This window comes from Hesperophylax consimilis, chromosome 17, assembly GCF_061612785.1.
Source record: "Hesperophylax consimilis isolate HC1 chromosome 17, BYU_Hcon_1.0, whole genome shotgun sequence".
NCBI lineage: Eukaryota > Metazoa > Arthropoda > Insecta > Trichoptera > Limnephilidae > Hesperophylax > Hesperophylax consimilis.
Genome location: NC_142852.1, coordinates 20,908,260 through 20,969,207, shown reverse-complemented (window position 1 = coordinate 20,969,207; position 60,948 = coordinate 20,908,260). Strand labels below are relative to the sequence as shown.

General features: G+C 35.9%; 4 protein-coding genes across 5 annotated transcripts; 1 reads left to right on the top strand and 3 right to left on the bottom strand.

The window, feature by feature from the left end:
• Positions 1 to 6,737: 6,737 nt before the first annotated feature.
• Positions 6,738 to 10,220, bottom strand: LOC149416196 (uncharacterized). The gene is made up of 4 exons (XM_089641910.1): positions 9,546 to 10,220; positions 8,353 to 8,588; positions 7,873 to 8,020; positions 6,738 to 6,763 (listed from the first exon to the last, which is right to left on the bottom strand). The coding sequence occupies exons 1-4, from the start codon at positions 10,174 to 10,176 to the stop codon at positions 6,738 to 6,740; spliced, it is 1,041 nt and encodes a 346-aa protein (XP_089498036.1). The 5' UTR covers positions 10,177 to 10,220.
• A 23-nt stretch (positions 10,221 to 10,243) lies between these two features.
• LOC149416195 (uncharacterized) lies at positions 10,244 to 11,580 on the bottom strand. Its single transcript, XM_089641909.1, has 2 exons — positions 10,584 to 11,580; positions 10,244 to 10,278 (listed from the first exon to the last, which is right to left on the bottom strand). The coding sequence occupies exons 1-2, from the start codon at positions 11,518 to 11,520 to the stop codon at positions 10,244 to 10,246; spliced, it is 972 nt and encodes a 323-aa protein (XP_089498035.1). The 5' UTR covers positions 11,521 to 11,580.
• A 10,264-nt stretch (positions 11,581 to 21,844) lies between these two features.
• Positions 21,845 to 36,301, bottom strand: LOC149416194 (uncharacterized). Its single transcript, XM_089642075.1, has 7 exons — positions 35,281 to 36,301; positions 33,794 to 33,993; positions 32,367 to 32,575; positions 28,654 to 28,767; positions 27,081 to 27,287; positions 25,111 to 25,327; positions 21,845 to 24,399 (listed from the first exon to the last, which is right to left on the bottom strand). Exons 1-7 carry the CDS (start codon positions 35,903 to 35,905, stop codon positions 24,244 to 24,246), a joined length of 1,728 nt encoding a protein of 575 aa, XP_089498201.1. The 5' UTR covers positions 35,906 to 36,301; the 3' UTR covers positions 21,845 to 24,243.
• Positions 36,302 to 40,758: 4,457 nt separating this feature from the next.
• LOC149416193 (uncharacterized) lies at positions 40,759 to 44,946 on the top strand. Of its 2 annotated transcripts, none has more exons than XM_089642073.1 (5): positions 40,759 to 40,817; positions 42,891 to 43,025; positions 43,111 to 43,271; positions 43,512 to 43,903; positions 44,202 to 44,946. In XM_089642073.1, exons 4-5 carry the CDS (start codon positions 43,813 to 43,815, stop codon positions 44,501 to 44,503), a joined length of 393 nt encoding a protein of 130 aa, XP_089498199.1. In that variant the 5' UTR covers positions 40,759 to 40,817; positions 42,891 to 43,025; positions 43,111 to 43,271; positions 43,512 to 43,812; the 3' UTR covers positions 44,504 to 44,946. Both variants share the same exon structure in this region, with proteins under 2 accessions (XP_089498199.1, XP_089498200.1).
• The last annotated feature ends 16,002 nt before the right edge of the window (positions 44,947 to 60,948 follow it).

Below are 60,948 nucleotides of genomic sequence, written 5' to 3'. Positions count from 1 at the left end.
CAAGGCGGATCTTGTACCCCGAGAAGATGAAGGATAATAAAGTTCCGTGGCCTTCGCGATGTAAAAAAAAACTACTAAGAACGCATTGATAGCATTTCCCAGACTGCAGATCAAACCACGTTTCTTTGTAAGTTTTAATAATTCCAGCTGCTTGTTTTGAAAAACATGTTATTTATTTGATTTTCTTAAAATTACCGGTTTCGCTTAGTACAAGCATTTTCGGTTCCATGATAAATCAACACACTGACGATGTATCACACATTTTAAAAGTGATATAAAGTCATTAGAAACGATGAAAAAAAAACCCAACCTAACCTAACCTACTTAACCTTTCCGTTACTGTGCTAAAAAAATCCACGCGTTCCGGTGCTGTGTAGTGAATACACATCTCAAAATAAGCGATTTAGTATCGGAAAAATATTAATATTCATAGCTAATCGATTATGTTTATTATGTTTTATATCAAAAGTGATAATAATTGTAATTTAATTGCTGAAAACATGAAAAAACCATCGGCAGATGCTAAAGAAACGTGCGAGGGGTCCACATCTAACAACGGTTCGCGGCCGACTGGCTAGCGGCTGGCACAAACACAGCTGTGCGGTCGTAGGTATCGATGGAATAAATCAAAATACAACTGCAGACGTGTGGATGTCTCATGTTCCCGCATAGCGAATTAAAGCGGGACATCAACAGCGTGTCATTTGTTCGCACACTCTTCGGGTATTGCTATCACACGGTTGTTTGTTTTGGTGTATTTGTTCCCGATTTAAAAAAAAATCTCTGATTTTTAATTGAATTTGTAAAGTATATAAAATATTATTTTTTAATTCAGAGCATAATTGTATAACGGAGGAATACCTAAAATCTATACCCAGAATTTATTAGGTTTATAGAGTTATTAAAGTTATTAGAAGCAATGTGTAGTAAATACACACCACAGATAAGGAAAGGTTAGCTTATATCACTTTTAAAATGTGTGTTAAATCGTCAGTGTGTTGATTTATCCCGTCACCATTTTTATTTACGTATGTTTAACGAATTTACTTAGCCTATTTACGCTATACGTAGGTTATAAGACTTGTTTAGCTTTCTATATACGTATTTTTTTTCCTAATTTGTCGACAGATCTAAAGACGCATCCTGTGGAAAAACCATTATTTTTCTGTTCTCAAAAGAGCCATCTGACGAGCCACACGCCGACTCACAGTGGAGAAAAACCTTTTATATGTACCGAGTGCAACTATTCATGTTCTCGTAAGAGCCATTTGAAGGACCATATATTGACTCCCAGTAAGGATAAACCATTTTTATGCTCCGAGTGCAACTATTCATGTTCTCTAAAGGGATATCTGACGCACCACATGCTAACTCACAGTGGAGAAAAACCTTTTTCATGTTCCGAGTGCAACTATTCATGTTCTCGAAAAAGCACTCTAAGGAGCCATATGCTGACCCACAGTGGAGAAAAACCTTTTTCATGTTCAATATGCAACTTTTCATGTTCTGATTAGAGCAATCTAAGGCGCCATATGCTGACCCACGGTGGAGAAAAACCTTTTTCATGTTCCGAGTGCAACTATACATGTTCTCAAAAGAGCAATCTAAGGAGCCATATGATGACCCACAGTGGAGAAAAACCTTTTTCATGTACCGAGTGCAACTATTCATGTTCTCTAAAGAGCAATCTAAGGAACCATATGCTGACCCACAGTGGTGAAAAACCTTTCTCATGTCCCGAGTGCAACTATTCATGTTTACGAAAGAGCGATCTAAAGAGCCATATGCTGACCCACAGTGGTGAAAAACCTTTCTCATGTCCCGAGTGCAACTATTCATGTTTACGAAAGAGCGATCTAAAGAGCCATACGCTGACCCACAGTGGAAAAAAACCTTTTTCATGTTCCATATGCAACTTTACATGTTCTCAAAAGAGCAATCTAAGGAACCATATGCTGACCCACAGTGGTGAAAAACCTTTCTCATGTCCCGAGTGCAACTATTCATGTTTACGAAAGAGCGATCTAAGGAGCCATATGCTGACCCACAGTGGAGAAAAACCTTTTTCATGTTCCATATGCAACTTTTCATGTTCTCAAAAGAGTAATCTATGGAAACATATGCTGATCCACAGTGGAGAAAAACCTTTCTCATGTCCCGAGTGCAACTATTCATGTTTACGAAAGAGCGATCTAAGGAGCCATATGCTGACCCACAGTGGAGAAAAACCTTTCTCGTGTCCCGAATGCAACTATTCATGTTTACGAAAGAGCCATCTAAGGAGCCATATGCTGACCCACAGTGGAGAAAAACCTTTTTCATGTTCCATATGCAACTATTCATGTACTCAAAAGAGCAATCTGACGCGCCACATGCTAAATCACAGTGGAGAAAAACCTTTTTCATGTTCCGAGTGCAACTATACATGTTCTTCAAACAAAAAATTGAAGACACATATGCTGACGCATTAGTTAAGAAAAACCTTTTTCATGTTCCATATGCAACTTTCCATGTTTAATTTTATTTATTTGAGAAAATCAACAGATTATTTACATATATAAGAATTAACTAAATAATAAAGATAAAATCCAATAACAGTTTTTCACTTAAAATTATAATAATAATAAAGAATATTAAAACAAAAGTTTAAGGAGTCTGTACCCGTGGCCTGAGAAATTTACAAAAAATACAAAATTGTAAATAATAATTAAAAAATAATAACAGATCTAGGAACACAAATAAATTAAAATTTAAAACTGATATACTAATAATCAGCTAAATTTCAAAAAATTACATTTTACTGATATACTAATAACCAGCTAAAATTCAAAACATAATGTATTGTAAAATTTCAACACAGCAGCAATAAATAAAAGCACTACACAATAGCAATAATAACAATATAATAAATGTATACCTACAACTAAATTGAACACATGAGTATAAATTGGAAGGTAAGTAACTGGAAAGGATTCAAAGCAATAACATGATAACTTCCAGCAGAATATTTATAATTATTTAATTTTTTTTCTATAAATAATTTGAATACTATTTGAATTTTTCACAAATAACTGAAAATTGAGAGAATCGCCATAAATCGTGGGATAACGCAATAAATAACACATAATAATATCTTTCTCTAAATATAAACCGGTATTACCTTATCCGCTTTCAAAAGAATATCGGAAATACATACATTTTGTAAATGATTATTTAAATCAAATGCAAATTTATGTAATTATTCTGAATCTCTGGCCGCAGATAATACGAAATATTTTTAAATAAAACCTTTTGATTTAACCTTAATTACTTTAAAGGGAAAATGACTGCATTTGGGAAAATATATTATATATTTTTTAAATTTAATAGCTTTTCACCCCAAAGGAGTGTTTAAGCCAAAATTAAATTTTTTAGTTACGTGAAATGATTATTCGCTTTCGGTGTATGGGAAAACAGCAGGAATAATTTCTGTTGATGATATTTTCTTTTGTTGGTATTCCTGAAACCAGTGGCTAAAATTTTTACCAGTAACTGTATGCAAATACTAAGAAAGGATAAAATAGGTTATGTTGGGTTATTAAAGGCCCGTTTATAATGGGAATAAGCGGTAAGAATAGGCCGGTGCCGTAATCCGTTATCCGTAATATTTTAGATCGTCGTTTATAATTTAAATAGGAATAGAATAGAATACGTCCATAGAAGTGACTATGCCGCTGTCACTTGTCTATGTCAACTGTCAACCGAGAGTATATTCTTCCTCAATCTTATAAAAGTAATATTGTTTTATATAAATAAATATTGAAACGATGGATACATCAGGTATTGTTGCATGTGGAATGTTTTGGTCAATTCTGGGGCTACGTACGCTGCAATCGGAGACACACAGTTGACGAAATAAATAAGGAAAAAACGACGTTGGAGTGTGCGTCCCATTAATCATAAAATGAAGAATCTATTAACTCCGCGTAAATACTTGATCACAAAATTATTGTTCGATTGTCAAATACATAAATAAACCACTCTTGTCAAATAGTAGATACCATAGAGTATCAATTGAAAATACATAAATCTCGGTATATATCTCAGCTTTCTGTAATCCGTAACCGTAAAATATAAAGTTGGACCATATTTTCGGTTATGGAAAAAAATAAGAGATTATTGCCATCTATTATAAACGGATACACAGGTTTCCTATATTCCAACTTCTACGGCCTAGGACTTTACGGCTTATTCTTACCGCTTATTCCTATTATAAACGGGCTTTTAAGGTTAGATTTGATAGGTAAGGTTAGATTAGGTTAGGTTTAGTTGGGTTCGGTTAGTTTAGATTAGTATAAGTTAGGTAAGGTCAGGTTGAGTTATTATTTATTTTGTAAGAAACAAACAGCTTTTACATAATATACAATGATAGATATAAATATAAAATTTAACTAAAGTCAAGCCACAAAAGTTTATTATGCTAAAGTTCATTGGAAATGAAGTTTTAATATCTTAAAATTAATTTGGTGTTAAAGGAAGGGGAGAGAAAGATGAAAAAAGGAAGAGGATAGGAGATGCTCCCGATACATTCCATACTCCCATATTAATAATCGGTCGTACGCATTACTTTATATCGATATTTCTTTACGTTATTTAAAAAAATGTCAATGCTGTAAAATTTTGGATTATATTGTGCACATATACGAGGAATTGGGAAATTTTTTCGAATGTTTGTTCTACGCGAGGGTAGATAAAATAAATCAGATTGTCGGGTTGATCTAGACGGAATATGAAGATTTATTAAAATGGTTAGTTCTGGTGAGTCCAGACCATTATTTAGGATTTCAAACAATAAGATTTGATCAAAAATTAGATGTCGTGAGTTAAAATTATGAAATATAATGGATTCGGTATAATTTGAGAAGTGTATGTTTAGTTTATAATTTATTTTATTTGTTTAAATTATTTTTTTTGTTAATTCTTTCACTTCTTTCGATATGGGCTTGATATAAATGAGTCCAGATCGGTGTACAATGTTCCAGGGCGGGCGAATTTATGAGGTGTAAAGGGAATATACAGTGTTTATGTTGTGGAAGGGTTTTGCTATGCGAATTATAAATCTCAGCATTTTATTGGCTTTGTTAATGATGTCATCAGTGTGTTGAATATAATTTAATTTAACATCCAGTGTTACCCCAAGGTGCCTGAAATATTTTACTTCATTGATGTGTGTCCGTTTAGTGTGTATACAAAGGATATTTTATTTTTATTACGTGTAAATGTTAATTTATTGGATTTCGCGATGTTAATAACAAGTTTGTTTAATTCGCAATAGACAAAAAGACGATTGAGGTCCTCTTGAAGTTTAATGCAGTCGTTGATTGATTTAATAACAAGTATATTTTTATCATCTGCATATGCTAGGTAATTAGCATGTAAAAACATTTGTGAATATCGTATATATACACATTAAATAATAATGGGCCTAAATGAGAACCTATAGGTTAGGTTAAGTACGTTTAGGTAAGGTTAGGTTAGGAAAGGTCATTTTAGGTTAGGTTAGGTAATGTTGGGTTATTGAAGGTTAGGTTAGGAGATTATAGGTTTGGTAAGGTTAGGTTAGGAAAGGTCATTTTTATTTATTTTTATTTAAGTACATAAAACAGGCATGGTGCTCAAAAATTTACATTCATGGATGTTAAAATACATAATAATAACAAAAATAGTAACAAAATGAATAAGCCAAATATGCAGAAGTAAATAACAAATGAGAATGGGTAAATGGTAAAAACAAACATATTCACAAACGATTTGTTATTGTCACACCTGTAATGGTGAGATATTGATTAGGTAGGTACAATGTTGCTTCTCTTAAAATAAAGGGCTTCTTCACAATATCAGTTTAATATGATTAAGGTAATACTTTTTTTAAGTAATAATTATTAGCCTGAAACACTCATCCACATTAAAAATCTCATGATAAAAGATACATGACGCCAACGGGACCCGAACCCGTGTCCCTTCGATTTCCGGTCGACAGCTCTGACCACTGAGCTTTGGCGGCTTATCTCTTATCCGCGAAATAATTCAATATATCCTAGTGTTAGGATATATTGAATTAAAGGTAAGTAAATCACTATTATGATGAGTATGTAATGTTTCATGATATATATTGGATTTTCAAGCAATACTTTTATTAAAGTAACACGTTTTATATCAGTATTTACTTTTTCTAGTAAAATTTGACAGTTGTAAAACCTAACCTCCTCATGTTTGAAACTGACTTTCAGTTAAGTATAATATTTAGGTCTGTGAAATAGTACAAATATATATTGTGACTTATAATAATGAATGTAATTATAATTTGTAGATCCTGCAGAGAGAGTTACGGAGACAGTGCCATCGGTTACGTCCAAGTGAAACGTATTGGTGCCACTTGCACTGTGAAGGCCCGGGTAACTCCAGAGCACAGAGTCCGCACGAAGGCATATTCTGTAATTTTGGTATGCAACGAAGCAGAAGAAGTAATCGAGTCCTGCAAATGTGAAGATTGTCCGGCATCACAAGGTTGGTGAAAGAGAAGAGTCTTCTACTCGTATTTTTGTTTGTTGATTCATTTGTGTCCCTCTTTTCAACATTACATTACTGGTTATAATACTAATTATTGTTATTGTTTTAGGCGGTTGCAAACATGTGGTAACTTTATTATCGTGGTTGCACCGAAGAAGCGAAGACCCTCCAAAAACATCCACTTAGTGTTACTGGAAGCGGTCTAAGATGGCTGCTATAGGAACCACAATGAAATTTATAAAGGCGAGCGATTTAGGGAAAGCTGCTCCTGCTGCTCTGCCGCAGGGCGATAGATCTTTTTTAAATTCAATGATGTGGGATCAACATCAGAAGATTTTTTTAAATATTGCCAACAAAATATGGACACCGTTGCCTATCAAAGGGCAGCTCAGATGACTGTTGGGCAGTCAAACTGTCCATTGTGGCACAACTTGAGATACGCTAGAATTACCGCATCTAAAGCCCATGAAGCTGCTCATTGCCATGGAAGGATCACTCTTTGAGAGCATTCTAGGTGCTAAACTAATAGAAACTAAGTTTCTTAGGCGTGGCAGACTTCTAGAGGCTGAAGTGTTGAAAGAAGTGGAGGAAATACATCAAATAAAGTTTGAGAAGTGCGGCCTGATTCTTTCTAATCAGCATCCATTTTTTGGAGCTTCTCCAGATGCAGTAGTCGAAAATAACATTGAAGAAGTGAAATGTCCAAGTAGCGATACAGCTTTAAGAAGATACTTCACGGTTACCATGGACAAACTTAGTGATAAGTACATGGCTCAAATTTTGCATTTTGCAAAAAAATGTAAAGGTATGTATTGTGTAGCAAAGCCAGACTTCGAAAGTTCGAAAGAGGTTATTGTCTGTTATGTAGAATACGATAAAAATTACTGTTTAGATTTAATGGACAAATGCCTAACATTTTGGTTCCAAGCTATTTATAAGAAACTTAAATTTACATAGCTACTACTAGCGTTCAAATTAATCTATTTTGTATCTCCTGTAAGTGTTTTTTTTAGTTAAATAAATTTTTTTTTAAACATTTTCCACCAGTTTTTCCTTCACATCCTACATACAGTTGTTAACTCATATTGTAAGATATATCCTTTCATTAGCCACGGTAAGGAATACAGATCAGTGCAGATGTACCTACCTACCTGAAAAGAGTTTGAAAAATGAACCGTCATTGAAATAGTGATATTTCTTTGGAAAAACTGTACACGTAATTATTTCTTATTTTAAATAAAAATTGTTGCATAATATATATTGTTCATAATGAAGTAAAAATCTTAGGATTTAAGTAAAAATTAGTCAAACTTGGATTCTTACGTGAACAGCTTTTGGCAGATATGGCACAGTAAGGTGGTGCCCTTGTGCAATCGAGATGCTCGCGCAGGTCGAGCGTGTTGCGGAAGCGCGCGCCGCACTCGCCGCACGACAGCCGCGTGGCGTGGTTGCGGCTGTGGTAGTACAGTGGCTTCGCTTCAGAGAAGCGTTGCGTGCAGACAGCGCAGACAAGTTCGCCGCGTGATTTCATAAACAAAATAAAAAATATTCTCATATCAATGTGTTACGAGATAATTTGTGAAAGTTATAAATGTGGTATGTGGCAATGCAACGTGTTGTGATGTCAAAAACCTGACAACGATGTCAAACGTGAAAATGTCAAATGCGAAAATGTCAAATGTGACGATGTCAAGTGTGACAATGTCAAATGTGACAATGTCAAATGTGACAATGTCAAATATGACAATGTCAAATGAAACAATGTCAAATGTGAAAGATAACACCAACAAGGTTATTTTTTACCTCGCAATGCTTCTTCATATGGTCATGTAGAAGATATTTGTGGTTGAAAAACACAACGCAGTGCTCGCATTTAAAGGGGGAGGCGATATAATCCTTGTCCAGTCTTCTATCTTCTTTTTCTTTGATCTGCTCTTCTAAAGTAAGGGTGATGGCCATGTTTTTTGCTATCTGACTGCTTGAACTGGATTTATTCTTCTTAGGACTGGATGAGGATGACTTTTCAGTTTGTACGACTGCTGAAAATTTGAACTGGTTACACATAAAAAACCGGAACGAACCACGGGAACTTTTTCCGACTTGTGGAAAAACGCCCATATGGTAACAGTACTCTAATCATGTGACCAATCTTAAAAAAATATACACCAATCTGTATAATTTATTTATTTGAAAACGAATTTATTATACAAACAATTACATTTATCGAATAGTCCAATTTAAAACATGCTCCTCTTCCCTACATCCAATTGTAACCCCAATTTCGAAACTACTTCCCCCTCCCCACCATAGTTGATGTTCTTTCTCCCTCTTCTATGTATATAATTATTTTAACAAACCCTGAGGAAGGTTCTGACGGAACTGGCAGAAGCAGTGGCTATGACTGTAACATATATATAAATATCTAAACATACAATATCTAAATATCTAACATGTATATATATCTATAAACACACGAACCAGGTTCCACCGTGAGAACAGCAGTGAATTTTAAGTCGTCCATTTGTAGAAAATGAATTGTTGCAGTTGGAACATGAGGAAGGATTTCCCGAGTAAATCAATGTGTGGCACTCATCACATGAAAAAGGTTATTTTCTCCTGTTCATTTTATTCACAAAATACATGATAAAACATTGTAAAATTGATTTATATATGATGCATTAAATTACCATACTAAGCGACTGCCTGTTTCATGGTGAGTCAGCATATGACCCTTCAAACGTTTTTTTTTTAGAATATGAATAGTTGAACATGGATTTCTACACTGTGAGTCAGCATATGTCTCATCAAATTTCCGTTTCGAGAAAAGTCGGTCTCGGAACATGAAAAAAGTTAATCCTTTTTGTGAGTTAGCATATGCTGTGTCAAACTACTATTTCGAGAACATGAATAGCTAGACTCGGAATATGAAAGTTTTTCTCCAGTATGAGTCAGCATATGGTGCGTCAGATATCTCTTTCGAGAAAATGAAAAGTTGCATATGAAACATGAAAAAGGTTTTTCTCCACTGTGGGTCAGCATATGGGTCCTTAGATTGCTCTTTTGAGAAAATGAATAGTTGCATATGGAACATGAAAAGGGTTTTTCTCCACTGTGGGTTAGCATATGTCTCCTTAGTTTGCTCTTTTCAGAAAACGAATGGTTGCACTCGATACATGAAAAAGGTTTTTCTCCACTGTGGGTCAGCATATGTCTCAGTAGTTTGCTCTTTTCAGAACATGAAAAGTTGCATATGGAACATGAAAAAGGTTTTTCTCCACTGTGGGTCAGCATATGTCTCCGTAGTTTGCTCTTTTCAGAACATGAAAAGTTGCATATGGAACATGAAAAAGGTTTTTCTCCACTGTGGGTCAGCATATGGCTCCTTAGATTGCTCTTTCGAGAAAATGAATAGTTGCACTCGGGACACGAGAAAGGTTTTTCTCCACTGTGGATCAGCATATGGCTCCTTAAATTGCTCTTTCGAGAAAATGAATAGTTGCACTCGGGACACGAGAAAGGTTTTTCACCTCTGTGGGTCACCATATGCCTCTTCAAATTTTTGTTTGAATAACTTGTATAGTTGCACTCGGGACATGAAAAAGGTTTTTTTCCACTGTGAGTTAGCATGTGGAGCGTCAGATATCCCTTTAGAGAACATGAATATTTGCACTCAGAGCATAAAAACGGTTTATCCTTACTGTGAGTCAATATATGGTCCTTCAAATGGCTCTTTCGAGAACATGAATAAGTGCACTCAGAACATAAAAAAGGTTTTTCTCCACTGTGGGTCAGCATATGTCTCCTTAGATTGCACTTTTCAGAAAATGAATAGTTGCACTCGGTACATGAAAAAGGTTTTTCTCCACTGTGGGTCAGCATATGTCTCCTCAGTTTGCTCTTTTCAGAACATGAAAAGTTGCATATGGAACATGAAAAAGATTTTTCTCCACTGTGGGTCAGCATATGGCTTCTTAGATTGCTCTTTCGAGAAAATGAATAGTTGCACTCGGGACACGAGAAAGGTTTTTCTCCACTGTGGATCAGCATATGGCTCCTTAGATTGCTCTTTCGAGAAAATGAATAGTTGCACTCGTGACACGAGAAAGGTTTTTCTCCTCTGTGGGTCACCATATGCCTCTTCAAATTTTTGTTTGAATAACTTGTATAGTTGCACTCGGGACATGAAAAAGGTTTTTCTCCACTGTGAGTTAGCATGTGGAGCGTCAGATATCCCTTTAGAGAACATGAATATTTGCACTCAGAGCATAAAAACGGTTTATCCTTACTGTGAGTCAATATATGGTCCTTCAAATGGCTCTTTCGAGAACATGAATAAGTGCACTCAGAACATAAAAAAGGTTTTTCTCCACTGTGAGTCAGCATATGTCTCTTTAAATGATATTTTGAAGAACATGTATAGTTGCACTCGGGACACGAGAAAGGTTTTTCTCCTCTGTGCGTCAGCATATGGCTCTTCAAATTTTTGTTTGAAGAACATGTATAGTTGCGCTCGGAACATGAAAAAGATTTTTCTCCACTGTGGGTCAGCATATGGTTCCTTAGATATCTTTTCTGAGAACATGAATAGTTGCATATGGAACATGAAAAAGGTTTTTCTCCACTGTGGGTCACCATATGGCTCCTTAGATTGTTCTTTTCAGAACATGAAAAGTTGCATATAGAACATGCAAAAGGTTTTTCTCCACTGTGAGTCAGCATATGTCTCTTTAAATGATATTTTGAAGAACATGTATAGTTGCACTCGGTACATGAAAAAGGTTTTTCTCCACTGCGGGTCAGCATATGGCTCTTTAGATGGCTCTTTCGTAAACATGAATAGTTGAACTCGGAACATGAAAAAGATTTTTCACCACTGTGGGTCAGCATATGTCTCTTCAAATGATATTTTGAAGAACATGTATAGTTGCACTCGGGACATGAAAAAGGTTTTTCTCCACTGTGAGTCAACATATGGTCCTTCAAATGGCTCTTTCGAGAACATGAATAGTTGCACTCGGAACATAAAAAAGGTTTTTCTCCACTGTGAGTCGGCGTGTGGCTCGTCAGATGGCTCTTTTGAGAACAGAAAAATAATGGTTTTTCCACAGGATGCGTCTTTAGATCTGTCGACAAATTAGGAAAAAAATACGTATATAGGAAGCTTAACAAGTCTTATAAACTACGTACAGCGTAAATAGGCTTAGTAATTTCGTTAAACATATGTAAATAAAAATGGTGACGGGATAAATCAACACACTGACGATTTAACACACATTTTAAAAGTGATATAAGCTAACCTTTCCTTATCTGTGGTGTGTATTTACTACACATTGCTTCTAATAACTTAAACTCTATAAACATAATAAATTCTGGGTTCAGATTTTAGGTATTCCTCCGTTATACATTTATGAACTGAATTATAAAATAATATTTTACATAGTTTTCAAATTCAATTAAAAATCAGAGATTTTTGTTAAAAATCGGGAACAAATACACAAATACAATCAACCGTGTGATACCAATAAGCGAAGAGTGTGCGAATAAATGACACGCTATTGATGTCCCGCTTTAATTCGCTAAGCTGGAACATGAGACATAAACACGTCTGAAGTTGTATTTTGATTTATTCCATCGATACCTACGACCGCACAGCTGTGTTTGTGCCAGCCGCTAGCCAGTCGGCCGCGAACCGTTGTTAGATGTGGACCCCTCGCACGTTTCTTTATCATCTGCCGGTGGTTTTTTCATGTTTTCAGCAATTAAATTACAATTATTATCACTTTTGATATAAAACATAATAAACATAATCGATTAGCTATGAATATTTTTCCGATACTTAATCGCTTATTTTGAGATGTGTATTGACTACACAGCACCGGAACGCGAGGTTTTTTTAGCACAGTAAGGGAAAGGTTAAGTAGGTTAGGTTAGGTTGGGTCTTTTTTTTCATCGTTTCTAATGACTTTATATCACTTTTAAAATGTGTGATAAATCGTCAGTATGTTGATTTATCATGGAACCGAAAATGCTTGTACTAAGCGAAACCGGTAATTTTAAGAAAATCAAATAAATAACTTGTTTTTCAAAACAAGTAGCTGGAATTATTAAAGCTTACAAAGAAACGTGGTTTGATCTGCAGTCTGGGAAATGCTTTCAATGCGTTCTAAGTAGTTTTTTTTTTAACATCGCGAAGGCCACGCAAATATATCATCCTTCATCTTCTCGGGGTACAAGATCCGCCTTGATGATTAACGCCTTTTTTACAGGTTGCACATTTATGCAACCTATAAAATATACGTAAATTGCTAAACCATACCGGAGAGAACAGAGTGATACGAGATAACATAAGCACTTTGAATTCATAAAAACGTAAAAAATTGGAGAGCACGAATTGTTTGACGTGTTCTCAATAATCGGTTTTACCTGCTGTGTGGGTTATTCTTTCGAAACGTTCTAAGCATTCCTTTTTTATATCCAGCAGGTCAATGTCGATCTCCACGTAAGGATATCCCGCTTCATCTTCTCGGGGTCCAAGATCCGCCTTGATGGTAACTGTCTCCAAATTAATGCTACCTGGATAAACAAAACAACAATACGTATATCGATAATTGATGTACATCAAAACGTATTTGAGTTAGTAGAAAGATTTAAATAAAATAAAAACATGAAACAGAACAAGATCAAGACAAATAAAAAGATAAGTGTCACTGAATTCAGGATTAAGAACACGATTTGAAGACTTGATTATACTAAAGACGTATCCCCTAGGATGACAATAGATTATGGGTGCCTAGTTGTGACCGTTATCCTTTTAATTATACATCTTATTCTGCCTACTGATATATAGGGTTTTCCAATAAGAGGTGTTATTTTGAATATTAATTAAGAAATTAATGATTCTTTATGGCCGGAATTGGATGGTAATGATCTGGACAACGTTTACTTTCAATAAGACAGCGCTAATTGTCACACAAGCCACGAAACCATTGATCTTTTACGTGAAAAGTTTCCGGACCGTGTAATCTCTCGAAGAGGTGATCACAATTGGCCACCGAGATCTTGTGATTTCACACCTTGCGACTTCTTCCTTTGAGGCCACGTGAAAGAGAAGGTCTACGCCAACAGCCCAGCGTCGATTCAAGACCTCCAAGATGGAATTTGTGAGGCTATCGAGGACATAAGGCAGCCACTTTGCGATTTGGTTATGGAAAATTTCATGAAAAGGATATGGTCCTGTAGGCGTGGTCGTGGTGGTCATTTAAGTAATGTTATTTTTCACTATTAACGGCATATCTTCCTCTTTATAATGAATTAAACATTCGATCATTTATATTAAAAAATGGTATTTTCCTTTGAATATCAAAATAACACCTCTTATTGGTATTATATTGATAAGTATAACCTCCAAAATAGGTGAATATAAAAATAGGTTCCTGAAAATATTTACCATTAAATATATCTACTTAGAAGCGGGCATTTGCATAACACACTTAAGAATTTCATTAAAAAATAAGAAATACGAAGATGTCCGCTTCAGGGACTGATTCTTCAAGAAAGAAAAATCATTTGTTCTTAAACATCTTCAGTACGGAGTGTGTTTGTTTTTAGTCAATGGGATGATGTATTCTTCCATGAATATATGTGTATTTTTTAATATATGTATAATAAAGCATGTTACTTAAACAATGTCACAAATAAAGGTGAAACTTGAGGAACAAGCTTAGTCCAGTCGGAACATTTCATAACGGTCGTGAATTTAGAACATCCGAATTTTATGTCCTACATTCTTAGCATTTGAAATGAGACTTACTGGCAGACGGAATACTCTCCGCATATTGCAAACATTCCTTCTTTACATTTGGGAGGTCGACATCTATATCCGTATACAGTATTTCACCGTCTTCTTCCTGGGGCCCTGGTTCTGTCTTGATGGAAACATTTAGTAGATCCATGGCACTGCTGTGGTAGCGATAGCTTCAAGCTCAAACAAATATATCTGAAAAGAAACAGTGATAATGGAAATCTTTAAATAAATAGGGGAAACAGTTTTTTTGTTTCTGATATCTCAAACATATTTCTTAACAGTGTTCAATATTAGAATTTGTTACCGTTGGATTAAGTGGCAACAAATAATCTAGAAATAAATATAAAAATTTAAGAACACTAAAATGTATTACCTCAAAAAAGACATAGTAAAATATAAATTAACTCGCATCCTACTATTAAATCTGTCTGGCAAAGGGCTTGCATAGGTAAAATGAAGGTGTGATACCAGTTCGTTCTTGAAGCGAAGTAGTAGATTCTGGCTCTTCACAGCAACTGTCCCAGTTAATAATTTATCAAAAAAAATAATGTCGTAGTCCAATGCAAAACAGCCTCACGCTGCTGGTCTCCAAAAGGGTCACTCTTAACCAATCAGTATCGGCAGATGCCATCCGATTCCACCAATCAAATGGTTAATGCTCCATATGCAAAGCTGATGCTTACAAAAATGGGCGAATGTGTTCGTAGAACCTCAGCCAAGAGGAATGCCCACTGATCTGGGCTGGTGATCAAAGAATGGACACTGCTTCCAATGCAAATCACAGATTCTATCTCTCTCAGGTTTGGCAACTCTCCAAGTCAAAATTGCAGGGCTGTCAATTTGACCAATAGCAAAATGACAATGTGTAGGTACTTAAAGGTCCCACAATCCAAGACCATAGATGCGATGTAAGTAAAGTGATGCACACACCTTGTTACAAATCTTACGTATAACAAATTTTATCATTAATCCTTTAGCTGGTGATTTACCATGAAACATTTTCCTTTGTGGTTATATTGGTGTTCGGCAACTGAAGTGTTTAATTAAGGACATGCAAATATATATTTAAGTATAGTACGATTTTCAGTTTTGAATAAGTAATTAATTTTTTTTTTTTTTAATAATTTGAATACTTATTTGAATTTTTCACAAATAACTGAAAATTGAGAGAATCGCCATAAATCGTGGGATAACTCAATAAATAACACATAATAATATCTTTCTCTAAATATAAACCGGTATTACCTTATCCGCTTTCAAAAGAATATCGGAAATACATACATTTTGTAAATGATTATTTAAATCAAATGCAAATTTATGTTATTATTCTGAATCTCTGGCCGTGGATAATACGAAAATTTTTAAATAAAACCTTTTGATTTACCTTAATTACTTCAAAGGGAAAGTGACTGCATTTGGGAAAATAATATATATATATTTTTTAAATTTAATGGTTTTTCACCCCAAAGGAGTGTTCTAGCCAAATTAAATTTTCTAATTTCGTGAAATGATTATTCGCTTTCGGTGTATGGGAAAACAGCAGGAATAATTTCTGTTGATGACATTTTCTTTTGTTGGTATTCGTGAAACCAGTGGCTAGAATTTTTACCATTAACTCTATGCAAATACTAAGAAAGGATAAGATAGGTTATGTTGGGTTATTAAAGGCCCGTTTATAATAGGAATAAGCGGTAAGAATAGGCCGGTGGCGTAATCCTTTATCCGTAATATTTTAGATAGTCGTTTATAATTGAAATAGGAATAGAATAGAATACGTTCATATAAGTGACTATGCCGCTGTCACTTGTCTATGTCAACTGTCAACCGAGAGTATATTCTTCCTCCATCTTATAAAAGTTATATTGTTTTACATAAATAAATATTGAAACGATGGATACATCAGATATTGTTGCATGTGGAATGTTTTTGTCAATTCTGGGGCTAGCATACGCTGCAATAGGAGACACACAGTTGACGAAAAAAATAAGGAAAAGACGACGTTGGAGTGTGCGTCCCATTAATCATAAAAGGAAGAATCTATTAACTCCGCGTAAATACTTGATCACAAAATTATTGTTCGATTGTCAAATACATAAATAAACCACTCTTGTCAAATAGTAGATACCATAGAGTATCAATTGAAAATACATAAATCTCGGTATATATCTCAGCTTTCTGTAATCCGTAACCGCAAAAGATAAAGTTGGACCATCTTTTCGGTTATGGAAAAAAAATAAGAGATTATTGCCATCTATTATAAACGGATACACAGGTTTCCTATATTCCAACTTCTACGGCCTAGGACTTTACGGCTTATTCTTACCGCTTATTCCTATTATAAACGGGCTTTTAAGTTTAGATTTGATAGGTTAGGTTAGATTAGGTTAGGTTTAGTTGGGTTGGGTTAGTTTAGATTAGTATAAGTTAGGTAAGGTAAGGTTGAGTTATTATTTATTTTGTAAGAAGCAAACAGCTTTTACATAATATACAATGATAGATATAAATATACAATTTAACTAAAGTCAAGCCACAAAAGTTACTTATGCTAAAGTTCATTGGAAATGAAGTTTTAATATCTTAAAATTAATTTGGTGTTAAAGGAAGGGGAGAGGAAGAGGATAGGAGATGCTCCCGATACATTCCATACTCCCATATTAATAATCGGTCGTACGCATTACTTTATATCGATATTTCTTTACGTTATTTAAAAAAATGTCAATGCTGTAAAATTTTGTATTATATTGTGCACATATACGAGGAATTGGGAAATTTTTTCGAATGTTTGTTCTACACGAGTCCAGACCATTATTTAGAATTTCAAACAATAAGATTTGATCTAAAATTAGATGTCGTGTTTGGATGGAGTTAAAATTATGAAATATAATGGATTCAGTATAATTTGAGAAGTGTAAGTTTAGTTTATAATTTATGTGTTTAAAACATTTTTTTTTAATTCTTTCTCTTCTTTCGATATGGGCTTGATATAAAGGAGTCCAGATCGGTGTACAGTGTTCCAGTCCGAGCGAATATATGAGGTGTAAAGGGAATATACAGTGTTTATGTTGTGGAAGGGTTTTTCTATGCGAATTATAAATCCCAGCATTTTATTGGCTTTGTTAATGATGTGATCAGTGTGTTGGATAAAGTTTAATTAAACATCTAGTGTTACCCCAAGGTCCCTGATATATTTTACTTCATTGATGTGTGTGCCGTTTAGTGTGTGTGGAAAGGCAGTCGATTTAAAATTTAATTTATAATTAATGGGAATTAATTTTTGTAATATAAAAACAAATGAATTAATTATTTTTTTAATATATATTATGGAAAAAAGAGACATCTCTGTTCAATTTTGGATGGATTTTGCTCTGCAGGTGTGATAACTGATTACTGACACCTTTTTTGCATTGATCAGTTGGATCTTCCAGTTTGTATTTTTTGTCTAAAGAGGTCTATTGAAGGCTAAATTGATTGAAATATTCTTTGACAATAATGTGACTGTGGGTATTATCACAATGTGCTGATTCATCTGAGCTTTAATAATTCTACTCTCTTGAGAGCTTGATCTTATAATCTCATAGTGCAAATGCAAAGTTATTGTGCTAATTGCTGCCTGCTGCCGAATTTTGGAAATCAAGGAGCCGAACTCAATTGCAAGTGTATTCTCTTGTAAGTCCTCTGTTCAAATGTATTTTTTGGTGGCTGGTTTAAGTTATTTTCTCTCTCTGCAGAGTGAATTTATTAATCAATCAATTTTTTTTCATAGGGAAATAAAATATTCCCTGATGTTCTGTGTTATTTACAAAAAATATTTTATTTTTATTACGTGTAAATGTTAATTTATTGCATTTCGCGATGTTAATAACAAGTTTGTTTAATTCGCAATAGACAAAAAGACGATTTAGTAAGGTTAGGTTAGGAAAGGTCATTTTAGGTTAGGTTAGGTAATGTTGGGTTTTTAAAGGTTAGGTTAGGAGATTATAGGTTTGGTAAGGTTAGGTTAGGAAAGGTCATTTTTATTTAAGTACATAAAACAGGCATGGTGCCCAAAAATTTACATTCATGGATGTTAAAATACATAATAATAACAAAAATAGTAACAAAATGAATAAGCTTTTTTTTTTTTTTTTTTTAGTGAATACCTCACAAGAGTCCCAACTGCTCCCGTCTGGAGCCAGTGAGACTATGGCATCCCCAATTGGGGGATGTTGTGAGGCTGAAGGTAAGTGGAGAAGGGAAAGAGGAAGGTGGGGAAGTACCTGGCTATTCAGATCTAGTCACTAAACACGGCTAAAGCCATTTGGAGCAACGTTTCAATTCTGAATGGTGGTCTTACACCAGGGCGATACTGGTAGTATCTTCCACTCTGGAACGTGCCGCAAATATACTATATATTATTTTAATTAATTAATTGTGAAATAACACAAATTAATCAAATAAAATTTATTTGCGCACGCCGGGTTCGAACCCGCGACCTTCGGAATGGCAGTCCAATGCGTTACCACTGGACTATGCCGGCCGTCAAAATATGCAGAAGTAAATAACAAATAAGAATGGGTAAATGGTAAAAACAAATATGTTCATAAACGATTTGTTATTGTCACACCTGTACTGGTGAGATATTGATTAGGTAGGTACAATGTTGCTTCTCTTAAAATAAAGGACTTCATCACAATATCAGCTTAATATGATTAAGGTAATACTTTTTTTAAGTAATAATTATTAGCCTGAAACACTCATCCACATTGAAAAATCTCATGATAAAAGATACATGACGCCAACGGGACCCGAACCCGTGTTTTTTCGATTTCCGGTCGACAGCTCTGACCACTGAGCTATGGCGGCTTATCTCTTATCCGCGAAATAATTCAATATATCCTAGGATCCTGGACGGTTTTACCTATGGACACTATGCATATTTCACAAACTGTACAACCTAAAATTACAAAAAAAATATTAACATGTAGTAATTTTGTTATATGGCAACACTGACTAACGGCCATTTCTCTTCTGTCCCAACTTGGAAAGCACAGCAAACTACAATATTTTTTTAATAAAAAGTTAGTTTATTACCATATTGAAACGGTTTTTCCTAATACCCGAATCACAAATTTCGATATGTATTTAGTTTTACTTGAGAAATAACATATCATATACCCATTGACGATATTTAAACCTTCTTAGTAGATTATCTTAGCCATTATAACAATTTTAGGTTACAATGTCAAAATTGTACCTGTGGACAACACGATGATTGTACCTGTGGACTGTTCACAGGTACAATCAATATATCTTTTAAAGTTTAAGAATTTATTTTGTTTCTATTTCCAGTGAATATACAGGGTGTATCGGCAAGTACCCGACAAACTTTAACCAGCTATTCCTCAGCACATTTGGAGTAAAAAATGTTACCGGCGTTTTGCTATCCGGTAACATTTTTTTCCATTAAAAACAAAAAATAAATAAAAAATCCACACTCCGTCACTGTCATTTGCATTGTTTCTCGCGTTCAACAGCTGTTATTAGCAAGTGTGTCAAAAAGTGTCCTCGCTCTTTCGTACACACTAAATAATAATAGTTAAAAATGAGACGAATGGTGCCGTGCCATTTCGTTGTGATTGTAAAAGCGCGCCAATGTAGGTACGTACGTACATTATTCAACGAAACTCGAACAAAATATTGCCAGATGGGTTTTCAAACTTTGACAAAGGATAAAACATTGGTGACATGTGGTGAAAATATGAATAGTAAATTTTTTATTAAAAAAAATGTTACCGGACAGCAAAGTGGACCTGAGACAAACCAAAGTCCTTTGGTGGACTTGAGACAAACTGCGTCTTAAAAATGTTACCGGACAGCAAAGTGGACCTGAGACAAACCAAAGTCCTTTGGTGGACTTGAGACAAACTGCGTCTTAAAAATGTTACCGGACAGCAAAGTGGACCTGAGACAAACCAAAGTCCTTTGGTGGACTTGAGACAAACTGCGTCTTAAAAATGTTACCGGACAGCAAAGTGGACCTGAGACAAACCAAAGTCCTTTGGTGGACTTGAGACAAACTGCGTCTTAAAAATGTTACCGGACAGCAAAGTGGACCTGAGACAAACCAAAGTCCTTTGGTGGACTTGAGACAAACTGCGTCTTAAAAATGTTACCGGACAGCAAAGTGGACCTGAGACAAACCAAAGTCCTTTGGTGGACTTGAGACAAACTGCGTCTTAAAAATGTTACCGGACAGCAAAGTGGACCTGAGACAAACCAAAGTCCTTTGGTGGACTTGAGACAAACTGCGTCTTAAAAAATTCGTATTAAAATTTTTATTTTTTTTCACAAGTATAGTATAAATAAACGCTTTCTGAAGATAACCGCATACTTAAATCAATTTTACCAAAAATGTCTGTTGGACAAAAATGAACTAGAGCGACGATGTATGTAGCAAAAATTACAAAATAATAATATTGCAATAACTGTATAAGTACCTACATTAAAAATAATTACAAGTGTTATTATGAATAGGGAATTCTCTTCACACCAAAAAATCACTTATTATTAATTATTCATAGTAGAAACACTTCAGACACAAGAATACATAGTTTTTATAATTTTCAAAAATCATTTATTAAAGTTATAATGACTTTAAAAACAGGCGCGAACGAAATATTTCAATGCAGCTAAGAACGCCCGGTGATTGGTCAAGCGTTCAAGGGCGAACGATGACGTCACGGTTGACCGGCCTGAGTAGATCCTGCAAACCTATTCGCTTTAGTTGTGTTTCGCCATTAGGAAATCCCGTTTTGCTGTTAACAATCAGTCTTTATCAAGACTTCTCTTATTAGTTCCGTGTAGGTCTCTTTTTGTTATTTCATTCGTTATCATTTAGCCTAGTTTATTAGTAGAGGAGACGATTTGTCCCGTATTATTGTTGTGCGTGCATCGTGCTAGCTAGATTTGCGATGCCGAAGGCCGAGCAAGGATTTCAGAATGCTACGTCTACAAATCTTCCTCGAGTGGATATAATGATGGCGTTGACCTCCACGTATTACACGCAACAAAATAGCTGTGCAGTATAGATTGACTTTGTTTTGCTTCCAATAAAAAACTAGGTTTTACACACATTCTTTGCTTCATTCACATTCATACATCGTATCTCACGTTTATATGTTTTTTTATGTAGAGTAATTTGTTCTTTTGCTCTGAGTACTTGATTGTGTCATGACTTCCTCAAACGTCCCCGACTTCTTTACCATTCGTATTCACGTCATAAATCCGCTTTACACTCCCTTCTTTGTTAATTCGCACTACATATCTAAACTATCATATCTAAAGCATCACTTTTTATTTGCTTTCATCATCAGCCTTGCATTCTTTACAAAAAAAGTTATGGTATTTGTTGACGCTAAAATTTGTGCAAATATTCCTATCAAAATAATTACGCGACGAACCACTTTATTTTTAGTTTTAAAATTTTGAAATTTGAACCCAAGTTAACCCTTTCAGTACCCATGTCCATGATCGTGGACATCGACTTTCATCTTTAGTTATTACGCTATTTGCTAGGTTTTGATCATTACAACAACTTGTCCATGATCATGGACATTAGTAGAGCAGTGTGGTGCTGCCATCATACGGAGTTTCAAGAACTAAAATGATAAACAAGCCATGGAGAAAACAGACCATCCCTTGCCTGGTAAGACACACTACAATATAATTAGTTTTCTTTATTATTTGTAGCAACTAATTTATCCGAGCATTTTTTTTCATGGAAATTAAATGTTTACGATGGTTCTTAAATGTTTAGTTACGAAGTTCTGTTGAGTTATATGATTACAAGTTACGTTTGAAAAGCGATGTCCATATTCATGGACAAATGCATTTGACGGTTGCGAAGAAATATGGTCAGGGGACCATTGTAACCATTTGTCCATGAACATGGACACTCTGTACAACAATAAACATAACAATTATCAAAAAAGTTTTCAAACAAAATATTTTTGAAATTATTTCATTAGTCTAGACACCAATTTTCAATTTTTTATGACTTGTGCCTGAAATTCAGTACTGAAAGGGTTAATACTGCGCATATATATATGGTTATTGGTTATGTAAGAAATTTTTCGTTTTGATAGACTCTGATAGACTTTAATCCACGTTTTACTTCTCTTGATATCAACTGGCACATGTACAAAGTGTTTCTCTGGAGTAGATACAGTTGTATTTGTACACAACGGTACAAAACACCACCTCTTAGGAATCCGTTTATTAACATCTACATCCATTGCGAATGAATGACAGCTAACGTCATGTAAGGTAGGTTAGGTCGCAACACATTTGTTTATTTACTTTTATACATATAATACAATATTTAACTGCAACTTGAGGTCAAAAAGTGGTAAAATAAATAGTAATAACTATGTGGATTGTAAATATACCACAAACACAACGAATAACACTTAAAAGGGAGAATAATGCGAGATGCAATTCATCAATGCGTTGATCCCCTTGGTTTAACCAGCAACAAGCAAGACAGGCGGCGATGGCGGCAAAGGTGTGACGTAGCACTTGTGACGTAGCGGTCAAGCAAGATGGCGCATGACCGTTTTCAGAGCCGAAATAGCACGCAATTTTTAAAACAACTACAAAAAATTGAAAATGCATTTAAAAAAAAAGAAAAAAAAAGAGGCACATAATAAAATAATTATCTTCATTGAAATAAATTATTTACAAAATGCACGAGAATTCCCTATTGTGGGTCGATTTTAGTTCCTAACTAGTTTTTGTTTTTGTGCCATTAAAAGGTAATCATGTAAAATTTTAAGTGACATTATTTAATAGTTTTTCAGACTCCACCCTCCCCAAGCCAATCAACCATTTAGTTATTATTGAACCGATTAAAGACATTTTGCATGTTTTAATTTTTAATTCTTGGGGGATTTTATTATATAATTTCGGTCCCAAATATGTAAGCGACTTTTGATACTTTTCCGTATTGCTCCCTGAGACCGAGAGATCCTTTCCGATGATAAAGTGACATTTCGATTTTTATGTTCGACAAACCCTGTAGAAGTAATATCCAAAGGCAAAATGAATGTATAATGTCGACACTGTAATTGCAGTGCTTCACGATTCTTCAACACTGCAAATGCAGCGCTCCGGCTAGTAGGGGTTAAAAATAGTAAAGTGATAATTTTGTTTTAAATGCAGACCGATTACTGAATAGTTTTTCTAGGATTACCTATGCGATGTACAAAACAACTTAAATATAGCACAAAACTCTCGTTTGGGGGACTTGATTACCCCCTCCGGTGCTTAAAGATTAAAAAAAGTCTAACATTTCTTTTTTTAAATTGTTTTTTACTAACTCTTCACAGGAAGAACTGGCTTTATCTTGCCACTTGGGGTGACCTACGGCAGAGGTGTTGGTTATCCAATGGATGGATCCTGGAAGGGCAGTACCTGTACCTCTTCGTCGGTCTGCCTCTGGAAAAACATGTGTCTGAGAGACGATCCGTTCTAATGAAACTGACGTCAACTGTGACGGGTGTTCTACACGTGTCCGTCGAGTTTCACGCAAGGCTGCTAAATCTTTCGAGCAGGCTCCATTGAAGTACCTATAGAACAGACTCTGAATTCCTACATTGCATCTGTGCGTTAGAGTTGGCAATCAGTCCGCATTCAGACAGACATCACTCCTTTACAAAGAACAAGCAGGTTTATCAAGTATTTGGGAGTTCCAGTTCAGAGGTGACTCCAAAATTCAACTGTTGGACATAGATACTTGATATTTACAGGTCACTATTGAAGAATCCCGTGGTCCTTTACCAAGATGCCCAGTTAACATAGCTTGTATTCGGACCATAGTGTGCATAGTTCATGCTTCGATTGGATGAACCGCTCTAGTCTTTGCTGGGATCTGTGGCGCCCTTCTTGTGCACCAGCTTGTTGTGGTTCCACAGAGAGGAGGTGTGGCGGAAAGTTCTAGAGCAGACCGGGCAGCTGTAGGGCATCTCTCCACTGTGAGTGCGGAGGTGAATCTTCAACACGGTGGGGGTCTGAAATAACAACAAATAAAGGATTACAAAAAATAGCATTTTACTAGCCTTGATTACAGGAAACGATCACCTCAATAAAAGAAACATTCCATCGCACTCACCGGGATTACAGAACGATTCTAATATACTAACCAGGATTTCAGAAAAACTCCATTTAACTCACAGTGATTACAGATAAAATCCATTATACTAATAAACTCGTTATTATTAGAGAGATTATAGAATCATTCCATTTTACTCATGCGGAATACAGAAAAATTCAATTATACTCACAGGGATTAAATAAACCTTCCATTTTAATCACCAGGATTTGGAAAATTTAGAAACCTTAGAATAAACTCATAGGGATTACAGAGATCCTTCATTTTACTCACAGGGATTACAGAAAAAATCACTGGTGTTACGGAAATAGTATACTATACTCACTGGGATTTCAGAAAAAATCACCCTAATAACAGAAAAATTCAATTTTATTTGAAGGGATTACAGAAGAAATCACCAGTATTAGGGAAACTTTCGATTATGCTCACCAAAATTACAGAAAAAATCACTAGTATTATGGAAAATTTCCATTATGCTCACCGGGATTACAGAAAAAATCACAAAGAAAACAGAAAAACTCCATTTTTCTCGCAGGTTTTACAGAAAAAATCGTATTTTGGAAAGCTTCCATTCCTCGCCGGGATTACAGACAAACTCCGTCACACTCACAGTGAAGGCCTTGTCGCACTGGCCGCATCGGTGCGCTCTTTGCCGGGCACCTGGCACGTGCCGGCTGGCTCGGTGCTTCTTCAGGCTGCCCAGCGTGTGGTACGCCTTATCGCAGTCGGTGCACGCGTGGCGGAACGCGCGCTCGTGGTTGGAGTGCACGTGGTCGAGCAGGCGCTGCCGGGTCGTGTAGCGAAGGTCGCACTGCTCACAGTGGAATCTGACAGGAAAAAACTTCGATTATACCATGGTAATATAATGAATAAGCTTTTCAGAATCTCCCGTTGTAACGGACGTAGTTGACCATATTATTTAATTTCATAAAAATTGTTTTACTTTTATAAAATGTCCCTACTCCACGCCACTGGCAAAATCACCACTCCCCGCCACTGGTCATTTTGTCCAATTTTCGGCCCAAGCGGCTTGAAAACTTTGACTCCGAATGGCTTCGATACCACATCGCCGGCTTACCTGCCGCGTGGATCAATGTCCAGCATTTTTTCTATGTAAATTTTACATAGAAAAATCAATTTTTAAACATTGCAAATATGTATATTTTACTTGTTCATCCCCTCGGCGGTAGTCAAATAAACACTATTTTCGATATACTACCGCTGAGGAGATATTAAAAAAGCTGTTTTTCACCCATATGTAAACCCATTTTTGAACAATATTTTTTACCCTTTTTGCGTGTACAAAAATCCAGGAACCTCGTAGCATAGTGAATCTTATCTCTTTCTGAGCGCTATGTTACGGGGACCTCGGAAAAATACTAACTTAACATGTTTTACAAATTTGATCGCTTGAGATCATTTTTACACATTTATTTTACAAACATTTCTTATTTTTTGTCGTATCTTGGCAAACAAAAAATCTAGTTGTCAAGATACACATTCTCATAACTACTATGCTTTTAAACTATGTAATTGTCATTCATGTAAGCGCTCAAAATCTTTTCTAACTCGCAAATTTAAGCGACTACTATCACCATTGCTATCGACAAAATGAATATGCAGCATTTTGTCGGAGGCTATAAACGCATTGTTGGCGCGGGTACAACCCCCCACCACTTTTGGGCTCCTAGCCCAATGTCGGGCGCGAGTCAGGCTAATTAAATATAAGCAGCCACATAATTAAAAATAAATCAGTTCATCTTTACCACCAAAACCAAGCGTTTTATTTATCAACAAGTGACTCCTGCTCAACATCTGCCTCACCTCGCCGAGTCTTCTGCTCCAAGATCTTCTGGTGTTACCTCTTCGAGACCAGCCGGCCCTCCTTTGGAAAACCGCCAACACCAGAAGCGAGCAGAGACGAAAGCACACCCAGTGCCCACCATTCACCAAGCCTGGGTGCGGGAGGCAGATTTCATCACCAATATCAACTACAATCATCATCATCGGCCGTAAAGGAGCATCTCATCGGTTGAAGACACGGTTTGGACCCGGCGCCTAAATCTACAGTCTTGTGCGGACTCCCGTCCAGTACACCCGTTTTATGTGAATAGAGCACAAGAGTCTTAACTGCTCCCAACTATGGGACTGTGGCATTAAAAATTAGGGAATGTTATGAGGCTCAAAGGAGTGGCGAAGTGAAGGAAATGGGAAAGAGGAAGATTGGGAAGTTCCTGGAAATTCAAATATGGTCACTATCATCTCGTGTTGTAATAATTTTAAATATTTTACAAAAAGTTTGTTAAAGTGAAAAATAAACCTTTCGACCTACCTGATTCACCTGACTTGATCAAACGCTGACGGCCGAGATGTAGTAATCGCAGACTTCACTGTTGTTGTACGCACTTGTAAGCTCTGAAACAGTGTGTGCCCACGGCAAGTGGGAGGTGGATTTGATCAGACGCTGACGGACCGAGAACATTTAATCACCTGAAGGCAGTGCGGGACTCATGGCAAGCGTAAGGCGGCTGCACATCAAAGATTTGATCAAAAGCTGACGGGTCGAGAATTAATAATCACCTGAGAGCGCTGGGCAGCGCGTGCCTCACGGCTAGCGTGAGATGGCTGCGCAGTGAGGAGGGCGACTTGAAGTGCAGGTCGCACTCGACGCAGTAGTGTGCGCGCTCCGAAGAGTGGCGACGGGAGTGCGCTTGAAGCGCGGTGGGCGTCACGAACGTGCTGGGGCACGAGGGACACGTGTAGTTGTGCACCTTGGTGTGGACGCGCCTGAAAAAGATAATTCAAATTTTCTGTCTGATCAACAATTTAATTATTCTAACGATCACTAGCACAGACTAGTGAAAAATCACGGGATATTATAATTGTATTATCTATACAGTGACAATTTAAAATTAACCCATTGGCCTCAAACCACGCCGTCCCGGCGTGTGTACGGCGATGTGTCTTAAAATCAAACGACGCCGTCCCGGCGGGTCTGATGTCTGTCGGCTTAAAAACGAAAAAGGGATACATTATTGACATCTGTGTTTAAAATTTTAAATGCCAATCGCCCTATAGATAATTAAGTATTTATTTCATAGTAATTGGCAGGACTCCGTTGGTACAATTTTTTCCTGATATTTACGATTGAAATTTTGTTATATTTCAGCTTCATTGAATTTTTTCAAAATGGCGTGTGGTTCGGGAATTGACAAGCTTGTTCGTAAAACGCATGGTGGGCTGCTAACAAGAGCCCAAATGACAAAAAATATATATAATGGTAATAAGTATGATAAATGTACAACTTTTCTTAATCCAATTATAAAAAATGAAGAAAAAAAATTGGTTTTTGAAAAAAAAAAATTTTCATATCCTCGTTTAATCATATTATTATTTTTTTTAAACAATGCATATTTTTTTTACATACCTTGATTCAATGCACAAGTAAATTAAAAAAGATTGTTTCGTTTGCATGTTTAGTTTAACCCTTGGGACCTTCTAAGACCCAAACAGTCCCAAATGCCGTGCGCGCATTATACTCTCCTAAGACCATATTTGTCCCAGAACGACCGCACATTATTAAAATGCATATATCTCTCTTCCTCTCATCTAAAAATTAATTATTTATTTTATGTCAGAAAGAGAACGAAATAGTGCTTGTTATTGTCTTTGAAAAAATGGAAGCTTGTAGAAGGTTCGATCTGTGCAAATCAACAACGTCTCAAGGGTTAAAAGTTATGTAAGATTTAGTACACCACTGCACTTAAAACTTTTGGTACAAAATTAATTCGGATGTGAAGGACAATTTTTTAGCCAAACAATTCAGAGGCCAATGGGTTAACAAGACGCGTTATATTCATTGTTATGAAAAACCCAGCAATTCGAAGAATTTGCCTGCTGAAATATCTTCACTGGACCTAGTACAGTGAAACCATGCACATTTTCTCAATAACGTATCTTCACTTTATTAATTCAAATTTATGAGCAACTGTCAAAAAGTTAAACAAAAGAAATGCACATTTCAAATAAAGATTTATTAATTAATAAAATCATTTTGGTTACTACTGTATCGCTTCTCTGATATGCTTTGAACTTAATAGTTTCAATTTTGAAAATTTAAAGTTCATTGAATTTGAATAGCATTAAAACTCACATGATGTGATAGTTCCTGGCGCTGGACTGCGTGAAGTCTCGCGGGCAGCGGTCACACTTGTACGGACGCTCTTTCGTGTGCAGCTTCTCGTGCCGTTTGTGCGTGCCCAGCGATCTGTAAACATGTATTACATTACACAAACCCCTGTTAACCCCTAGAGCAATTTTGGGAGATATTTCTCCCAGCCTGATGCGGACTCATAAAAGTCACGCTATCTCATGTTGTATTACGGTGATATTTATGATTAGATACAGAAATACAGAATTTGATTTAACATTGAGAAGGTTCAGAATTGAACCACCACATTTTTAGTCATTCTGATTGCAAATAACCTCTACTGTCCAGTGTCGGCTCGTCTACAGCGGTCTTTTGGTCAAGGACCTCCCAAAATATACTGCAATAGTATTAACATAAAAAAAAGGATTGAACAAACTACGCTGTTAAGATTTGTTTGGGCTTGATGAAGTCTTCAATAACAGACGCATGGTTTTTTTTTGTTTTTACTGCACAAAACTGCATTTCAATTTTATTTAATGTTACAAAGAGTTAATTATTCCCGACCCAGACAAAACACCTTTACTAATGATCTGCAGACCATAACGACTGCTTGTTACTATTTTATAGGAGAGAAGAAGTGAAAAATCCACTCGGCGAGGCTTTTTATAATCTAATCAAGTAACACACACTGACAAGCTAATTGTCAAAACAAACACTGTCAAAGAAAGCCAATTGATAAGCAAAACATCTGTTTTATCTGTTAGCCCCAGTTTTACCTCTGACCGCTAGGTGCTAGGCAGGAACCTGTAAAGTAACTGGTGGTGAACTTTGCTAATGGTTCGTACATTTTCAACAATCTATTTTTAATATTGATTAATTAATTTATTTTTAATATTCGTGCATATTCGTACGGTAATAGCGAGTTCCAGTGCCATCTAGCGTCCAAATGAGAACCTACTGTATGTACCTAGCGTGGGTCACATCAAGTTTTGTCCCCAAGCTATCTCAATTTCTTTCTCTTTGTTATACAGACAAAGGAGGTCAACACTCTCATGTCTAACGTATGCTTAGTATCATACAAAATTTATTTTAAAGGCATTTTCAGACATGACCGCGGTGAGATAGAGATATCTACGACCTAAGATTATTAAGGTATTCGTTTCGTGTCGATGAATTGTTTTGACGCTTTTTCCGCTCCAACCATTAATGAGGCTAGGATTCAAATTTTACCAGTTTGACTCTGCGCAGTGTGGCTTTGAGTTGAATCGTGCTGCCCGCGCCTGCGCCGTAACGCAACCGTCATTGAATGACAGTTGTCAATAACACCTTACCGTGAACATAACCGATGTGTTACTTGGAACTTTATCCGGACTTATAATCAGTTCAATGTTACGTCATGCTATGAGTTACAATTAGTGCAATCCTCTCCGGCTTCCTGTGAATTCCTCCGCCATACGAGCGCTCACCAAAATCATAAGTCACATTTGCGAGTACCTATCCTTTTGGTCAGCGAACTTAGCGTTAATTCACATAAGAACATACCTGCCTAGATTATTACAATTATAATCTGACCCATGTGTTGGTGGTCTACGCGACTATCGCACAGTATTAGAGGGAGATGTGAAAAAATGTCAGTCGCACAGACATAGGAATTAATAGACGAGAAGATAATGGCGAGGGGTAAAATCAACTGTTGAAGAACGAAGGGGGTAAAGCTGACTGTGATTCGTCAATAAATCAATCTGACAGTAAATAGGCATCTCGCATTATAATATCACCATTTAGTTCTTAAAAGTAAAATCTGCTTTTGAATGAATAGACATTTCTACATGGGAGCGCAAATTACTCGCCACGTTATGAACTAATTTGCGAAGTCCAAATTCGGCAAAGTAAGGCAGCTTCTATTTTCAGAGTCGTAGTTAGTTTCAGAGTATTTAGTTAAGACACTTTTACAAATGTCTCATAATTTACTTACCCCAGTAAACAACGATGAGCACACTTGAGAATCGCTACATTGTGATGTGATAGTGTATGTTTCTAAAACTGATCCATATAATACGGTGTGAATAAGCTTAAAATAAAGTAAAATAATGCTTACTTATGGAATGTAATATGACAATTGGGTTTATTCTCTTTTTCACATCTATTTTTACAAGTTTTCATAGTACAAGTCAACATTTTGCCGTGTTATTTCGTAAAATGAACCGATGATGCCTCGACCATAGTTCGCACAAGAATGATGACGTCACGTTTTCAAATTTCATTTGAGGCCATACGCGAGCCCAGCCGGCTCAATGGAACCGGTATGGGGAGTGGGGATAATACGCTTTTAATCACTTAGGGCAGGTCTACTAATATTCATATGTCTATGATGTTACATGATGTATACTGTATAATGGATCTTGGCGTACTTTTTGATTCCAAACCTAATTTAATATTAAAAACATTGTGAATAAAGCTTACTGCATGCTGGGCTTTGTTATCAGAAACAGTCGCGTATTTCAAAAGCCTGAAACCTACTTTCTGCTTTACTATACATATGTCCGTTCTCAGCTTGAATACTGCACCTCCATATGGACTCCACTTTACGATATCTATAAAGAAAATATTGAAAGTATCCAGAAGAAATTTCTGCGTTATCTCAACCACAGAATGAGCGGACCTAAACGGGGATACACAAATATGCTCTCGAAATATAACGTCTCCACTCTTACTAACCGGCGAACTTACCTTGACCTAATGACCTTGTACAAAATCTGTAACAACTTTATCGACTGTCCTGGCTTACTCAATCTAATAAACTTCAAAATACCACCCAGAACGACGAGGCTTAACGACTTATTTCATATTAGCCGGACGCGCACAAATGCTGGTGTCATAGATCCAATCAGAAGAATGTGCGAATTGTATAATAAAAACCAAAACCTGAAGGATTCCGACATAATTTTTGATACATATAGTACCTTTGGTAGGAAATTGAAGTCTGTTTTCCTATAAAAAAAAAGAAAATTTGTACTTACTTTATTCACTATACTCATACTTTTTTATGATTTATCTCTAAACTTGTATAAAAAATATTTGTACACTTTTATTTGACACTGAGCATTATCTATATACAAAATAATTTTCTTTTATACTTTTTCCTTATTTACATGTAAAAAAATATTTAAAAGTGTTATCTACCAGTCAATCAGTTATTGTTTTACAAAATTATCTTTTAATTACTGTCTGTATCTGTGTTTTCTCCAAATAAATAAATAGAAATAATAAAAAGAGAGAAAAATAAAGAATTAAAAAAAAAAAGTTATCATTTTTCTCAGTTCATTTGCGGGTGCAATAGAATGAATATATAGGTACTTTTGCTTTCATTGTTTACTTTTTAAGTCTACTGATAAACAATGGACTGAGTTTGGAGTCAATAAAAGTTTAAATTAAAACTTTTAAATGGAAAAGATCTTTAAAAGAAAAAAAAATACATTAATTAGTTATATGAGTAAATAAATAATCTTAAATTAAACAATATTGTAATGCCGGCTTGAGAATAAGTGAGTTCCGGTAAATTGATTACATACATAGGCGTTTTTTTAATATTCATTACGCATTAGCAATATGTATTAACATTTCATATTAATTTTTTTTCTTTGCCTCTGCTACTGTCACCCAATTTGGTTTGATCCATAGCTTTTGGGAAACCCTGTATTTTATTATATACTGACTTGCTGATCTTCCCGCAGTGTGCGCACACGAAGGTGGGTCGCTCGCCGTCGTGCGCGGCGGCATGTCCGAGGGCGGACTTGGCCGCGCAGAACACGGCGGGACAGCGCGCGCAGCGGTAGCGCTCGGAGTGCGTCTGCCGGTGCCGCGACAGGGACACGGCGCCCGAGTAGCGCAGCGTGCATACGGAACACTCGTGCGTGCCAAACGACTGTAATCAATTATACGACTTGTTCATTATTCTTACTTTTTTCACAATATCTTCAGTTTTAGGCTAAATTACAGACTCATTCGCAGTTGTTTTGAAAAGTTGCAGTTCGGATCCGAAACAAAAGGTACACAATTTTTCCAGAACTGATAACTAAACATTTGAACACCATTTACATTACATTTGTAGCGATGCTACGAGGTTTATCTAGAACACTCCAGACGCAATGCGAAACGTTCCAACGTTCCCACCTACGGCCTACGAGTACTTGCCGCTGAGAGAACTACCTACGTCAACACGTTGCGAGTTTGACCCAGTACATTTCGCGCATACGCTAGAAGGGTCTAGACAATCACCTAGGCATAATTCCAGCGCCATCGAAACTACCAGAAGTATCCAGACTGAGCGAGTTGTCTCCAGTTTACCAGCGGTCTCACGTAGTTACTACCGCCATCGGCTGGACTATATAAATAGGCCCGGCGCAGCGAGCAGTCAGTCAGTCAGTCATCAGTCGTTCAACAATTTGCAAGTCTCGCGAGTGACAACCTGCGCACAGGACGATACACCCGGCTTTGCACGGTTCGTCCATGGACTCCAACGGTATCATCACAGCGCCCTGGTTCCAGCACATCTGACCAGCCCTACATCCACGCACTTAGATCCCGCGGCATCCTCGCCGGTCTATGCATCTCCCGCACAACCGCCGACCAGGTTCACCGCACCTTCGGCTTCCCTGTTCAGCACTGAAGACCCATGGTCTTCACCAGTACCTGACACCTCCACGAGTCCGGTCACCAGCAAGCGGCGTCGACTCAAAGACCTGCACATTGATTGTATTAACTGTCATTTTTAAAATTGGAAAAATATTTTAACTGTATTTTAAAAATTGGAACTGATTTATCAAAGACTATCCTGTGATTTTTCACAGGTTTAAGCTAATATTACACTAATATTACAATTTTGCAATCGGAGCACTTTTGGGAGTAATGAACTGTGGAGCAATAAATTAAAAGGCTCATTTTGAAAGATTACGGGTCGGATCAAAATAAAAGGTACACAGTTTTTACCCAGTGAATACTTCACAAGAATCCCAATTGTCTGGCATACGGTGGTGAGGAGGGGAAGGAGATGAGAGGGATAAAGGTGGAGATGCCAATCTAAATGGCACCAGACGGTTGGGAACAGTATATATTTTTTAAGATATGTAAATTTAATTTTCACCTCTTCGTGTCTCTGATTGTGCTGTTGCAAACTGGTTTCAGATACAAAATACTTGGCGCAGGCGTTGCAACGGTAGGGGGCGGCGAGGTACTTGGCAGCCAGTCGCATTCGCGCCAGCTCCTGAAGCTGTTGCTCCTCGGTCTGCCGCACCACGAGGACCTTGGACGGCTCAAAGCGTGTACGCGGCCTCTTCGCTGGAGCTAGAACATGTGAAAGAACATATAATACGTAGGCAAAGATGGCTGATGTATTCAACATGGTTCATGGCACATCTCTGTTGTTTCTATTATATATGACAATACCATTACAAAGTCATTATATTCTTCTATCTGTGAATTTTAACACATTTAATCCCAACATTTTTTTTAGGGAGATATATCTCCCAGCCCGATACGGACTCATAAAAGTCAGGCTACTCATTTTTTATTACTGTGAGAAATGTAACTTAAACAATGTTAGAAAGAGAGAACACCACGCTTTGTATTAGCATTTAAAAGTTTTTATTAGACGTTCTCTAAAAATTTTAAATAATTCTATAAAACGACATTTAGTTTGAAGAAAAAGGTGACAATAACATTTATAAATCCTTCGTCTAATTAAATATGTTTTATAGTTTCGTGAAAAGTGGTTTACAGTTTAAGCCAGAGGTTCCCAAAGTGGTCTATATAGACCCCCAGGGGTCGATATCGGCTTGCTGGGGGTCTATATCAGCGAGAAAAAAATTTGGGGGTACATACGAGCGGAACCCCATTTACCTTAAGTCAACATTTAGGAGTTCCGTAAATGACACAATACACCTAACACAAATAACACAGTTTACGTAGTACAATAGACTGAGAAATTACTTATTTGATTTTGTATTTTTATATTTTGTAAGGTTGTTTATTGACGTATATAAATAAAATTATACATTCCTTTTCTCGTCAGTATAGCAAAACATTAATATTATTAAGAGTTATTACTCTATCCTCAACGTGTGACTGTTTGGTACGGTTTATGGTCCGGCGGAGTCATTGGACCTTACTTTTTCAAAAATGAGGCTGGAGCAACAGTTACGGTGAATGGATTGCGCTATCGAGAGATGAGTAATGATTTTTTATGGCCGGAATTGGATGGTATTGATCTGGACAACGTTTACTTTCAACAAGACGGCGCTACGTGCCACACAAGCAACGAAACCATTTATCTTTTACGATTGAATATCAAAATAACACCTCTTGTTGGAAAACTCTGTGCAATGTATTTTTACATAAAATAGTTTATTTTAATGCTAATCATCTAATCCTTCATTTTTGGAGCAGAAAACAGCGGCAAACAAAACGTCGATTATGAGGATTTTATTTAGTTTTAATCAGCCTGAGATGCTGTTGTCCCTTTCGCTCAGGCTTTCGGGGGGTAACAGCGACAGTGACAGTTTTGTAAAATACCATTTATTACAATTTCTCCGTGACCGTGTTTCCTCTTTCAAAAATAAAAATAAAACTTACCGTGCTCTGCAACTTGTGACTTTTCACGTTTCAAATTTTTTCTTTGAACCTTGGCGTTGAGTGGTTCTACATCGCTCTCGTCAGTCTCTTTGTCATTAATTTCCACTCCATCTTTACCGCCTGTCTCCCTTTCTCCAAGCAATTCCTTTTTTGATACTCTTTTTTTAAACCTCACCACTCTCACTTTTTCTTCTTTCTCGTCATAACCAGATTCGTTGTGTTGAGAAAAATCACTTAAGTCATCATTTTCCAATTTAACGTTGCTGATTTTTATAAATTCATGCGCATTTACGTCCTGTGTTTGGTCTGATTTAAAAAAGTCTTCATCATTTGAATTAACATTTCTCCATCTGCTGTCATCTTTTTTAGGCGCGTCGTCATCTTTTGAATTGTTCCGTCTGTGTTCATTTGTTTGATGAGAGTCGTCATCGTTAGATATCAAATTGTTCCGTCTATGTTCATTTGTTTTATGTGCGTCGTCATCATCATTTGAGTTGTTCCATCTGCATTCATTTGTTTTAAGCAAGCCGTCATCTTTAAAACTAAAACTATTACAACAGCGTTTATTTGATTTATGTGAGTCGTCATCATTCAAATTAAAACTATTACGTCTGTATCTATTCATTTTATGTGATTCATCATCAAATGACTTCAAATTGTTTACGTTCCTTGTTTTATGCGAGTCGTCATCATCGTTCGATATAGAAGTCTTTAGTGACTTTCGATTATGCGAATTCAAAACTACCTTTCGTTGACATTTATTTATTTTAAACGAATCCTCGCTATCTTGTGGTGTATGTACAATGTTTAAGACTTCTTTTTTAATTGTTGGATCTTCCAAAGGTGAATTACGTGCTTCAATGTTTATCGAATCTTCGTTAGTAAGTAAAGTTTTGGACGGGCGATGAGTGTATATTTTGAATTTTCGTTTGCCATTGCTTACACTTTTACGTTGTAAACATTGTATGGAGAGAAGTGAAGATCTCGATAGCTCCGAGAAAGGAGAGGGCTGATTCGAAAACTCTTCAACATCAACCTGTAAATGCGTAAAAATAAATAATATTACATATAACATAGTAAATGAAAAAAAAAATGTTTTAAACCACTTTATTGAGTTATTGAGTTGACCGGTCTCGGTTGAACTCAATCTTCTTCAGGACAATGGAGATATAAACTGAATTAAAATACAGAGGACAATTACAAGGTAAACAAAATTATATATATAATGTCAAGCCACAAAGTGTTTGCTTTCTTCCATAATTTAATATAATAATTTATTTTATTAATTTGTGTTATTTCACAATTTATTAATTTATTTAAAGTTTATTTGCAACACGTTGCAGAGTGTTAGATACTTTCAGTAATGCCCTGGTGAAAGACCACCATTCAGAATCTAAATGTTACTTGAAATGGCTTTAGTTGTGTTTAGTGACCAGATTTGAATAGTAATAATATTTGGATGATTTGTCAATGCCGTCTTATTACTAACTATAGATTAGAAAAACTATTGTCGATTTAACAGATTGCATCCACTGGTTCGTCGATCACTAATGCAAAACTATAGCCAGGTACCTCCCCATCCTCTTCCCCATCTCTTTCCCGTTCTAACAACATGCCCCAATTGGGGATGCTTTAGCCTCAGTCGCTCCAGGCTGTTGGGAGCAGTTGGGACTCTTGTACAACGCTTACAAAAATATATGTGTGGAGAACCTTTTTGAGGAAAGGAAGGAGTAAACCTGGATCTTGAAGAGACCCTTGTTGTAGGACGGAGGAAACACAAGAACATGTTCTATGTAAAAGTGACCCGACACTTAATAAAAAAAGTACACAACAGTTACAACAGCCTGGAGTTAGGGCGACAGTTGCATTTTCAATTTCGGATTTGTTATTTTTACTATTTGAAAGTCCAAAATCAAGTTCTATAATTGGCCGGTATTCGTATGATAAATTCAGTAGTCCTTGGCGTGCCTTGACTGGAGGGCGCAGCCAAGTACACTTGCTCTAGTTATCTAACTCGTATACGCGCAGTCAATATACCCCCGCGTCTAACTTGCTAGAGCTTACCATTTTACTCACCAGGGGACATTATTGTAGTTTTAAGACATATCCTCTGTGTATTCTAGCAACTGTCGCATGCGTTTCTGTTGGTTTCATTCTGCCACGTTTTTTGTTTGAATAAGTTTATAAAATGGAGTCTTCTTGAGCTGTTTATTTTTCAGATATACCTGTTTTAATTTTGAGCATATTTTGTTTTAATTGGACATAACATCAAACATTAGTTTTTTGGAATGGCGGATTATTGAGAAAGTTTACTGTAAGTAGATACACTTGCAAAATAGTGGCTCGAGGGAACTCTCGATCTACGATGTAGGACTTCCACTGAACGACAGCTTGAACGAGAGTATTCTCGGATTAAAATAAATTGCTAAATTAACCTGTTTGGAGTTGTACTGCATCTGCGCCCATTTTAGCAAGGTTCGGCTGGTCATGAGGCATCCTTTTCTGAACTGGGCCGCTCGGAACAGCTGGTGGTAGCAAGGAATGCACATTTTGAGGACTTTATCTTCCGGGGATAGCTGGAATCAACAAACTGAATTAAAGGACAACCTGGAGAGGTATAATAATGAAAAATGGATCCTTGAAAAAACAGTGACAAAATGAAACGTTGAAAATAAAATATGGTGAAAAATGAACTTATCTAACCTAACCTAAACAAACCTAACCCAACCAAACCTATTATTTTATAACTGTCTGTTTTATCTGGTTATTATAAAAGACAGTTAACCTTTCCTTATCTGTGGTGTGTATTTACTACACATTGCTTCTAATAACTTTAATAACTCTATAAATATAATAAATTCTGGGTTCAGATTTTAGGTATTCCTCCGTTATACATTTATGCACTGAATTAAAAAATAATATTTTACATAGTTTTCAAATTTAATTAAAAATCAGAGATTTTTGTTAAAAATCGGGAACAAATACACCAATACAATCAATCGTGTGATACTGCTACGCGAAGAGTGTGCGAGGAAATGACACGCTATTGATGTCCCGCTTTAGTTCGGTGTGCGCGAACATGAGAAATCCATACGTCCGCAGTTGTATTTTGATTTAGACCATCGATACGTACGACCACATAGCTGTGTGTGTGCCAGCCGCTAGCCAGTCGGTTGCGGGCCGTCGTTAAATGTGGACCCCTCGCACGTTTTTTTAGCATCTGCCGATGGATTTTTCATGTTTTCAGCAATTAAATTATAATTATTATCACTTTTGATATAAAATATAATAAACATAAGCGATTAGCTATGAATATTCATATTTTTCCAATATTAAATAGCTTATTTTGAGATGTGTATTGACTACACAGCACCGGAACGCGTGGATTTTTTTAGCACAGTAAGGGAAAGTTTAAACCTATTATTTTAGTTATATCTAAATACTACTAACGCAATCTGTGTGTACAGTACTTATTAAATAAACACCAGTTCATTCTGTCTCTTTGTATAAAAGACCGTGTTTTATTTAATAAAACCCTCTTAACAGCTCAGGTACGGGTCTCAATCGAAGTCTGAGAAAGTTAGCCTCTCAAAAGCTAGGCGCACTGTACAGGGCTTGCAGATACTGGAATACTTGGATTTGTACACAATTGCTGTACAAATCGCAAGTGCGCTAAAAATATAAAAAATAAATAAAAAAACACTTTAACCTGCGCAGAAACGGGCGGTTGGTTTAATAGATTACCCTACTGTAAGAAATTTATTGCAATCTTTGTTCTATAGGTACTTAAATCTCATACGGTTTAGCCAGCTTTTTAATGTATATTCCAAAATATATTTTTAAGACTTGATTATAAAACATCGACTTTTCTCTACTTTCTATAAATATAATATGCACGTATTATATATGTAAACCTTCCGGAAGAAATTCTCTACATGATAGTGAAAACTCTATCAAAATCGGGTGGGTAAATTAGAAGAACTAAGCGCACAAATAGACAGACACGGATAGCGACTTTATTTTATACTATTTAGAGAAGTTGAAATCAAGTGTGGCTGTATTTAAAAAGCCTTTACATGCAGCCGAATTCGACGAATTACCAAATATCTCACTTACCTCCATAAAGCAAATTTCACGCAAATTTAGTATAGAACTGTCATCTAGAAGTCTCATGTTAGAAGATTTCCTCAGGCAAGTTCTGCATACATTTTTACCAGCCACTTGCTCGAAAATTTTACTAACAAACTGTTCGGGTGAAGTCATTTTAAAGACAGGGAAGAAAAAAACACAAATTTGTTTACTTTGTTATCGAAATTTTAAATAAAAATATTGACATTTCGTTAAGCAATTTTTGACAGCAAACGTTTGAGTGTTGCCAACTTCAATAAATATTGAATAATTTACTTATTTTCATTATATTATATTGTTTATAATGTTGAAGTCGAGTTATTCAGCGTTAGTTTGGTGTAAAAATAAAGGTTGTTGATAATCTTAGGCTTCATTAATATTTATGTACAGCAGATAAGGCCCCTCCATTTTATCTCTTACGCTTATTCTAAATAACTCTAAATTTGTCGCGTAGAACAATATTTTCATAAAAATTTTGTGAAAGTGTTACAGAGGTCTGAAATTCTACGTTTTTCAAAATGGTGTCGGGTTCTTTTGCTAAACCGGGTAAGTTATTTTCTGTGTATTTCAAATTCGCTATTTTACATGATATTTTTTTTATTTCCCGTAAAAAAATACTGTTTTAAAAACAAGATAAATATATATTTCCCGTGTACAAAAAAGCTAACGAAATTTTTACTTAATTTTTTACTCCGATCGTAGATGATGCTATTTGAGAGGATACTAATTTTAAATTGTATTTTTTTTTGCTGGAGTCAATGAACTATTCATGAAATTATTACAAACAAACCTCTGAAAACTTTACTTTGACGTTGAAAAATCCCTCTTAACTAACTAACTAACCATCACGCCGTTTCCTCGCAGGGGTAGGCAGAGTGGACGGACCGCTAAACAACTCGGTCTTGGCAAACACTTCTTGCCTCATTCACATTCATACATACTCTTCCATTATTCTGACTCTTGACATGGCCCGACTCGATAATTCACTTGATCGTGCCATGTCTTTCTCTGGTGTTCCCGACTTCTGCTACCATTCGCATAATATCTCCTAACACTCATTTCTTCGCGCATTCGCTCTACTTGCCCAAACCATCTAACCACTAGATTGTTTTTGGTAATATAAAAGCGCCAATTTAAATGCCTCCGATTGCTTTATTGAAAAAAAAATGCAAATTATCTCGTGATTCGGAAAAATATTTATTTTAAACTTTGAGCCCTTCCCGCGTCTAGCATTTTGCACTAAATACGAAGCTATTGAAATGCTTTATCCGTTTAAACATAGATGTCGCATATCCTAGGATTAATTCGTCTTCTATGGAAATTTCAAGTTGCCCATTTTATTCAGAAATTCTCTGTGTTTGTTTCGCGTGCATTTTACAACTGTCAGATATATAAATCATTGAAATGTCGTAAGTATATCATTTTAATTTAATATTACTGTACCAGTGTATCTGCTAATCATTTGCATAACTATTTAACGTGTTTTCAACTCTATTATATAAAAAATTACTGTTTTTAATACATTTCTAAAACCAAATGTGAAATTTTGCGACGCCATTACAGAATGTGTTTTGTTTTTACAAAAATCGATTTAATTAATTCATGTGTGCATTGGAAATAAAGTTATTCCATTATAGTGATTCTTAACAAAGAGAAAAATATAAATTTTATATAGATTAGGTGTTTTTTAAACAAGTAACTTGCATTTGAAATCTGTAGCAATTTATGAACATAAATTCGCCATTTTAGGCCATTTCTGGAATTAAGGTCCCACTACACAATACGTTTTCGATGATTTCGTTTTATGATTAATTAATTTAGGAATATATTCGGTTTATGGGTGAAATTCATAAAAATTAAAACTAGTTATTTTTATACTAACTTTGGGTCGGGGAATCCGAATCTGGAAGAATTAGGTGGCGGCAAGCAATATTAACTGAATTACACGACTTTAAAATTTCGACGCACAAAAAATTTAACTGGCCATTTTGAACGCTTTCTGACAATAAAACTAGTTATCTTTATACTAATTTTGGGACGGAGAATCCGAATCCGAAAGAATTAGGTTAGGGCAAGCAATATAAACTGAAATATACGACTTAAAAATTTTAGATGCAAACAATATACAACGGCATTGCCGATGCGTTTTTTTGACAGTAAATCCATAGAAAAATAACCAAAGATATATAAAATTAAGCGTTGCTAGTAAGCAATAATATCAATAACGTAAAATAACATGTTTATAATTTCAGTAATATTTCATATTCAAACAGTTAGATTTAGGTTTATTATCACGAAAGGTGAGTTTTTATGTCGGGGGAGACGAAAAAATATGCATTTTATATTTTAATTTTGCTAACATTATTTCAATTACGTAAGTATTTACGTATTTCAGTTTTCAAGTAGTTTAGCGGCTACGCTAGGTTTGTGTAACATGGTTTGTGATAGAAAAGAAAGTGCCCCCTTCGTAGCGCCTACTCGCGTCAAGGCAAGAAAACATCCCAGTTTTCAAGTAGTTTAGCGGCTACGCTAGGTTTGTGTAACATGGTTTGTGATAGAAAAGAAAGTGCCCCCTTCGTAGCGCCTACTCGCGTCAAGGCAGGAAAACATCCCAGTTTTCAAGTAGTTTAGCGGCTACGCTAGGTTTGTGTAACATGGTTTGTGATAGAAAAGAAAGTGCCCCCTTCGTAGCGCCTACTCGCGTCAAGGCAGGAAAACATCCCAGTTTTCAAGTAGTTTAGCGGCTACGCTAGGTTTGTGTAACATGGTTTGTGTTAGAAAAGAAAGTGCCCCCTTCGTAGCGCCTACTCGCGTCAAGGCAAGAAAACATCCCAGTTTTCAAGTAGTTTAGCGGCTACGCTAGGTTTGTGTAACATGGTTTGTGTTACAAAAGTGAATAAAATGTATCTGAATACTTTACGTAAATGAAATAATGTTAAATTAAAATATAAAATGCATATTTTTTCGTCTCCCCCGAAATAAAAACTCACCTTTCGTGATAATAAACCTAAATCTAACTGTTTGAATATGAAATATTACTGAAATTATAAACATGTTATTTTACGTTTTTGATATTATTGCTTACTAGCAACACTTAATTTTATATATCTTTGGTTATTTTTCTATGGATTTACTGTCAAAAAAACGCATCGGCAATGCCGTTGTATATTGTTTGCATCTAAAATTTTTAAGTCGTATATTTCAGTTTATATTGCTTGCCCCAACCTAATTCTTTCGGATTCGGATTCCCCGTCCCAAAGTTAGTATAAAGATAACTAGTTTTATTGTCAGAAAGCGTTCAAAATGGCCAGTTAAATTGTTTGTGCGTCGAAATTTTAAAGTCGTGTAATTCAGTTAATATTGCTTGCCGCCACCCAATTCTTCCAGATTCGGATTCCCCGGCCCAAAGTTAGTATAAAAATAACTAGTTTTAATTTTTAGGAATTTCACCCATAAACCGAAGCTTAGCCTAAAATATATAGTGGACTGATGAGAGGCAGAGGGAGACGAGAGATTGGGCCAGCCGCTGGTGCCGCTCCAGTATCAGCACTAGCTGCAGAACGAGGGCGAGGTCGTGGACGTAGGCGAGGAGCTGTAGCTACAGCTCGGTATGGAGTGTTAGTATTTTTTAATATTTTTAAAGTTGCTCTTTTATTGTGGATCTGTGTTGTGCTATCATATATTTTTTTTATATTTTAACAGTGATCCAGCTTTACTAATGGTGAGAGAGGATCGCGCCAAGGCCCAAAAGGCAGTAAGGGCCCAGTCTGCTTCCTTCCAACTGGAATTTGAATTCAGAAAGTTCCAGAAGCAGGCGGCGCAGATCCTTCTCCCCACTGCGCCCCCAAGAAAAACAAAAAAAAGTAAGTGAACGTGTTTAAATATCCATGATACAATATTATTGTTTTCCTGAGTGTTCTGCAACAGTGAGAGTGAGTTGGATTAGCGTTGGTTATATGTGCATTGTACACATGAGGTAGAATCGAAGCTGTCCAAGACACTGATGTTGATTTTTCATTTATTTTACCTACTGGCTTTTTACAGATTCAGTTCACGCGTGAATGAGAACAATCCGTTAATGTGATTAATGTATATGTTTTCAGAATTCCATCTCCGGAGAGAATAGGGTGTCCTTTTTCACTAGGGACACCAGCAACATTACCTTCACCAGTTCCCCCAACATTGACATCTCCCGCTACCTTCACTCCATTACCTGGGACATCACGGGATGAACCGCGGTGGGGTGATGATAGCGAGTTGTGGGTGGACGTCCCACTCTACCAAGAAGTGTCCGCGTTTGGAAACGGTGAGTTTATTTTTTAAAACACTCTACCGGGTGCGGACCGTAATTGAAAAATAGACGCATTAAATTAGTTTGTGATTTCTGTTGTTTCAGAAACGAACATGGTGGATAGCCGCGGGAGCGATGTGGACGATGAAGCGAGCGACGTGGACGCAGCAGCTCGCTATCAAGAAAAGTCAACACTTAGGAACCGTAAGTTATAAAACTAAATAACTAACCACCAAATCCACCATACCATTTCCCCGCAGGGGTAGGCAGAAATTATGGACCGCTACACAACTCCGTCTTGGCAGACAAACTCTTTGCTTTATTCACAAGCATACATCGTCTCATACATACACTGATGTTATTCTAACCCTTGACATTGCCCGCCTCAAGTATTTGATTCGTTTGATCGTGCTATTAGTTTATTTTTTAAGCGTCGTACCAGAGGCGGTCCGTAATTGAAATACAGACCCATTAAATTAATTTGTGATTTTTGTTGTTTCAGAAACGGACATGAAGGATAGCCGCGCAAGTGACGTGGACGACGAAGCAAGCGACGTCGACCACGTAGTGAGCAACGAGGATACTTTATGCATGTTACCAGAACCATCTCAAATTTTTAGCAATGCACTTCACCCCGCTTTGGCCATAGAACTTAGGAGACAAGACCAGGATGATAGGCAGGCAATGCGATCGATTCTGCCGCCTGAGGTTTTTTTGTGTGATAGCATCTCCAATTGGGGGTATGTTGTGAGACTGAAGTTAGAAGGAGATGGGGAAGAGGAAGGTGGTGAAGTACTTGGGTGAATAGCCAATAGTGTGTTTGGTGACCAGATCTTTCCGCATTCTTTCCAGAATCTTTCCGCGTATTTACATCTCATTAAAATGTTGTTACGACAAAGCTCCCAAAGGTTCGATTTTGGGGTCCTTTTGGAGAAGGTTTGGTGGACGTTTAATATGTATATTTCAATTCTGATCATTGAAATATACATATTGAAAAATGCATAGGTATTTTCGTTTTTCCCTGTATATTGTACACATTACTTGTTTTGTTTTTGTCTTTTTATATATGTTTTTTCAATTTATCTATATCTAGTAAAGTGGCTATTTTAGATCTAGTCACTATACATAATGAAACCATTTCAAGCAATGTTCAATTTTGAATGGCGGTCTGTCACCAGGGTGATACTAAGAGTATAACTCTGGAACGAGGCATAATGATACTATATATTGATTTGTTTAAATTATATGACACCAATAAAAAATTTAATTATTTTTATTGCAAGTAATAAATAAATAAATTGTTTGTTCTATAATTTATTTCCCTCCCAACTATTTTTTTTCAAAACCCAACTTTTAGGTATAAAAATCATAAAGATTTTAATAAAATAAAATACATTTTGTTTTAAAACCACGAGTTTTAAATAATTTTTACAACCGACCGGTTTCGCTTTACTCAAGCATCTTCAGGGTACAAATTATTACTACTTGTGGTTTTAAAACTAAAATTATTTTATTAAATATGTCAAACCACAAAGTGATTGCTTTCTACAATAATATAAAGATTTTAATTACCGTTCTAAGCTCCTATAAGTTTGACATGAAAGGTTTCATCACCATCATCAACTTTGCTAGGTTAATTCACCTGGTGTGTATTGAGCTTAAACGCTGTAAAATCATGTATTCTGGGGGAAAAATGTCGAAATAACACGGAATTTAAGCAATTTACAAAGTATTTTCTGAAAGATTAGTAATATGTATTGCTTTGATATATATCTTATTAAAAACCTTGTTTCTTGTTCTTGTACTATTCAATATAAAAACATGGTCATAAATATCCAGTATTAGATCTCAATTATATAAAAAACGGCGCTTCGATTTTGACATTGTAAAATAGACTGTCTGTATTATACTATTCAATTAGTTAAAAAAGGCAAAAATTGTAATAATTGTTATTGGTAATTGTAGACAATGAAATTATCTTTCTAATTTAATACAATTTCAGTGTGTTAAATGTACTAAATATAGTAATTTAGTTCTTTACATTTGGACAGTCCGTGATCAAATTCTTTAAAATATTTTTTCACCCACGATCTCTAAAAGGTTGTTTACGGTTAAAATCAAGTCTTTTTTCCACAGACATGTATCATTTATTATCAAGTAAACCACAGAAAACATACAGAAATATAAAATATTTAATGTTGACTCGAAAAAGTACCTGTCACTGCAGTTTCGAAGTAAAAAATACGCAGGATTCACGCGATTATAAACTTTACGATTTTTTTATATTTTTTCTATAAATCCTACAAAAATAAAACAAACAACAAAATACAGGTTAACTCATTAGCTATATAGCACTATAATAAGTTTGTATGACTTCGTGTAAAAATTCTATGTTATGTTTTATTTAATGTTGGCGAAAAATTTAAAAAATGATCGTCTGGATATCGCGAGCAATCGAGGCAAAATTATTTATTTCGCGTGGTCGCTCCAGTGGGCATCCCTTTCTTAATCTATCTCATTACGCTTACATCAGCCTTGCACTCCTTGCGAATCTCCACATTTCTCACAGGATAATACATGATTTTACCACACATACGCCTCAGGGATCTCATTTCAACAGCATTCAGTCTACTTTCATCCTTTCTCTGCCAGTTCCATGCCACACTTCCATACATCAGGGTAGGTACCAGAACTTCATTGTGGACTGCTAGCTTCGCATCTTTGGACAATTTTTTGTGAGCGCCAACTGCGTTCAGTCCTCCGTTAATGGTGTTACCTGCATTTACCCTTCTTTCAATATCTCTGTCAGCCTTCCCATCTCTCTAGACCATACTTCCTAAATATACGAACTCATCCAACTGCTCTAAGTATTCCTCATTCACAACTATATTGCATACTGTTTTCGTACTCTCTCTTTCAAACACCCTTACTTAAAACTTACTTACATTCATCATTTACTCATTCTTCATATACACTTCGTTAATCGAGAGACTGTAGATCTTCCATACTATTAGCCTTTTATAATATAAAATCATAATATTATAATACCTTTCCGGACTATTCGTGTATTTTAGATAAATTATCAAAATAACATCATCGCTCAATGAATTTAATAGTCCAGTTGCCTTTGAGTTTGTGTATACTTATGAGTATGTTGACTGCCTTATCTATATGTCTCTATATTGTAGTCCCTTTAAAATGTTAATATTCTTTATCTATTTTATTGTGTCTTTTTGTTACATGTGTGATTTTGTTGTTAAATTAATATTGTGAACATGACCTATTGACAAACCGCTTTGGCAGTTTATATTGAAGAATAAAAAAACACACACTGAGAAAACTAGGCAATTCACATAATTTTCTGTGAGATGGAAGTACGTAATTACTTACGTAAATGTCATATCTGACATTTGTTACTAGGTAACGTCTTGGCATCTAAAAAATGAACTATTCTGCGGCTTACCAAGACTTTTTTTTTAATACTTTTTTATTCTTTATATTGGCTTTCACCCATTAAGAGTGATCTTGGCCATACATTACAACATTTTTCTTATTAATAAATACAACAAATTACAGGATAAAATTGATTACACAACATAACATAACGTAACATAAATAAACCAAACATACCATAAACATAACATATCATAAACATAACATAACATAAACATAACATAAACATAAACATAACATAACATAAACATAACATACTTAACATAAACGGTGCAGAGCTGGTAACAGTAGATTATCACAAAATTATAAAAATAGGAACCTGTGTACAATATAAGTGGGCGCTTTTCGTTATTTAACCAAAGATTTTTCTAAAATTAGTAGCGTTTTTTTTAAAAACAGAATTATGAAATTGGCAATCTTATAAACAAACACAACATATGGGAGTAAACAAATGTGATTATAAAACATAAAGATAAACATAACACAAACATACCATGAACATAACAAAAACATATCATAACATAACATGAACATAACATATCTTAAACATAAACATAACATGGGTGTAATATAAACACAATTTAACAAAAACAATACAGAGCTGGTAATAATAGGTAATTACAAAATTATAAAAATAGGAACCTGTGCACAATAGTAGTGGGCATTTTTTGTTATTTAAAATAACAGATTTTTCCAAAATTAGAAGCATTATTTTTTTTTTAAACAGTACTATGAAATTAATATAAACAAATTCAATAAAAGAATCAAGAAAAATATACAAATGCATAAAGAATAGTGTTTTAACTCAGTCAAAATATGCAGAGTTGGGATTAGTAAAAATAGATAAAAATAAATATGAAAATAGGAACTTGAACAAATGAAAGTGAAAGAAATTTGGTTTATATTTATTGTTATGGTCAGATATTAAGGCCATTTTTATAAAAAAATTTTGCCAACAAATGGTAAATTTCAGTAGTGTTTAGACTAAGAAGGCAGTGTATACTGGTAGGCAATTTAATATCAAGTTTTACCAATTCATGCATGAAGTTTGGAAATTGGTCATTGATAGGACACTCAAAAAAATGATGGTCCAGAGTATCCTCTGACCCACAATCACAGTACGGCGAACTGACTATGTGGAACCTGGCAAGATGGCTAAGACAACAAGTGTGACCCAGCCGCATTCGGGTTAAGGAAGAAATATATTTTTTAGGCATGGTAATGTATTTGTGAAACCAGGGCTTAACAGGAATAGAAGGTTGAATAAATGAGAACTGGTGACCTTTTATCAGAGAAGATTTTTTCCATTCAGAAGACCATTGGAGTTGGTACTTAGTTTTTAGAATAGGGACATGGTCTCTAACCGGAATAGGGATATCACTTAACGGACCATGGGTTAGTGGCTTCCTTAGCAATATGATCAGCCATGTCATTCCCAGTAATACCGATGTGTCCCGGTATCCAGGCTAGGACCACTGATGCATGAACCAGTGACATGGAATGCAGTAGGTCCCTGATCGAGCAGATTAGAGAGTCGCTACTGGAATTGAGTGGGGATGCGCTTATTTTTTGTAGTGAGCTAAGCGAGTCTGAAAGGATGAGTGCGTTTTTAATATTTAATGATTTGACGAGTTGAAGAGCTTCTATGATAGCTATGCATTCAGCAGAGAAAATGGAGCATTCTTTGGGAAGTTTGTGTGTAGATAAATCCAGGAACGAGTTGTAGCAATCATAAAAAAGGGGGGGGTATGATTTTTCCAAAAGTGATTTGAATTAACCTCATACTTTAACGATTGAAGTATAGGAATCAAGGGATGGGATGTTATTGAACATATTTTGTAAACATATTTTTCTGCCAGGCATCGCCTTCTTATATGTAAGGGAGGTTCGCAACATTCCACTTGCATTGCGTTGATTGGAGAAGATTTCATGGCTCCTAAGACAAGGCAAAGTGATTTTGACTGGATTTTATCTAATTTATGAGAATTTGACGTGGACATTGGATCAAACAGACAAGATCCGTAATCGAGATGGCTTCGGATGAGGGCATTGTATAGAAGTTTTAAAGAAGCTGGGTGGGATCCCCACCACACTCCTGCTAGAAATCTAAGCGGATTGATGTTGCTTTCACATTTTGTAACAACGTGATTTATATGAGAGTTCCAAGTAAACTTGGAGTCCAAAAACATTCCAATTAACTTAACTTCCTTCGAGATAGGGATCACTTCATCGACAAATATTACCTGAATATCCAGAAGCTTTCGTCGACGAGTGAAGATGACAACTTCGCTTTTGGCAGGGGAAAGTTCAAGACCATTACTATTTAACCAAGCCAAGAGTTTTCTAAGAGCGTTGTTAATTGCTGATGCTGCGATGAAAAGATTGGCGGATATTTTGTAAAACGTTAAGTCGTCAGCATATTGGAATATGTTGCACATGAAATTAATAGATTTTTCCAGATCGTATGTGTAAATATTATACAATATCGGGCTTAAGACAGACCCTTGAGAGATCTCTTTGAAAATTTGTTTTATGTGGGTAGAGGATTCGGATCCATCTACAAAAACAGTTCTTTCGGAGAGCAAATTGATAATGAATTGAACCAATTTAGGAGGAATACTAATCGCCAGTAACTTTTCTTTAACCCTTAAATGCATATTGTTGCAAAACTGCAACATACCATTCAAACCACCTTTAACTCTTTTGTTTATACTTAATGCATGCCGTTGTAGAATTTTCACATTCAAGGGAATATATTTTATCGAGTGGCAACACCATTTTTTTCTTTCGCGATTGTCAAATGTCACTTTTTCTTTGACAAAGTGAAGATTCTCAAAAATTGGTTGGAGGTTAGAATTACAGTTTTGTTTTGAGTTATTATTCTGATTTTCTGAGGTAAGTAGATACAATAATATAATTCTCATATGTAATAACTCATCTTATTTCCGGTGCACTTATTAGTTTTGAGAAATTGTTTTAGGTTTTTTTGGAAATATCGTTTTTTTTATGTTGTAAATCTGCAACTGTATGCATTTACTAGAGAACATGCTTGCTTAGGTTTTGATCGCGCCTTTTATTATTTTTCAGATGTCATCCTTGAATCAAAGGCAAATAGAAGAATATTTAGCACAAATAAATGACGGAGAGAGGTCTGAAGATGATCTCGAAGAGTCTGATGAAGAAGACCCTGATCATTTTCACCTTAATAATCCCTTAGTGGAGGAAAATGACGAGTCTGATATAGTGATAAACAAAACCTCTGCACATGATGAAGTGCCTCAGGTTTCCTTTCCTTCAACAACGCAAGCCAGTCGTCGTGCGACTATGAAGGGACTTGTTTGGAAGGCCAAAGCGTTTGTTATGAATCCTGACCAGACTGCTTTTCGTGGAAATAATACATACCCACCTGAACTAAGGGATCCAAAAGCTACTGGTACTCCATATAGTTTTTTTTTCACATTTTGTTACAACAGAAATAGTTCAGAGGATCGTTGAAGAGTCTAATCTCTATGCAGTTCAAAAAAATGTGACAATGCCATTATTACTGAATGAAAATGAACTTAGACAGTTCATGTTAATATTGATATATATGTCTGTCATAAAATATCCCAACATTCGTTTATACTGGTCTAATACTGTAGGTTTTGAACCAATCAAGAAAATAATGACACTCAACAGATTTGAGACTATTCGCAGATATCTCCATTTCAACGACAATAATAAACATTTACCCAAAGATCATCCAGAACATGATAGGCTCCATAAGATAAGGCCTATCATTAGCCATTTAAATAAAAAAAATTGCATCAGTTCCAATGGAACAAAGGTTGTCTATCGATGAACAGATGTGTGCCACCAAGGTGGCACACTTTATGAAACAGTATTTACCAAAGAAACCTCATAAATGGGGGTTCAAATTATTTGTCATGTGCAGTGTAAAAGGTTATGCCCACACATTTGAAATATACACTGGTCAAGAGAGTGAGCGGTTTCAAGATGAACCAGATTTTGGACCAGTGGGAAATGTTGTGATCCGACTAGCTAGAGGTGTCCCAAGGCATGTAAACCATATCATCTACTTTGACAATTTTTAAACGTCTGTACCGTTAGTTACCCATCTTGCCAAGCAAGGTATATTTAGCCTGGGTACTGTTCAACCTAACAGACTTGTTAACTGTAAACTGCCTGATAAAAAAATACTAATGAAGAAATCTGTTCCCCGTGGTACTTATGAAGAACAGATGACTACCTATGATGGCATTGATTTGACATCTGTTAGTTGGAAGGACAATAAAGCTGTCACTTTTCTATCCTCATATGTCGGAGCAGAACCTATCTCCCAAGTAGAAAGGTTTGACAAAATAAACAAGACTAGGATCAAGATTTCTTGTCCACACATAATAAAGGAATATAATGCCCATATGGGCGGAGTCGACCTCATGAACAGCTTCATTGGGAGGTATCGTATTGCAATGAGAAGTCGAAAGTGGTATCTGCGTATCTTTTACCACCTAATGGACATGACGGTAATAAATTCTTGGCTTATTTATAAAAATTTGAAAGAGACTGAAGCCAATTCATCGATTCTGAATTTGTGTCAATATTGACTGGAACTAGCAGAGGTACTGAGCAAAGTTGGTAATGCATCCGAGCTCTGTAAAAAACGAGGAAGACCCCGCACCAGTGACAGTGTTCCGATGAAAGTCGAAGCCAAGAAAAGGCGAGGACCAGTTCAGCATATTCCACCTAAGGACATAAGGACAGATAATGTTGGTCACTGGCCTATAATTGTGTTCGAAGCAGGTGCAAAATGCCTGGGTGCACTCAAACAAAGTGTGAGAAATGTGAAGTAGCCCTGTGCCTTACAAAAGACAAAAATTGTTTCAGAAATTTTCATAAGTAAATTTTTGATATTAAATTCTAGTAAATGCATGGTGTTGTAAAACTGCAACAATTGTTTTTTTGAATAAAATACCATTAAAAAATTACAAATTATTTTTTGCTTTATTTTTCCTTGCATATGCATGTACATATCTACAAAATATATTTTTTTCTAGAAAAAAAAATAAATCATGCATTTAAGGGTTAAGAATCGGTATATTTACATTGTCGTATGCTCCACAGATGTCTAAAAATACTGCAATACAATATTCGTTTTTAGATAACGCTAATTTGAGATCTGTAACAAGAGAGGAAAGGTTGTCAAGGGTACTTTTACCCTTTCTAAATCCAAACTGGGAAGGGGGAAGAATATGATTTTTCTCTACAAACAAGTCTAATCTATTCTTAATCATTCTTTCAGCTACTTTGCAAAGTGTTGAAGAGTGAGCAATCGGTCTGTAACTTGAGCCTAGACTTGGATCTTTGGTACTTTTGAAAATGGGTATGATTTTTTGAATTTTCCAGTCCGGGGGAATAATACCAGAGTCCAGGAAGATATTTATGAGCGAGAGAAAGTAGGAAAGGGAATCGTCATCAGTGTGGCGGATGAATATGTTCAAGATTTCGTCATTGCCTGGAACTGAGTCTTTAAGGTCTTCCGTGGCTCTTTTTAACTCGTCTATGGAAAATGGAGCATCTAACCGAGAATAAGAATTTGGGGAGTAACATAAAACAGGCACTTCGTCAAGATTAGGTACATAGGAGGGAGCAATTTTGTAAAGAAAGTCAGAAATCCAAATACCAGAATTGTGAGATGACTTCGGCATGGAAAAGGAAGACCTAAACCTGCGAATAATGGACCAAACCTCCCCCGCCGGAGTAGCAGGGGATATATTAGTGCAGAAATTACGCCAGCTGTTTTTTTTTTTAAACGGAATGTACGTTTAGCAACAGCTTGGGCATTCTTGGCTTTCAAGAAATTTTCCACTGTCATCTGTTGGCAGTATGTCTTATTGGCCGCTTTCCTCTCCTTCAGCACTCGAAAGCATTCTTCATCCCACCAGGGGGGAGGGTGAGCCTTCGTGCCAACAGGGGATGATTTGGGAATAGACTTGTCTGTAGATTTTAGAATGGAATCAGACCAAAATTTATAAGAGGAGGTGCAGTTATCTGAAGAAGGGGTAGGCATGGAAAGGGTGTGACCCTGGACAGATTCTCTAAAATGGCACCAGTCGGCTTTTTTTGTGATAAATTTTGGCTTGCTTTTAAAGAGGTTAGTATTTAACCCTTGAGCCAGATTTAGAATAATAGGATAGTGGTCACTGCCGCAGGGGTCTGATGAAGTTCTCCAGGAAATTAGTGGATATATACTTGGGGAACAAAGAGTTATATCCACCGCAAGAGGGCTCTGCCCAGGTAGACTTAACCTTGTTGGGGATCCGTCATTTAGAAGGCACATGTTCAAGGAGTCCATAAGGTCAATTATTTTGATTTCTGAGAGATCCGTTGATGAAGAACCCCAGAGAGGTGAGTGGGCATTGAAGTCACCCAGAATGACCAGGGGAGAAGATATTTTTCTAAACATGTGGGTCCATAATGAAGTGTCAAATGGGGTAGAAGGGGGAATGTAGAGGGATACAAATGTAATATTAGAGACAGTAGCTGCCACTAATTGGAAGGATGAATCTGGGGGTTTAATGGAAATAGGGGTGAAGGACAGGGAGTTTTTGATTAGAAGGGCTGCACCACCCTTCCCATCAATGCGGTCTTCCCGCAGACATTGGTAGCCACTCACCTTGAAGAGCTGAGACGGTTTCAACCAAGTCTCAGAGATGGCAGCAATAGAAATTGTGTGTAATTGTAGAAGGCGGATGAGGTCAGCCTTATTGGAGAAGGCGCTTCTACTATTCCACTGAAGAATCCCTGCTGTCAGGGCAGCCATTGGAAACAAGAGAATTTAAGGAGGAGAGTAAAGAGGCAGCGTTGGCGGTAGGGACTCATCATGTTAATTATAGATATAAGTAACATGATGAGAGTTTGAATAATATTAGAATTGTCATTAGAAATTATGTTATTTAGAGAATTGCCATTTGAATCAGGAATAAAGGAATTGCAGTTCGAAGTATTGTTGTTAGGAAAGACGGCATTTAGTGGAAATGGGGAGCTGATGTTACCATTTGGGAACAAAAGCTGGGAGTTATGGCCAAGATGATCATATCCGGGGGGTTTAAGAGGACGAGAAGCAGATTTTGTCATTACAGTCTTCCTGTATTACGAGTTTGGATATATATATTGAGTAAGATATCTCAGATATCTTACTCAGATAACTCAGATATCGCAGTTGTCTTAATGAAAATAACTGAGATATCTTACACATCTTAATGAAAATAACTGAAATATCTTAGATATCTTTCACACCGTAATGAAAATAACTGAGATATCTTAGATATCTTACACATCTTAATGAAAATAACTGAGATATCTTTCACACCTTAATGAAAATAACTGAGATATCTTTCACACCTTAATGAAAATAACTGAGATATCTTAGATATCTTACACACTGTAATGAAAATAACTGAGATATCTTAGATATCTTTCACACCTTAATGAAAATAACTGAGATATCTTAGATATCTTTCACACCTTAATGAAAATAATTGAGATATTTAAGATATCTTTTACACAAGAGGAGGAGAGGGTACGTAATTAAAATTTTTGATTTAATTTTCTCCAATATTGTTGTTCAAGTATGAGTCATCATTCGAGTTGAAATCGAATCGACACGTGCGAACACGTGCCCGGCCGGCCACACAGCAGGTGGGCAAACGCATGCGTTGCCAAGACCTAAACAATCCCCACCCCATGAACCCGGGCACCGCTACTTAATCACCAAACGTAGCGAAACACTTGGGGTGACCTATTACGGCAGGGGTATTGGTTATCCTATAAACGGTTCCCACGGCGGCGGTACGCATTCCCGCCTCCCAAATTAAATTTAGCGAAGAGCTTTCGATAATATTTCACATCCAAATTAATTAACAAATTGAATGATATTGGCACTATCAGTAAAGTTAGATGTTCATCAACATCAACATGTTAAATACGATAACTCATTGAACAAAATTATGAAATAACACAACAGCATGGAAAACATGAATTGAATGATGACACCGCAATGATTTTTTTTAGAATAGTTCACGGGATTAGCTTTAAAATGTAAGAAATCGGTAACCGGACATCTCAACACACATTTTAAAAGTGATTTAACTAAAACAAAGTTAAATGGGTTAGGTTTACAGGTTACTTTTTAATAATGTGTTGTATTGTAATTGTGTTGAGTTATCGTGGAACCCAGCCAATCATGACGTTCATCCACGAATACATTTCGCAGCGTCGATACCGCGCAGGGTACCGTTCAGGGCCACTAGAAAGCTTAATTGCGCACTTTACCGCGCGCTGTACCGTCGCTCTGAAGTGGACGTGTAATAACCGCCTTATTTATTTATTTTGTAAGAAACAAACAGCTTTTATATAATATACAATGATAGATATAAATATACAAGTTAACTGAAGTCAAGCAACAGAAGTTTCTTATGCTAAAATTCATTGGAAATGAAGTTTTAATATGTTAAAATTAATTTGGTGTAAAAGGAAGGGGAGAGGAAGAGGAAAATAGGGAGAGGATAGGAGATACTCCCGATACATTCCATACTCCCATATTAATAATCGATCGTACGCATTACTTCATATCGATATTTCTTAAGGTTATTACCAAAAATGTCAATGCTTTAAAATTTTGTATTATATTTTGGAATTGTGGAATTTTTTCGAATGTTTGTTCCACAAGAGGGTAGATAAAATAAATCAGATTGTCGGGTTGATCTAGACCAGTGTTTCCCACGGTGGGGCGTACGCCCCACCGGTGGGGCATAGCGCCTCAGTGGTGGGGCACCACGCTTCAGAGATGAGACACGTAGGCATTCCACATATAAAGGGGAATACTCATCGGTCATACAAAAAAATGCCTGAGATGTACAAAATTGAAATATACGCCAAATTGTACTTAAAATAAAATAAAACCCGTTACAATTTCAATAATTATCTAAAATCACAGAAACTATGAAGGATGTAGCTGTAGTTGTTGTATTGCTTAATTAATTTATACCTATATAATGTATAAGTATAGTGAGGAAATCTATAATTGGTTTCTCAGTTAAGTAATTTGCACATGTATAAACCAACCACGTAACTGTTAATTTTCCTAAAATAAAATATATAATTACGATTAGAACATGATACATGATTTTTCCTAAGCATGAGTGCGAATTTGTAACATTAAGCTGGAAATTAGTGAGCACGAATGATCACAGTAAGAACATGAGTATGGATTTTGCTAAGTATGAGTGCGAATGTGTCTTTTTAATCTTGACATTTGTGAACATGAATAGTTACTTATTATTTTTTGGTAAACTAATGTTTAAGACAAGATTTTTTATGCATAGCACAAAGGGTAACAATTATTTTTATAAGCAATAATTATTATCACGAAACACTCTTCCACATTGAAAAATCTCCTGATAAAAGATACATGACGCCAACGGGACGTTTATAAGCAATAATAATTATCCTGAAACACTCATCCACATTGAAAAATCTCCTGATAAAAGATACATGACGCCAACGGGACATGTATCTTTTATCAGGAGATTTTTCAATGTGGATGAGTGTTTCAGGATAATAATTATTGCTTTTAAAAATAATGAATAGTTACACTAATAAAATGAGAATGGTTTATACTAAATATGAGTGATAATGTGGATCATCAAATTTGACTTCCATAAACATGAATAATTACAGTAAGAATTGTTTTTTTTTTAGTATAAGTGCTATTGTTTCTAATTAAACGTGACTTAGTAAACATGAATTATCGCAGTAAGAACATGAAAGCGGTTTATCCTTAGTGTGAATGCGAATGTGAGTCACTCAGTTTATCTTTTGTAAACATTAATAGTTACAGTAAGAACATGAGAATGGTTTTGCTTTAGTATGAATGCGAATGTTTGCCATTAAGATTGACTTTGGCAACCATGGGAAGTTACAGAAAGAACACGAGAAAAAAGACGGGTTTTCCTTAGAATGAGTGTGAATGTGTCTTATTATGCTTGAACATGAATAATCACAGTAAGAAAATAAGAAGAAAGTTTCCTTAAAATGAGTGAGAACGTGTTGCAATAACTGTGACTTCTGTGAAAATGAATAATAACAGAAGAAAATTAGAATAGTTTATCCTGAATCCTCGTATGAGTGACCACGTATGCCATTAAATTTGGCTCGCGTGAACATGAAGAATTACAGTAATAACATGATAACGGTTTTTTGCTCAGTTTGAGTGCGGATGTGAAATTAAGGCTTAAAGAAGAAACTTACACTAAGAATTTGCAAAGAAACTAACACAAAATATCCTAACATTACTTTGCATGCCAGAAAATTATTATTAACCTTTCCCTCAACTTATTTGGTGGAATGTGGTTTTAGCGCCATAAGCGACTTAATCATTAAAATTATTATCAACCTTTCCCTCAACTTATTTGGTGGAATGTGGTTTTAGCGCCATAAGCGACTTAATCATTAAAATTATTATTAACCTTTCCCTCAACTTATTTGGTGGAATGTGGTTTTAGCGCCATAAGCGATTTACTCACTAAAAAACTAAATCGATTGGAAATAACTAATAGAGGGGACCTAAGGCCGAAATTAACTAAGTTAGATCCGGACATAAAATTTCTTTGTAGCAAGCGTAACTGAATTTAATTTCAGTTGTAATATATGTATTAGAAAATGTTTTATTCAATTTCATTAGGGTTTCATATGTTTACAAACATATTACATTATGATTTTAAAATTTACCTGCTGTTTCATTAAAAAAGATGCCGGTGGGGCATCTGACTTTTGAAAAGACTACGGTGGGGCATGGTATAAAGAAGGCTGGGAAACACTGATCTAGACGGAATATGAAGATTTATTAAATTGGTAAGTTCTGGTGAGTCCAGAAAATTATTTAGGATTTTAAACAAAAAGATTTGATCAAAAATTAGACGTCGTGTTTGGAGGGAGTTAAAATTATGAAGTTTAATGGATTCGGTATAATTTGAGAAGTGTAAGTTTAGTTTATAATTTTTTTAAAATTCTTTCTATTCTTTCGATATGGGCATGGTATAAAGGAGTCCAGATACAGTGTTCCAGGTGCGGGCGAATATATGAGGTGTAAAGGGAATATATAGTGTTTAAATAAAGTATACACCAATCTGTTTAATTTATTTATTTTAAAACGAATTTTTTATACAAACAATTACATTTATCGAATAGTCAAATTTGAAAAATGCTACTCTTCCCTACATCCAATTGTAACCCTGATTTCGATCCTACTTCCCCCTCCCCACCATAATTGATGTTCTTTCTCCCTCTTCTATGTATTTAATTATTTTAACAAACCCTGAGGAAGGTTCTGACGGAAGTGGCAGAAGCAGTGGCTTTGACTGTAATATATAAATATTTGGCTTTTTATATATAAATATCTAAACAAACAATATCTAAATATCTAACATGAATATATATCTATAAACACACGAACCAGGTTCCACCGTAAGAACAGCAGTGAATTTTAAGTCGTCCGTTTGTAGAAAATGAATTGTTGCTGTTGGAACACGAGGAAGGTTTTTCCCGAGTAAATCAATGTGTGGCACTCGTAACATGAAAAAGGTTATTTTCTCCTGTTCATTTTATTCATAAAATACATGATAAAACATTGTAAAATTGATTTATATATGATACATTAGATCAACATACTAAGCGACTGCCTGTTTCATGGTGAGTCAGCATATGACCCTTCAAACGTTTTTTTAGAATATGAATGGTAGAACATGGAACATGAAAATGGTTTTTCTATACTCTGTGAGTCAGCATATGTCTCATCAAATTTACGTTTCGAGAAAAGTCGCTCTCGGAACATGAAAAAAGTTAATCCTTTTTTTGAGTTAGCATATGTTGTGTCAAACTAGTATTTCGAGAACATGAATAGCTAGACTCGGAATATGAAAAAAGTTTTTCTCCAGTATGAGTCAGCATATGGTGCGTCAGATATCTCTTTCGAGAAACTGAAAAGTTGCATATGGAACATGAAAAATGAATATGAATATGTTTCCTTAGATTGCTCTTTAGAGAACATGAATAGTTGCACTCGGAGCGAAATTTGGTTTATCCTTACTGTGAGTCAATATATGGTCGTTCAAATGGCTCAGAGAACATGAATAGTTGCACTCGGTACATATGAAAGGTTTTTCTCCACTGTGGGTGAGCATATGGCTCCTTTGATGGATCTTTCGAGAACATGAAAAGATGCATATGGAACATGAAAAAGGTTTGTCTTAACTATGGGTTAGCAAATGTCTCTTCAATTTTTTGTTTGAAGAGCATGAAGAGTTGCACTCGGAACATGAAGAAGGTTTTTCTCCACTGTGGGTCAGCATATGTCTCTTCTAATGGCTCGTAAGAGAACTTGAATAGTTTCATTCGGAACATGAAAAAGGTTTTTCTCCACTGTGAGTTGGCATGTGGCGCGTCAGATAGCTCTTTTATGTACTTGAATAGTTGCATTCGGAAAAAGAAAAACTTTTTTATTTCCTGTGAGTTAGCATGTGGCGCGTCAGAGAGCTCTTTCGTGAAAAAGAATAGTTGCACTCGGGACACGAGAAAGGTTTTTCTCCACTGTGGGTCAGCATATGTTTCATTAGATTGCTCTTTTGAGAACACGAATAGTTGCATATGGAACATGAAAAATGTTTTTCTCCACTGTGGTTCAGCATATGGCTCCTTAGATGGCTCTTTCGTAAACATGAATAGTTGCACTCGGGACACGAGAATGGTTTTTCTCCACTGTGGGTCAGCATATGGCTCCTTAGATGGCTCTTTCGTAAACATGAATAGTTGCACTCGGGACACGAGAAAAGTTTTTCTCCACTGTGGGTCAGCATATGGCTCTTCAAATTTTTGTTTGAAGAACAAGTACAGTTGCACTCAGAACATGAAAAAGGTTTTTCTACACTGTGATTTAGCATGTGGCGCATCAGATTGCTCTTTTGAGAACATGAATAGTTGCACTCGGTACATGAAAAAGGTTTTTCTCCACTGTGGGTCAGCATATGTTTCCTTAGATTGCTCTTTTGAGAACACGAATAGTTGCATATGGAACATGAAAAAGGTTTTTCTCCACTGTGGTTCAGCATATGGCTCCTTAGATCGCTCTTTCGTAAACATGAATAATTGCACTCGGGACACGAGAAAGGTTTTTCTCCACTGTGGGTCAGCATATGGCTCCTTAGATTGCTCTTTCGAAAACATGAATAGTTGCACTCGGGACACGAGAAAGGTTTTTCTCCACTGTGGGTCAGCATATGCCAATTCAAATTTTTGTTTGAAGAACAGGTATAGTTGCACTCGGAACACGAAAAAGGTTTTTCTCCACTGTGGGTCAGCATATGGCTCCTTAGAGTGCTTTTTTGAGAACATGAATAGTTGCACTCGGTACATGAAAAAGGTTTTACTCCACTGTGGGTCAGCATATGTCTCCTTAGTTTGCTCTTTTCAGAACATGAATAGTTGCACTCGGTACATGAAAAAGGTTTTACCCCACTGTGGGTCAGCATATGTCTCCTCAGTTTGCTCTTTTCAGAAAATGAAAAGTTGCATTTGGAACATGAAAAAGGTTTTTCTCCACTGTGGGTCAGCATATGTCTCGTCAAATGAGATTTTGAAGAACATGTATAGTTGCACTCGGAACATGAAAAAGGTTTTTCTCCACTGTGAATTAGCATGTGGTGCGTCAGATATCTCTTTTGTGAACCTGAATAATTGCA

Excerpts from the sequence above, each read along its gene's own strand:
- LOC149416196 (XM_089641910.1), bottom strand. The coding sequence starts at position 10,176 with ATGCTAACTCACAGTGGAAAAAAACCTTTTTCATGTCCCGAGTGCAAC. Across the intron at positions 8,589-9,545 it reads ACCTTTTTCATGTTTCATAT|CAGTCGTACAAACTGAAAAG; the intron begins GCAACTTTTCAT and ends TCAAATTTTCAG. Across the intron at positions 8,021-8,352 it reads ATATGAAGAAGCATTGCGAG|CCACTGTACTACCACAGCCG; the intron begins GTAAAAAATAAC and ends TCTGAAGCGAAG.
- LOC149416195 (XM_089641909.1), bottom strand. The coding sequence starts at position 11,520 with ATGTTGACTCACAGTGGAGAAAAACCTTTTTCATGTCCCGAGTGCAAC. Across the intron at positions 10,279-10,583 it reads GAGCCATATGCTGATCCACA|AGCCATTTGAAGGACCATAT; the intron begins GTGGAGAAAAAC and ends TGTTCTCGAAAG.
- LOC149416194 (XM_089642075.1), bottom strand. The coding sequence starts at position 35,905 with ATGAATAGATACAGACGTAATAGTTTTAATTTGAATGATGACGACTCA. Across the intron at positions 33,994-35,280 it reads GTCACAAGTTGCAGAGCACG|CTCCAGCGAAGAGGCCGCGT; the intron begins GTAAGTTTTATT and ends CACATGTTCTAG. Across the intron at positions 28,768-32,366 it reads CACTGCGGGAAGATCAGCAA|ATCGCTGGGCACGCACAAAC; the intron begins GTCAGTATATAA and ends ACATGTTTACAG.
- LOC149416193 (XM_089642073.1), top strand. The coding sequence starts at position 43,813 with ATGGTGGATAGCCGCGGGAGCGATGTGGACGATGAAGCGAGCGACGTG. Across the intron at positions 43,904-44,201 it reads AAAGTCAACACTTAGGAACC|AAACGGACATGAAGGATAGC; the intron begins GTAAGTTATAAA and ends TTGTTGTTTCAG.